Source organism: Leucopleurus acutus (genome assembly GCF_964270905.1).
Source record: "Leucopleurus acutus genome assembly, chromosome: 11".
In the NCBI taxonomy this organism is placed as follows: Eukaryota; Metazoa; Chordata; class Mammalia; order Artiodactyla; family Delphinidae; genus Leucopleurus; species Leucopleurus acutus.
Genome location: NC_139152.1, coordinates 93,373,225 through 93,442,386, shown reverse-complemented (window position 1 = coordinate 93,442,386; position 69,162 = coordinate 93,373,225). Strand labels below are relative to the sequence as shown.

The window sequence follows — 69,162 nt, the reverse complement described above, 5'->3', positions numbered from 1 at the left end:
GGGTTATGTTAGGCTGGGCTCCCCAAGATGCGCACCTCCTAATTCCTGGAACTGTTACCTTATATGACACAGTGTTTGCAGAGTGATTAAGTTAAAGGTCTTGAAATAGGAAGATTATCCTGGGTTATCTAGTTGGGTCCTAAATACAATCACATGCATCCTTGTAAGAGGAAGGCAGAGGGAGATTTCATACACACACACACACACACACACACACACACACACACACACACACACCACACACACACACACGGAAGCCCTTATGAAGTTGGAGCAGAGAGAAACAGAGAGGTTTGAAGTTGCTGGCCTTGTGATTGGACTGATGTAGCCATAAACCAAGGAATGCCGGCAGTTCCAGAGACTGGAAGAGGCAGCAACAGATTCTCCCCTGGAGCCTCCAGAGGGAGGTTGGCTCTGCTAACACCTTGATTTTGACCCAGTGATACTGATTCTGGACTTCTGACCTCCAGAACTGTGGGGGGATACAGTTCTATGGCTTTAAGCCACAAGTTTGTGGTAATTTTTTATAGCAGCCACAGGAAGTTATTATAGGGGTCAAGATGCATTTTCCCCACAATTCTATCCAGTTGACCAAGAACCATTTACTGAAAAGATCATCCTTCTCCCACTGCACTGCAGTGTCACATGTGTCATATGTGTGGGTTTGTTTCTGGACCGTTAGTCTGTTTGTCTATTGTTATACCAACACCACACTGTTCAAATTCCTGTTCTTACAATAGTTCTTGATGTCTGGTGCAGTAAGTTCTCTGGTTTTGTTCTTTATTTATGTATTTTATATAAATGGCTTTTCCTTTGCATATCCATATACACTTTAGAATCAGCTTGTTAATTTCAGCAGAAAAACTTCTGGGATTTTTTTTTTTTTTTTTGGCCGCTCAGTGTGGCATGCAGGATCCTAGTTCCCCAACCAGGGATCAAACCCGTGCCCCCTCCATTGGGAGTGCGGGGTCTTGACCACTGGACCACCAGGGAAGTCCCACTTCTGGGATTTTGAATTGGGATTGCATTGCATCTGTAGAGTAATTTGAGAAGAATTGATTTGTTTATAATATTGAGGCTTCTAGTCCATGAAAATGATATAGCCCTCAGTTTATTTAGATCGTATTTAATTTCACATTATGTTATTTAAAAATTTAAAAATTGAGATATAATTCACATACCATAAAATTCACTCATTTGAAGTGTACAGAGAATTCCCTGGGGATCCAGTGCTTGGGACTCTGCACTGTCACTGCTGAGGGCCTGGGTTCAATCCCTGGTTGGGGAACTAGGATCCCACAAGCCGCGGGGCACGGCAAAAGAAAATATAAATAAATAAATAAGGTGTACAATTTAGTGTTTTTTTTTTTTAGTATATTTACAAAGTAGTACAATCATCACCACTATCTAATTCCAGAATATTTTTTATCACTCCCCAAAGAAACTCCATATCATTGGCAGTCATTCCCTTTGTGCCCTTCCCCCCAGCCCTTGGCAACCACTAGCTACTTTCTGTCTCTATGGACATGCTTATTCTGGACTTTTAATGTAAATGGAATCATAAAACATGTGACCTTTTGTGTTTAGCTTCTTTTATTTAGCATCGTATTTTCAAGTTTCCTCCACGTTGGAGCATGTATCAGCACTTTCTTCCTTTTTATGGCTGAATACTATTCCATTGTCAGGCTATACATCATTTGTTCATCAACCCATCGGTTGATGGACATTTGGGTTGTTTCCGCCTTGGGGCTATTATGAATAATGCTGCTGTGAACATCATGTGTACATTATATATTTTCAATTCTCTTGGATATTTTATAGCTAGGAGTGAAATTGTTGGGTCATAGGGTACCACAATATTTAACTTTTTGAGGAGCTGCTAAACCGTTATGCAAAGGAGCGGCACCATATTACATTCCTACCAGCAGTGTGAGAGGGTTCTAATTTCTCCACATCCTGGCCATCACTTGTTATTGTTTGTAATTTTGATTATAGCCATCCTCCTGGGTGTGAAATGGGACCTCACTGTGGTCTTTATTTCATTCTCCTAATTATTAACACATGTAATTCTTTTGTAATTTTCAGTGTAGAGGTCTTGCACATCTCTTGTTTGATTTCTTCCTAGGAAGTTGATTTTTTTTTTTTTTTTTTTTTTTTTTTGCGGTAGGTGGGGCCTCTCACTGTTGTGGCCTCTCCCGTTGCGGAGCACAGGCTCCGGACGCGCAGGCGCAGCGGCCATGGCTCACGGGCCCAGCCGCTACGCGGGCATGTGGGATCTTCCCGGACCGGGGCACGAACCCGCATCCCCTGCATCGGCAGGCGGACTCTCAACCACTGCGCCACCAGGGAAGCCCTTCTGATTCTTTTGACAGTGTCTTTTACAAGTTTTCAATTTTAATGAAGTCCAGCTTATCAATGATTTCTTTCGTGGCTCACGCCTTTGGCATTGTATTGAAAAAGTCATCACCAAGCTCAAGGTCATCTAAATTTTCTCTTATATTATCTTCCAGGAGTTTAATAGTTTCTGTTTTAAAATGTTGTTTTATATTTGTGGCCAAAGGAGAGAAATATAGTTGATTTTGTATACTGACCCCATTTCTAGTGACTTTGCTAAACTCACATACATTGTTGAGAGATGTCTGTTAAAGTCTCCTACCATGACTACAGATGTGTTTCTTCCTCCTATTAGTTCCATCAGGTTTTGCTTGTATTTTGAACCACTGCTATTGGGTACATACAAATTTGAGATTATGATATCTTCCTGATTGAAATGTCCCTTTTATTTCTAGTACTGCTTCTTATCTTCAAGTCTACTCTGTAACACTGGGACAGCTACAGCAAATTGTTTTGGTTATTGTTTGTGTGGTATATCTCTTTCTACACTTTTGTTTTCATGCATTCTGTGTTCTTATATGTATTTATTTATTTATTCATTTTTGGCTGTGTTGGATCTTTGTTGCTGCACGCCGGCTTTCTCTAGTTGTGGCGAGGGGGGCTACTCTTCATTGCAGTGTGAGGACTTCTCATTTGCGGTGGTTTCTCTTGTTGCAGAGCACGGGCTCAAGGCGCATGGGCTTCAGTAGTTGCAGCATGTGGGCTCTAGTAGTTGTGACGCACGGGCTTAGTTGCTCTGCGGCATGTGGGATCTTCCCGGACTAGGGCTTGAACCCTTGTCCCTTGCATTGGGAGGCGGATTCTTAACCACTCTGCCACCAGGGAGGTCCCTGTGTTCTTATATTTAAATCATATCTCTTGTAAGTAGCGTAGAGTTGGGTTTGTTATTTTTATCTAGTCTGACAATCTTCACTTTCACTTGAAATATTTGGAGTAATTTTTTAAAAACTACGTGTTTGAATTTAGTCATCCTGTATCACCTCTTTGAAATAAAAGATAAATTCACTCCTTTACATTTTCTTCCACTTCCCCTCCTACCCACTTCCCAGTTATTATTGTTCATATTCTTTTTGCTTTGTTGGAGTTTATAGCATTTAAATTCTGCTTTTTCGCCATAACTTCTTTGCTTGTTTAGTTTTAATTCTCTGCCGAAGTGGATTCCATACTCACCTCAGCTCCTCCATTTCTTCCCGGACCGGGGCACGAACCCGTGTCCCCTGCATCGGCAGGCGGACTCTCAACCACTGCGCCACCAGGGAAGCCCCGCTTGTTTAGTTTTAATTCTCTACCGAAGTGGATTCCATACTCACCTCAGCTCCTCCATTTTTGAGTTCCTTTATTTATAGTCACCTCTTAGCTGCTTGCCGTCCAGCAGGAAGGGCTTCACAGTTTTTCCAAGAAGGGCTCATATATGCTTTATGTTTTAATTTAACAATAGAAAATAAATCAAAACCAACTAAAACCATAGCAAAGGGCTTCTGTAGGCTCCCCCTTGTACATAGTAATTGCTTTCACTTCACCTCGCCTTTGATCTGTCTTAGAAACGGTGGCTCGTAGTGAGATTTCATTCAGAAAACTGGTTTCCACTTTACCTTCAATAGATTGAGTAAAATGAAACTGCCCACATTGAGTGTTGGTGAGTGTGTGGATTGCTCACACACCGCCGGTGGGAGTGGAAAATGGTCAAGCACATGGCAAAACTGCTTGGTAGATACACTGATGCTGACCATATGCTGACCCCATGACCAAGCAAGCCGACTCTGGGGTGTGAATCCAACAGAGATGCACAAACCTGTTTACTAGGGGACGTGCACATGAATATTCAGAGCAGCAGTATTTTTTTTTTGGCCACGCTGCATAGCATGCGGGATCTTAGTTCCCGGACTAGGGATCGAACCCGTGCCTCCTGCAGTGGAAGCATGGAGTCCTAACCACTGGGCCGCCAGGGAATTCCCATAGCAGCAGTATTTGTAATAGCCCCTAAACAGGAACTACCCAGATGCCCATTAAACAGTATATCCACAAAACAGAATGCTATTCAGTAACAAGACTGGATAATCTACAAATACACAACAGTCTACAGATATACATACCTACGTGGAAGAACCTCACTGATGTGGTGAATGAAAGACTCCAGAGACCAAGGAGCACATGCTGGATGATTCCATTTCTATGAAGAACAAAAATAGGTGAAACTAATCCATGGCGACAGAGGACAGAAGAGTAGTTGCCTCTGGAGGAGGTCTTGACTGGGTGCTGGAAATGGTCAGTGTCTTGATCTGGGTGGTGGTCACCTGGGTGCAGACATTGGTCAACATCCACTGAGCTCCCACTTAAGATCTGTACACTTGGACTTCCCAGGTGGCGCAGCGGTTAAGGATCTGCCTGCCAACGCAGGAGACACGGGTTCAAGCCCTGGTCCGGGAAGATCCCACATGCCGCGAAGCCCGTGCGCCACAACTACTGAGCCCAAGTGCTGCAACTACTGAAGCCCGTGCGCCTAGAGCCCGTGCTCCGCAACAAGAGAAGCCACCACAATGAGAAGCCTGCGCACCGCAATGAAGAGTAGCTCCCACTCACCGCAACTAGAGAAAGCCCGCACGCAGCAATAAAGACCCAATGCAGAGGCTTCCCTGGTGGCGCAGTGGTTGAGAGTCCGCCTGCCGATGCAGGGGACGTGGGTTCGTGCCCCGGTCCGGGAGGATCCCACATGCCGCGGAGTGGCTGGGCCTGTGAGCCATGGCCGCTGAGCCTGCGCGTCCGGAGCCTGTGCTCCGCAACGGGAGAGGCCACAGCAGTGAGAGGCCCGCGTACCTCAAAAATAAAAAAGAAGACCCAATGCAGCCAAAAATAAATAAAATTAGAAAAAAAAGATCTGTGCAGTTCATTGTGTTTTATACCTAAGTAAACCTTTTTTAAAAGCTTTAAAAAAAGGTCTGAGGCATACAGTCACTTGACCCAGGACTTAGAGCTGAGTCTGCCGTGCACAGACAGAGCAGGCTCCTTGACTGACACCTTGATCCAGCCCCAGTCATTTTGAAAAATGTCTAGCACAGTATTTATCACCCCACACATGCTCTTGCAGAACTTTGCCACTCCTCCATCAAGAGGTACAGCCCATGCTCCCGTGGCCACCCCCAACCTGGGCGAGCCTGTGACTGTTTTGACCAATAGCATGTGACAGAAGTGACACTGGCTGACTTCCAAGGCCAGGTCATAAAGGGCGATGGAGTCCTCTGGCTCTCTTTGTACATGCCATGTTGGAAGCCGGCTGCCCTGAGGCCGTGATGCTTAGAGACCATGCAGTGAGACCGCTAAAAGATAGAGTGAGGTGCCTGAGGAGCCCCGGCTCTCAGCCTCTAGATGCTCTTTGATCCCCACTGACGCCATGTGAGCAGACGAGCCACCCAAGTGCAGATCCATGAGCTACATAAGTGGTGGTTGTTGTTGTGTGCTGCGTTTTGGGGTGGATTGATACATGCCGTTAGGTAAGTGGAACATCCGTTAACTTTATTCCCCAGGGCTTTCTCTAGGCCCTCCCTCTGCCACTCATCCAGTCACATCTGGGTGCACTCAGTTCCCTACTGCACACACCAGCTCCCTGTCTGTGGTGCAGGCATCCGCTCCCCGCTTCCAGACACAGTTTCTGCCCTGCCTCTTCCAGGAAGCCCTCCTGTTTGCAATGTTGGACAGTTTATAAGCAAGTGTTTATAAGCAAGCTGATGGTGGGGGATGGTGACAATGAGGGAGGCTATGCCTGTGCTGGGGCAGAGGTTATATGGGAAGTGTCTGTGCCTTCCACTCAATTTTGCTGTGAACTTAAAACTGCTCTAAAAAAATAAAGTCTATTAACAAAACAAAACAAAACAAGCTGACTCCAGGACCAGACTGTGTGTGGGTTCAAATTTCAGAGCTCCCACTTCCCAGCTGGGTGCCCTTGGGCAAGGTACTTAACTGGAACCTTAGTGTCCTCATCTATAAAATGGGGTAGTAATCGTGGCTACTTCCCAGGTCTGTCGTGAGGATTAAAGGGATTAATCTACGGAAAGTACGCAGAACGGTCCGGTGCCTCGGGGTCCTACCATCTTGGAGCTCTGGGAGTTTCCTCAGTGTGTAAGATGCATTGAAACCCAATATGGGTCATTCATTCATTCATTCATCCTGCCCATATCTCTGGAAAACCAGCTGTGTGCCAGGTACAGAGTTAGGCACTAGGGATTCAGTGACGAAGGAGGTGGACGCCACCTTTGTCCTCAGGGCCTTACATTCTATGGAGGATGGAAGTGGACAGATACATCAAAGAGTTGACAGATCTTCATGAGAGCACACAGTGGTGGCGGATGACCTCCTTTCCACAGAGTGGACAAAGGAACCTCTCTGAGGAAGGGTCATGTGAGCCAGAATCAAAGGACATGGAGGAGCCAGTTACAGGAAAGGGGAGGGAAAAGCCTTCCAGCCAGACATGGGACCAGCGCAGAGGCTTCTGTGGGGTCCGAGTGTGCCAGGACTTGGGAGAGGATGAGTGTGGACATGGGGGACGAGGGAGGCGGGCAGGGTCTTCCCAGCAGATAGAGCCCTCATGGATTGCAACAGCCATCACTATCCTGAAAGCCTACTATGTGCAGGGCACTTTACGTACACTAACTTATTTCATCCTCAGAACCGCCCTATCCGATAGGTACTATTCTCCTCCCCATTTTACAGATAGAGAGACTGAGGCACCGAGAGGGGTTTAAGTGCAGGCAGTCTGGCTCCAGAGCCTGCGCCAGGCTGCAGGTTCATTTCATCAGGCCACCCCCACTGCACAGATGGTAGAAAATGAGGCCAAGAAAGGAGGTTCTGGCTCCCCAAAGTCTGGTAACAAATGAGAGGCAGAGTAGGATGTAAACCGGGTTTTCTTGTCCACACTGAGGTTGCTCATTCTCCCAAGAGCGTGTTGGAGTCAGCAAGTTCCTGGTTGGGACAGGCAACTCTGTCTGTGGTCTTACCCGAGCCTTGGCTTCCTCACCCGGCCTGGGATATCAACAGGCCCTGCCCCCTGGGCTTGTGTGAGACGGAGGAGTTCAGCGCCCTGCCTGGGTCTGAGTTCTACGCCAGTGGGATGATTATTCACCAGCCTGCCGGCAGGACCGCCCCACAGCTCACCTCCCCGCCCTGGGGTGGTGTCTGAGTCACGGGGCCTACGGTGAGCAGCACCGATGGCTCAGAAAGGTGCAAGTCCCAGCAGGTGAGGGAAACGAGGGGCCCTTTGGGAGCAGAATGTGAGATTTCCTGCCCCTGGGCCTTTGTACTGGCTACTCCTTCTGCCTGAACTGCCCTTCCTTCTCTTGCCTCTTCCTCAGCCCCTGGGCAGAGGACTCCCTCTTCTTACCACTGCGAGCAACTTAACCTAAAGTGGTTGACCCAGGGCACCAAACAGGGCTGTGCAGGGAGACTGTGCAGGGAACTGTGCTGGAGGTGGACCTGGGGGAGGGGGAAAGGAGGGTCACACGGAAGGGGGGGCAGATTTCTCCCCTCCATGCTCAGCACAGCACCAACAACATCACCCATGTGACTCCACATGTCTAGCTGTTTGTTAAGATTTTTTTAAAAAAATAAATTTATTTATTTTATTCTATTTATTTTTAGCTATGTTGGGTCCTTGTTGCTGCGCGGGCTTTCTCTAGTTGCAGCGAGCGGGGGCTACTCTTCGTTGCAGTGCGCGGGCTTCTCACTGCGGTGGCTTCTCTTGTTGCAGAGCACGGGCTCTAGGTGCGCAGGCTTCAGTAGTTGTGGCTCGTGGACTCAGTAGTTGTGGCTCGCGGGCTCTAGAGCTCAGGCTCAGTAGTTGTGGCGCACGGGCTTAGCTGCTCTGCGGCATGTGGGATCTTCCCGAACCAGGGCTCGAACCCGTGTCCCCTGCACTGGCAGGCGGATTCTTAACCACTGCGCCATCAGGGAAGTCCCTGTTAAGATTTTAAGGAGCTAATTTTGGAAACGGTTTGTACATAATATGTCCCATATACAAGTGCTCAAAACGGTTGGCTATTGTTGTTATTGAGTGCCAACTCTGTGCCAAGCACATTCCATAAAGCCATTCATTTAATGACATACAACCATTATTGTCTCCACTGCCCAGGGTCATGACCTCACTGAAGTGTCTGGGCTGGACTTTGAACCTGGGTCTGTAGGATCCTGCGTTTGGTCCTGGCAGGCGGCAGAGGAAGGCACGCAAGCCAGTGGGGCCCCAGTGACTCAGAGCTGGCAGGTCCCTTGGCCCGCCCTTTCCTACTGACTCAGCCCAGGCAACTCCGCTGGCTTTTCTGTGGAATTCAGGGCCCCCAGGCAACGTTCCTGAGTGGCTGCCTTCTCGTGGATGCACTCCCTGGAGAGCTGGCAGGCCGCTCATGTTCCCATGGCGGCCTCGGGTGTGTCCCTCAGGTGTGTCCCCCTCGGGGTCTCCATCTTCTCTCAGGAGGAGCCCAGCCCAGCTCCCAGCCCCTGGGAGCCCAAGGTCAGACAGGCCCAAATCTCTCCCTAATTGATCTGAACTGGAATGAGGGTGAGTCGCCTTTCTGCTCTGCTGCTGCCGAGGCTGCTGAAGGTGGTCATGGGGGAAAGAGAAGGGGGGACGCGGCCACCCATTCTCCTCCTGCCCCCTGTGGAGTCTCTAGCTCAGTCACGTGATGCTGGAGGGTGCCCAGCTGTTCCTGCTTTGGGGAACCCAGGACTCACCCAGGCCACCAAAGCCTCGGGCCTCAGTTGCCCCAATTTCTGTAAAATGGTACTCTTATTTCCCCAGTGTCATTCGGATATAATTGATATGCAATGCTGCATTAGTTGAAGGTGTACAGCACAATGATTTGATACATGTATATATTGTGAAGGATTACCACGATATGTTTAGTTCACGTCCATCACCTCACATAGCTACAAATTGTTTTCTTCTTGCCATGAGAACTTTAAAGATCTACTGTCTCAGCAATTTTCAAATATACAATACAGTATTGTTAACTATAATCACCCTGCTGTATATGACATCCCCAGCACTTATCTTGTAACTAGAAGCTCGTACATATTGACTCCCTTCACCCATTTCCCATGCCCCTAGCCCCCATCCCTGGCAACCACCAATCTGTTCTGTTTCGATGAGTTTGGTTATTTCGGATTCCACATATAAGTGAGATCATACAGTACTTGTGTTCCCTGTCTGACTTATTTCACTTAGCGTGATGCCCTCCAGGTCCATCCATGGTGTTGCAAATGGTAGGATTTCCTTCCTTTTCACAGCTAATGAAAGGTGATAGTCCTAAAGGCCCTTCTGGCCTAGACTCCTGCGATTGGCCACAGAAGACTCCCCAGCCTCCACCGTCCTTCCCCATCTCCATGGAACAGGTCCCAGGGAAGCAGGTCCCCCCGGCCTACTGCACAGAGTGACCCTAGGGGGACACTGGGCAGTGGGACAGAAAGAGATGTTGTTAGATGAATTCAATTGACCATGTGCATTTAGGCCCGTCAGATGAAGGATAGAGAAAACTTAAATTGTGACTTGCCCAGGGTCACAAGCGAGCATTATACTGGGATTTGAACCCTGGGGCGGTCTGGTTCTGGTGTCGTGCATCCCATCAAAAGGAATTCTCCCCAGTGCCAGGTCCATTCACCAGTCTCTTACTGAACACCTACTGTGTGCCAGGTCCCATGCTGGGTGCTGTCACATATACACCTATGGGACCCAGGCCCTGCTCTTGGTGAAGAGATGGCCAGACAAGGTGAGATCAGCCTGGGGGCTGGGGTCGGGGAGGCGAGAGAAATCTAGAGGAGAGAGAAGTCAAGGCTCTGATTCCTGGGATGCAATCAGAGGCCGCCTAAGAGGAACAGAGAAGGTGCCAGTGTTGGGGGCCTCCCTGAAGGGGTGAACGAAAAAGTAGATGCCCGCCTCTGTGGGCCTTGAGGCTGGTTTGGGGGAGACAATAATAATCTGGTACAGTTGATCCTTGAACAATATGGGGGTTAGGGACGCCAACCCCCGTGTAGTTAAAAATCCTCTTATAACTTTGCAGCTGGCCCTCCGTATCCCAGGTTTCGCCTCCTTGGATTCAACCAACCAAGGATGATACCGTAGTACATATTTACTGAAAAAAATCCGCAAATAAGTGGACCTGTGCCGTTCAAACCTGTGTTGTTCAAGGGCCCCCAGTATTACTACTGATAAAAGGGAAAGCCAAAGTCTTGACAATAACCTGTATGGCCTTCTGCTCTGTATCCTTTCCCCTATCCTCCTGCCTTCTCCAGTCTCCTCTCCTGTCCGACTCCTCATCTCATCCTCACTGTTCTTGGAACATTCCAGCCCACTCCTGTTGACTAAGACATTTCTGTTCCTGGAGCAGAAGCAGGCAACAAACAAGTAAAGTAATCGAAGAATGGGGAAGTGTCTGATAATGGAGAAAACAGCACAGAGTGGCTTGAGGGCGTGCATGGGAACCGTGCAGGGGGAGCTCTGCCTGTGCGGATGCTCCTGTCCCACGGGAGGTGACTTTTTTTAAAACTAAATTTTATTTATCAATTAATTTATTTTTAGCTGCGTTGGGTCTTAGCTGCGTTGCTGCGCACAGGCTTTCTCTAGTTGCGGTGAGCGGTGGCTACTCTTCGTTGTGGTGCGCAGGCTTCTCATTGCAGTGGCTTCTCTTTGTTGCCGAGCACGGGCTCTAGGTATGCGGGCTTCAGTAGTTGCAGCACATGGGCTCAGTAGTTGCGGCACACAGGCCCTAGAGTGTGAGGGTTTCAGTAGTTGTGGCTTACGGGCTCTAGAGCGCAGGCTCAGTAGTGGTGGCGCACGGGCTTAGTTGCTCCGCAGCATGTGGGATCTTCCTGGACCAGAGCTCCAACCCGTGTCCCTTGCATTGGCAGGTGGATTCTTAACCACTGCACCACCAGTGAAGCCCAATTTATTTTTAAAATTTTTTTTTTTTGATGTGGACCAATTTAAACGTTTTAATCGAATTTGTTACAATATTGCTTCTGTTTCATGTCTCGGATTTTTGGCCGCGAGGCATGTGGGATCCCAGCTCCCCAACCAGAGATTGAACCCGCAGCCCCTGCACTGGAAGGCGAAGTCCTAACCACTAGACTGCTGAGGAAGTCCCAAGGGAGGTGACCTTTGATCTGAGACTTGAATAGCTACAAGGAGCCCTCCATGCCAGGAGCTGAGGGACAAGCGTTTCAGGCAGAGGGAACAGGCTGAATGAAAGCACTGAGGTGAGAAGAGCTGACCGGTTCCGGGAACAGAATGAGGCTGGTGAGTGAGGGGGGCAGTGGGAGGAGCTGGGGTGGGGCAGCTGGCAGGGTCTGGGGGGCAACTTGCTTTATATTCCCGTTTGGCGGGAAACCTCTGGAGGGTATTAACTGTTTTTAAAGCCATCCCTCTGGCTGCAGAGCACACTGTAGTCCAGCGCCCTGTGGGTGGGCAGGTTAGTGGCTTGGACCAGCAGGGTCAGAGGTGGTGGGACATGGATTGGTTTGCGATATGGGGACATGCTTTGCTCTGAAGCAGGAAGAGGACTGACTGCCCAGTGCCCATTTCACAAATAAAGGAACTGTAGCTCAGAGGCAGTCCCTGCATAGGGTGACCATTATGTCCATTTTACAGATGTAGAAATTGGGAAGGGAAGGAATTTGTCCAAGGAGACATAACTAAGGTCAAATGTGCCCTAAAGTCCCTAGGGCACTTTCTCTGCTCCTAGACAGTCTTCCTCTCTAGGTGTAGCTGGAATTACTCATCACCTGCCTTTTCAGACAAGGAAATTGAGGCCCAGAACAGCACTCGTGGCAGTCAGCCTGGGTTAAGACCCAGGGCCCCTGATGCGAGGTCTAGACCCTCTGTCTCCCTGCCTCAGTTCCTGCCTTCCTGGTGTGGCTGTAGAGAGATGAATGTAGCAGAATCCACAAGAGGACATAAGGTGATTTTTTAAAAAAATATTTATTTAATTTATTTATTTGGTTGCTTTGGGTCTTAGTTGCAGCAGGTGGGCTCCTTAGTAGTGGCTCGCTGGCTCCTTAGTTGTGGTATGTGTGCTTCTTTGTTGCGGCATGCACGTGGGATCTAGTTCCCTGACCAGGGGTCAAACCCGGCCCCCACCCCCCCTCCACCATTGGGAGAGTGGAGTCTTAACCACTGCACCACCAGGGAAATCCTGAGGAGGTGATGTTTAATTGCACTCTTCCACCCTCGGTGCTGTGGACGCTCAAGGAAGCTCTGCCTTGTGGGGAGGGCAGGTGTGTGCCCCCTTGTCTCCCACCTGGCTGGATGCCCTCTGTGGGTGAGTGTGTGTGAGTGTGCCTGTGAGTGTGTATAACTGCATGTGAATATGTGAGCACGGTGCCCATGGGAATTGCAGGTTCTCCAGGACTGCTGGGCATCCAGCGACCCCCTGCTCAGGTTAGTGTCCCATCACTTCTCTGTCTACTTACCTGCAGGCCCCTTGGTTTCTGTGCCTTATCTTCAGGCCCTGCTTAGGCTTCTTGATGAGGAAATAATTAACCACAGAAAGATTTTCAAAGACTTTCATCCCATTATCCTGGCCAAGTTAAAAATATTGACAATGAACAGGGCTGCTGGCAGGAGGATTACAGGAAGCCGAGGGTACCTGGGGCCACTGGGAGGAAGGCCTGGTGTGTGCCTGGGCTCAGAGCCTGGCTGAGGAGACAGAGGGGCCTGGGCTGGGCTCTGGCCTGGTCCCATTTCTTCCTCGCTGTGTGAATTTGGGCAAGTTCCTTGCCCTACTGGGCATCTGCTTCCTCCTCTGTGAACTGAGGAATTTGCACTAGAATCCAGTACTTCCAAAGCATTTCCCCCCATGTAAACTGGTGATCTCCAAAACAAAACAAAAAATGGTTAATTAAGTTTGGGAAAGAACACTAGGATTTATAAAGTTAAACCAGTTTCTTTATTGCAGGGCTTTTCAGGGCCTTCATTTGTTGAAAACTTTTACTTCTTTGGATAAATAACACAAATGCACATGGCCTTTAAGTCAGATGGTATGGAAGGAGTTTGGGGAGCTTAGAACTCCTTCCTTCCGCTCTTCACTTTCAGCAGGCCCCACTGGCAGTTTCTAACCCGTGGAGAGACGCTATCGCGGTGCCAGCAGAAGTGGGTGCACACTTTATCATGATAAGTGACTACGAGTTTCCCAAGGTGGCAGGGGGAAGATGCAGGCAGAGCTTCTCAAACTTTCTTGACTTGACCACAGAACCACTCCCAAGCATTTCTGGGTCTAGCATCTGGAGGAACACTCTTTTGGGGGAATGGATCCCTGGTCTTCGTGTTCTGCCATGAGACTTTAGGTAGAAGGGGATCTGGCAGTGGTGCCCTGAGAGTTCAGACTCCCATCTCTGAGAACACAGCCATACTTCCGTCTTTTGCGGCCCACCCAGGGGCTGCGTTTTAGTTTGAGGGAAGGTGCGAGAGCTGGCAGTCTACCTGGGGACACTGAGGTCTGGGAGGGCAAGCACTCGCCCGGGTCAGGAGCAGGTCAGAGGCCTGGCTGGGATAGGATCTCCTGCTTCCAGGCAGTGCTCTCACACGACGGGTCCCAGTAGGCCCACAGCTGAGCTGGGCCATACAAGTGCTCTGACCCTGGGACAGCTCTGGGGGAGAGATCTGGGGGAGTTCTCAGAAGCATGGGAGCCCTGCCCCACACTGCATGGTCATTTCCTGAGAGACGAAGGAGATAAGATTGTGACCGGGTGCGTGGCATCTGCACAGGGTTGGTGTGACACGTGGGTTGTCTGGGACCTTTGAGTCCTGAGTACACTGCGCTGGTGTGACGTCGTGTGCCGGTGTGACCGGTGTTCCTCTTGCTGATGTGATGTGTGCGCCGTTTGGCCACCATGCAGGCTGTGTGTCGAGGTGGGCGCCAGGTGCCAGGTGGGAGCCGCGGGCAGGGCGCGGGGGGCGCGCGGTGTGCCGTGGGAGCCGACGCCGCGTGCCCCGCGCGCACGCGAGAGGGTGAGAGCTTGTACGTCCCGCCCGCGCCGCCGGGCCCCGAGGCCAGGCAGGTGTGGGCGGGCCATCGGGACCCCGCCGAGCCAGGGCCGGGAGAGCCGGCGGGAAACAGGAAGCGGGGGGAGGCGCGCGGCGGCCGGACGGCGGGGAGCCGGGCGTGCTGGCGGACGTGCGGGTGGTTGGCCGGCCGGACGCTCCTCGGCCCGGGCCCGGGCGGCGATGTCGGGAGGCCGGGGCAGCCCGGGCGGCGGCGGGGCCGGGGCCGGGGGCGGGGCCAGGGGCGCCGCGGACCCCGCCCCCATGCGCCGGCGGAGCCGCCGCCAGAGCGCTGACCCGGGAGTCCGAGACGGCTCCGGCGTGCGGGGTGAGTCCCGGGGACGCGGGGGCCGGGCACTCGCCGGGCGGACCGGGCGCGGGAGGAGGGGGTTCCGGCGGCGACGGGCGGCTGGTCCTGCGGGCGACGCCCAGTGCTGGGATCGGCCGGCGCACCCCGCGCCCGGCGTCCGCGCTGACCCCCCGCTCGCCTCTGGCCCGCAGACCCCGAAGACGCGGTCATGCCGGGCGGGGCCGAGGCAGGGGAGGCCGAGGAGGAGGCTGGGGCCGGCTCCGGGTCCGAGGCGGAGGAGGACGCGCTGTGGGAGCGGATCGAGGGCGTCCGGCACCGGCTGACGCGCGCCCTCAACCCGGCCAAGCTCACACCGTATCTGCGCCAATGCCGGGTCATCGACGAGCAGGACGAGGAGGAGGTGCTGAGCACCTACCGCTTCCCGTGCCGCGTCAACCGCACCGGTGAGCCGTGGGGGGCGCGGGGTCGGGCCTGAGCTGGCGGTGCCGGCCTTCCCTGGGGCCTTCTTCGGGACCGTCGGTCCAAGGGCTCCGATCCCCGGGGCTTCGGTCTCCACATCGGTAGAGTGGGATGGTTGGTGTGCCCACCATCCTCCCTCCTCCTGAACCACAGCGTGACCCAGCGTGTCCGCGGTGCCTAGACCGCGTCTGGATTTTTCTCCCATTTCCTGGGCCCCCCTTAGAGCACGGGGCTGGCTGTAGTTGCCGGTGCGGGCTGGGCTTGGGACCTCCCGATCACAGCGGGTGGATTCGGCAGCTTTCCTGTGTCCTTTGATCTCTTCTGTTCTCTCTGCTCCCCCCCCCCGCCCCCCACTTCTGTGTGCTACACACTCCTGGGAGCGTTTTCCTCAAGTGCTCAAGGCCCGTCTCAGCTTTCTGAGGGTGCCTTCTCCCATAAGTTGTGCCTTTGAACAGAGCTGGCAGAGGGATGAGGGTCTAATGGTGGAATTTCAGGCGTTGGTCAACGAGAGAAATATTTTTCTTTGCGTTTGGGGATGGAGGGGGCTTCCCTGTGCCATTGAAAAGGCAGGCTGCGTTTGCTGGCCCTGTATCTGTGGGGGCCGCAGGCAGCGGCTTGGGGTGCCATGGAGGGGGTGGGTCCTGGCTTTCCTGGCCGTGGCAGACGGGCTCTCGCCGCTGATGTGTTGAGTCAGGCCCCTGTGTGTGTCACCGGTTCAGAAATCTGGGGAACGTGGGCCCTGGAGTATGGCGGGGTGTGGGGAAGGGGGGAGAAAGCAACTAGGCACGGGGAGAAGCCCTCACCTTGACCCTTGGGCACCGCCCCCACCCCACTTCCCAGGGCGCCTGATGGACATCTTGCGTTGCCGCGGGAAGAGGGGCTACGAGGCCTTCCTGGAAGCCCTGGAGTTCTACTACCCCGAGCACTTCACGCTGCTCACGGGCCAAGAACCTGCCCAGCGCTGCTCCATGATCCTCGGTGAGTGGGTCCGCAGTGGGTGCCAGCGCCTCGGACACCAGTGCAGAGGTTCCTTACCCCGTCCCTGTCAGGGAGGCACTCCCATTGTCGCTGTTGAACAGATAGGGAAACTGAGGCACAGAGAGAACTGTACCGGTTTGCCCAAGGTCCCCCCAGCAGGCTGAGTGTGGGACTGCGATTCTAATGCAGTTATAGTCTAAGTTCAGAGCCCACACTTAATGCAGCTCTTTCCCCCAAAGATGTGTCAGGCATGTGCCAGTTTACAGTTTCTTCTGTAAAAAATTCAAACACTCCAGGAGACTTGAAAGTAAATAGGAAAGATCTTTACTTCTTCCTTCAGCTCTGCTCTGCCGGTATCAGTGTGGCGAGTTTCCTTTCTCTTTGCAGTTATACACACAGACACACACGCAGGGAATCATCTTACATGTCTTGCTCTGTGTTTCACTTTTTCTCAGAACAACTGATGTTTGTGTTTCTTCCACATCTGTTACACTTGTTTTAAATGACTGCGTAGTGTTTATTAGTGACGTGCCAGTCATTTAACCCATCCCCTGTGGATGGACATCTAGGTTGTTTCCAGTTTGCACCATTACAAACAATGCTGGGAACATCCTTCTAGGTGCATCTTTGTGCAAATGTGTGTCTCAGGAGGAGAGGTTCTGAGAAGTCAAATTTCTTAGAGAATGTGTATTTTAAAAGTTAAATCAGCATACATCCCTCCAGCAGTGTATGAGTGCCCATTTTGCTGTACCCTCATTCATCCTGGGGATCATTTAAAAACATTTTATGCAGTCAGATATGTGAAGAATAATGTTGTTGTTTTAAGTTTGTACTTTGTTGAGAGATGTTCACAGCTTACTAGTTAGTCAACCTTGGGCAAATGGCTTGACATTTCTGTGCCTTGGTTTTTCTGGCTTTAAAATGCGTACAATAAATAGTACCTATCTTAAGTGTTGTTTTGAAGATTAAATAAATTAATATATGTATGTAGACCAAAGAATAAAGTCAATTGTTAGTGGTACTACTATTATTGCTATTATTATTGCTAGTGAGTTGGGACGTATTTTCCTATGTTTACCAGCCATTTTTGTTTTGGGATTTGCCTATTGATAGTTTTTGCCCACATTTTTATTTGGTTGTTTGCTTATTGATTTGTAGGAGCTTTTTATATGTTGTGGCTCTGAGTCATTTGTTATATTTGGTATATTTTCTCCCACTCTGTTACTTGTCTTTTAACTTTGTTTCTTATATCTGTAATGGTTTAGAAATCTCTTATAGCTCTTTGATTTTGTGCCTTGTTTAGGAAGGCTTTCCCTGTCCCCAAATTGTAAAAATTGGTTCCAGTTTTCCTTCTAGTGTTCTTCTGGTTTGGGTTTTTCTGTGCAGTCTGTCATCCCCTTGGATTTTATTTATTGACTTTTCAATTTTATAAAATCCCCTTGGATTTTATTTTATGTCTTTTCTCTCCCCTGCCCCTGGCAGATGAGGAAGGGCCCGAGGGCCTGACCCAATTCCTGATGACAGAGGTGCGGCGGCTGAGGGAGGCTCGCAAGAGCCAGCTGCAGCGGGAGCAGCAGCTGCAGGCCCGGGGCCGGGTGCTGGAGGAAGAGCGGGCAGGGCTGGAGCAGCGGCTTCGGGAACAACAGCAGGCCCAGGAGCGCTGCCAGCGGCTGCGGGAGGACTGGGAGGCGGGCAGCCTGGAGCTGCTGCGGCTTAAGGACGAGAACTACATGATTGCCATGCGCCTGGCACAGCTCAGTGAGGAGAAGAACTCGGCCGTGCTGCGCAGCCGAGACTTGCAGCTGGCGGTAGGCCCTGGGGAGATGGGGGGTGCTGTGGGAAAGGGGCAGCTTTGCAAAAAATGACGGTCATATGGAAGACAGCCGGTGTCCCAAAGCCACCATCTGTTGCATGTTGGACTGTGGGCAAGTCCCTTCCCTGCCCTGTGCCTCAGTTTTCTCATCTGTAACATGGGAGTGTTGATTTATTACGGGAGCATTTGTTTCATTGAATTATGACTGTGGTTTCAACTGGGAGCGATTTTGCCTCCCCCCTCCCGCAAAAAAAAAAAAAAACATTTGGCCATGTCTGGAAACATTTTTGGTTGTCACGACCAGGAGTGTGCTGTTGACATCTAGTAGGTAGAGGCCCAGGATGCTGCTAAACATCTGAATTGCACAGGACGGCCCTCCACAACCCAGAATTGTCCAGCCCAAAATGTCAGCAAGTGCTGAGCCAGAGCAACCTTGGGTTACGAGGATTCCTTGAGTTTAAGTCACAGGATTTAAGACATGTACAGTGCCTGGTACAGAGCCAGTGCTCAAAACCTGGATTATCGTTAGCCGTTGTTATTGATATCATTATTAAGTGCTACTCGATGCCACACAGGTTACGTGCATCCTGTCATGTAATCTCACTAAGGCACCGTGTGCCAGGTTCTCATTTTGAAACAGATACAGGTTTAGGATTGTAAAGGGATTTGCTCAAGGCTGCAGATTGGGAAATGGCACAGCCTGGGTTTGAACCAGGTCCACCTGGCTCCAGCGCTGGCCTCCGCCCCATGATGCTGTTCTGTTTGCTCCTGTCCAGGTGAAATCTCACCTAATTCTTTTCCATCAACGAGTGAGGCCATGCCTCTTACAGGCTGAGAAACTGAGCCTCTCTTTCCTGGTTCCTTACTGGGACTTCGCATGGGATTTTACTGCTGCAGAGAGTTGTCCCAAGGATCTGACGATGCCCACGGCACACAGTAGGCTCTCCCCAGTCATACCCAGAGAGGTTCCACAGGGGGGATTCTGACCGTGGGATTTGAAGCCCCCTGACCCCATGAGCCTCAGCTGTGGCTGGAGCACCCCAGGGGATGACAGGTGCCCGTGGGTGATGGGTGGCACATGTGAGGCTGTCAGCGCGGGTGCACTGGTGCGCTGGAGCCTGCGGCTGTGCGTGCTGGGGGTTTGATGTCTGGGGAAATGAGTCCTGACTGGGGGTGTTGAGGCCACAGGTTGACGGGCCCAGGCTGCCAGGCCTACTTTAGCCTCAGCTTCCTCATCCTTGAAGCGCAAGGTCATGGATGCAGATGACCTCACAGCAAGACAGCACCTCCTGTGCAGCAGGCATGGTCCTCTGGGCTTGCCGTCCATCAACTCCTTTAATTTCCCAGCAACTCCACTGGAATGGGGGTTGGGGGGAACTCTGTTATTATCTCCATTTATGGATGAGGAAACTGAGGCACAGAGAGGTTGGTTGGAGTGCTTTCCCAAGGTTCGAAGATTGAGCATTTCTGACTTTGCTCTGGGCACTACTGGGAGTGGGGTGGGGTGGGGTGGGCTGGGGGCCGGTGGGGAGAGCCTGCTCAGAGAGGACAGCACGATGGCCACCGGCCCCCCTGGGTGTTGGGAGGGGCTGTGGCCTGCACGGTTGGTCTCACCTTTGTGACTGGGGTGGGGGATGCCCTGTGTGCGTGTGCAGCTGCCTGGAGTCTCCTGGGGTTGGGTAGCGGGATGTAGAAGAGGTGTCGGAGGTTCTCTGTGTGTCTGCGGTTCAGCTGTAGGTGCGCACAGTATGGCCCTAGGGGTATGGAGATCTGCCAGTAGGCAGATAATAGCTGCTTTTTCCCAGTTTAGCGATGGAGGGTAAGGGATGAAATTCAATTAATAGATAAGCTTTTCTTTAAATGTAGCTACCCTACATTTGCCTTAACTTACTGGAGCTTTTTGGCAACAAATTAACAAAGGCTTTGCCGATGGAAATGAACAGAGCAGCTGATGGTGCTTTTCCCGGCAGCTTGGGTTCCCTCCCCCTGTGGACGGGTGTGTAGTGGCTGTGATTTAATACTGTGTTTTATAAGGTGCAAATGTAATGAACTGTTACTCCTAAGCAACATAAACTTAAAGGAACGAACGCTATAATTTTGTGCTAAGTGAGTTTGTACACCAGGATTAAATGCATCCGTATTTCTTGGCGTTCAGTGGAGACTTCCAGGTGCCCCGTCCCCTGAGCTCATTGGGGGAGCCTGCTGGCCGTGGGTTGGGCGGGAGGCCATGGTGTGTGGCTGCGGTTTGCTGGAGAGGGTGTGACCACATTTGCCCTTGTAACTAGCTGTCTTTCTCTGGCAGTTCACAAAGCGTGTTTTGTGAGGGGAAAGGAATGTGAGAGTCATGAATTTCTTTCTGAGTCTTCTGCGGAGGAGGAGTGGGGGTGTTAATTCGTGGAATGGCCTGACCCAGCCTCCAGACCCTTGCGTGTGTGTGTGTCGTGGGCGGGGGGAGGAGGGGGTTGCCATGCAGGCTCTGGGGGTGTGGGGCTGCAAGTCCTTTCCAAGCGAGGCCAGGGCACTCCTAGGGCACCAGATGTCAGCATGCCTGAGTATAGCCCCAGAGGTCATTGTGCCCTTTTTCCAACAGTGACTTCATTTTGTGGCCTGCCACCTGCTTCTCCTCTTGTCACTGTCTAGCCATCACAGGTCTAGCCACCTGGACCTGCTGGACACCAGACCCCGCATGAATTTGGAAAATCACTCTGGCCGAGTGCATTCATAATCCAGCAAACTGGCCGTGCATATCTGCCGTCTGCCAGGCGGCCACCACCCAGCCGCCCACCCAGCACCCTTGGCCAGTTTCTGGCTGCCCACACTGAACCGGTGACAGTTGGGGTCCTAGGATTTTATTTAAAGCTGTAAAGATAGCTGCTGTCACACCCTCAGCAGCTCCATAGTTTAAAGGCCTCCGTCCACCTGCTGTCTTGTTTGATTCCTGCAATGACTTTGGGAGGCAGGTGGTGGAGCAGGGGGATTGAATGGGCCTATTTTCCTGATGGGGAAACTGAGGCTCAGAGGAGGTAAGTGACTTGCTCAGGATGACAGAGGGTAAAATGGTACAATTGAAATATGGATCCGGGACTTGGAATTCATGTTGGGGTGAACCAACCTCATAATCTTCCCAAGTGGAGGCTCTGGTAGGAATATCTTTAAGGGAGGGTGAGACTCACATGTGTTCCATGAGTGTATGTTGAGTGGGGAGGCTGGGTGAGAGGGGGACATCCTGGCCCCTGGGCTGGGTGAAACCCTCAGAATCCTCCTCCTTCTTCCCCCCACAAGGAGATGAGGAGATTGAGGCACAGAGAGGGGCTGTGACTTGCCCAAGGCCACACTGAGTTAGAGGCCGAGCTGGGCCCAGCCCCTGGGTCCTCCTCCTTCCCCTCCGTTATGCTGGTCCTGTGCACAGTGTCAGAAGTGTGGGACAGAAGAGCGTGTTATATATGGCCCCTCCACCCACAAGTCCTTGAGGCAGATTCCCCTGGGAGGGTGGCTTGGCCTTGCTGCCTCCCTTCCTTCCTTATTGTATTTGTCCAGCCTGTCCCTTCTTCCTAGACACGTCTGGGGAGGACACCTGCTTGGGCCTCTCTGGGAATCGGGGAGGCACCCAGGAATGTGGGACAGGACCTCTCCTCTCTGGCCTGGCTGGTACTCCCTCCCTGAGCTGACCCCTGTCCTGGGCCCCAGGTGGACCAGCTGAAGCTCAAGGTGAGCCGGCTGGAAGAAGAGTGCACACTGCTGCGCAGGGCCAGGGGGCCGCTCCCTGGGGCCGAGGAGAAGGAGAAAGAGCCTGACAGCGCGGACCTGGTTTCCGAGCTGCGCGCGGAGAACCAGCGGCTGGTGGCATCGCTGCAGGAGCTGCAGGAGGGCCTGCAGCAGGTACGGGGTCGGGGGTGGGGGCGAGTGGGGGCAGTGCTGGGGGGCGGGGGGAGGCCGACCCTCCTGCTGCTCGCTCGTCCCCCTGAGGCCTGGAGAATGAGGATTCTAGATCCGGGGATCTGAGATCTGGAGGGAATCCTGGCTGGCCCCTTGTCTTAAGCTCTGAGTGGAGGGCCTTCAGTGCTCAGCTTGCGCTGGGTGTTGAGTCTGGGGTCTGCGGGGATGGGGGGTGGGGTCGGGTGGGGCAGGAAGCCTCTAAACTCACTGAAACTGGGTGCCTGATTTTGTGTGTGCGCATTTTTCCGGGGAGAGGGCCTCAGCTTTCCTTGGCTTTGTAGAGGAGTCTGACCCTGGAAAGCTTGAGGCCCCTGGGTGGCCCCGGAGCTTGCGCAGGGTCCTGTGGCAGGTCAGTGGCACTGTGGGCCTACCAACTGGCCACTGCTCCTCGTAGGAAGTGGGGGAGGGAGCCGGGGCTCTGGTGTATTTCACAGGGTTGGGCGCGCCGGCTGGGATGTGGGTCTGTGGGCTGGATCTTAAGCCTTCCGTCTACCTCCCTGGGCCAGGCTCAGACCCTGTGAAGACCCATTGTCGGGGTGGGGGGAATAGGCCTTGGAAATATTACCCGTCTGCTGTCCTGGGTGGCAGGTAGGGCCCAGAGCAAGAGAGAACAGGCCTGGTTCTTGTTGAAGAATAAGGTCCTGGTCCAACTTGTCTGAGCACGCCCTCATCCACTTACCTCATTTGTACCCCCAGATGCTCCCTGGAGGGTGGGCAGGGCTGTTGGCGCCACACACACTCTACAGAGGGGGAAGCCGAGGTCCAGAGAGGTCAAGGCCCTTGGCCAAGGTGGCAGAGCTAGTAGGGTGGGGATGAGGGCTGAGGGCTGTTTGTCCCCCTTACCCCACACTCAGGGTGGGCCCTGAGCCAGCGGCTGAGGCAGCCCTGAACTCTGACCCCACAGGAGGCAAGCCGGCCAGGGGCCCCAGGCTCAGAGCGCATCCTCCTAGACATCCTGGAGCATGACTGGCGGGAGGCGCAGGACAGCAGGCAGGAGCTGTGTCAGAAGCTGCACACCGTGCAGGGGGAGCTGCAGTGGGCCGAGGAGCTGCGGGACAAGGTAGTGTCCACATCTCCCCCCTCCCCTCGCACCTGCCTTGCCCCCACCTGCCTTCTTCTTTTTTAACATCTTTATAATTGCTTTACAATGGTGTGTTAGTTTCTGCTTTATAACAAAGTGGATCAGTTATACATATACATATATCCCCATATCTCTTCCCTCTGGCGTCTCCCTCCCTCCCACCCTCCCACCTGCCTTCTTGCTAACCGCCTGGGGAGGGTATCACCAGTTTACTTCAGCCAGCCTTCCCCCAGCATCCGCTGTACGCCAAGTCCTGTGCCAAGAACTGTGCATTCATTTGCTCTCAAATATGTATTGAGATCGATCGGTGAACGGAACAAAGGTCCCTGCTCCTGGGGAGGGCAGATTCTAGCAGGGGAGACAAACAGGATGCCATACACGTAATCCGCAGTCCATTACCTCATGTCACAGAGGGCGATGAGTGCTGTGGAACAAGTAAAGCGGGGTAAGGGGGCAGATTGCACTTGAAATGGGGAGGCCCAGGTTGGCTGGGACGGGGTTGTTATCCCCATTTTTACAGATCAGGCAGCTGAGACCCAATGAGGTGATGTCAGTCAGTGGCCCAGGCCACCCAGCTGGGGAGGTGGGCACTCATTATTGGGGCTCAGGCCTCTCTCCCTGGACCTGCTGGACACCAGCTGGTTAGCTGCCCCTGTCCCCAGCCCTGGGGTCCGGCCTGGGCGTGTCCCACCCCGCTCCGCCTGCCCACAGTACCTGCAGGAGATGGAGGACCTGCGGCTGAAGCACCGTACGCTGCAGAAAGACTGTGACCTGTATAAGCACCGCATGGCCACCGTCCTGGCCCAGCTGGAGGAGATCGAGAAGGAGCGGGACCAGGTGAGCCCGGCCTGCAGTGTGCCCGGCCCTGGTTTTCGTCCAGGGGAAGATGACGAGAGGCAGACAGGACTGGAATTGTAGACAGAGATGAGCAGTACCCTTATCAGTTTAGGAGGGGACAAGTAGGCCAGGAGAAACAGACAGGGGGCCTGAGATGTACCAGCCCACCCCCTCAACACACCTGCCTCACTGGGCTCTTGTGACAGGTATGAAAGTTGGTCCTGGCGGCCTTTGCATCTGAATCCCTTGTTCTCCCTGCCTCAAGGGCAAGGTGGGAGGTACTTACAGATATTTGCTGGTGAAGAAATCCTCAGAAGTTCTGGCTCCCAGGCCCTGGGTACCATAGCCCTCATCTCCTGAGGCCATAGGGTAGGCTGAGGACCTCGGGCCAGTTCCTCCGGGCCCGCAGCCCTCCTTGCGTGAGGCTCCCCATGCAGCGGGAAGGGCAGGAGGTTTTGTCCTTGGACCACGTTTGAATCCCACTAGAGGAGTTGAAGTGTACACGTGAGAATGGGCCTCAGGACCCCCTGGAGGGCCTGGTGAAAACGCAGATTTGAGGCGTCGTCCCCAGACATTCTGATTCGTGTGGTCTGGGGTGGGCTCAGGAATGTGCGCTTCACCTGCCTGCTCCCAGCCTGTGGGTCTCTGGCCCCAGCTCCCTCTGAGACAATGGGTAGCAGGTCCTGGCCATGGGCCCAGCTCTCAGGGACCCTGGTCTTCACTGTGGGGAAAGGCACTTCGGGTACACTGGGCTGGATTTGAACCCTGAAGGCTGGGAATAAAGACCCCTGCACCCAGTGGGTCCCACAGAAGAGTTCTAAGTTGTTTTGGGGAAACGGTATGCGCCTGGACTCTGCAACTCTGTCCCTGCTGGCTTGGTGTCCATGTCTGTAAAATGAGAATAGTGAGAATCTCTAAGTCGGAGAGTTAGTGTGAAGATTAAATGAGCTGATACTTAACACAGAGGGCCTGGCACCCAGGAAGTCCTTAAGAAACGTTAGCTGCTGTTCCTGTTGCCACCCCCGCATCTGAGAGGTCAGAGGCCAGGACAGCTGAGCCGATGTGGCTCTTTCAGCTGCTGGCCCAACACCCTCCCTGCCCTCTCTCACCAGGCCATCCAGAGCCGAGACCGGATCCAGCTGCAGTACTCACAGAGCCTCATCGAGAAGGACCAGTACCGGAAGCAGGTCCGGGGCTTGGAGGCCGAGCGGGATGAGCTGCTGACTGCGCTCACCAGCCTGGAGGGTGCCAAGGCCCTGCTGGAGGTGCAGCTGCAGCGGGTCCAGGGTGGCCCCTACCTCAAGGTGAGCAGGGTCAGGAACCCAAGCTAGAGCTCTTGGCCAGGGTGGGACCTGGTGGGAGAACTCAGCCGGGGATGGGGACAGGGGGGACCCACTGGGAGTCCTCAGCTGGGCCTGGGAAGATGCAGGTTCTGGGAGGAAATACGTGGGTCTTGGCTGGAGCCCTCACCCAAGGTCAAGAACATGCCAGTCTTGGAGGGCCCTGTTGGCCAGGGTGGACAAAATGTTGCTCGGGTAGTTGTGGGTTGGATATCAGGGAACAGGACAGGAGCATGGGAGTCTCTGAGTTTCTGGAGTTGCACCTGGGGCACAAAGGATAGTTTGAAGCCTGGCTTAGCATATACTTGGAGAAGCCCGGCTGCCCGAGGGCCTATGAGCATCTTAGAATGCAAAATGTGGGCCCTAGAAGTCCCTCAGAGACCAGCTAGTCCAGTTCCCTCATTGCACAGGGCCCAGAGAGGGTCAGAGGCTTGCCCGAGATCACACAGCCAGCCAACAGTGGAGCTGAGCCCCCAGATCCCTTATAAACCAGACACTGGCTCTCAGATCTCTGCCTGGAACTCTGCCTTTTCCTATCTTGGGTTTGCTTAAAGATGATCAGTTGAGTTTAGTGCTTGAAGAAATAGAACAAAGGAAGTGTGAATCTGTGATTTCTGACTTTTAAAAATCCTCAGTGGCTTTTAGGTAAAGGCAAAACCCCTTACCGTGCCCTAGAGGCCCTACAGGGTGCCCCTCCGCCCCTGAGCCTGGTTCTCTCGGTCTCAGCCTTTTAATTCCTGGAATGTGTCACAGTGCTGCCTCAGGGCCTTTGCACATACTGTTCCATCTGCCTAGACCATCCGCCCCAACTTTCACACCTCCTTAACCTTGAGTTCTCAGTTCCAACCACACTTTCTCTGGAAAGCGCTCTTATGCCCCCGGCTGGGTGGGGCCTTTGAGTGCCTTCCCCACCCTGGCTACCTTCCCGCCTGGCCCTCCTGGCCGCTGAGGCTTACTTCCTTCATCTATCTGCTTGTTTATAGCTTATCTCCTCCACTAGGGTGTGAGCTCCACAAGGGCAGAGATCCAGCCCTCCTTCCCCACCACATCCCTGTTCCCAGCAGGTGTTGAGAAAATGGCAGGGGCTGGCCCTGGCCCAGGGCTGCTGACCTCTCCCCACCCCCTTCCTCTCCCAGGCCTGCGCCTCTTCCCATTCCCTGTGCTCCAATCTCAGCAGCACCTGGAGCCTGAGCGAGTTCCCCTGCCCGCTGGGAGGCTCTGAAACAGCGGGGGAGGCGGCTGTCACAGGAGGATCTGAGCCCCACACCTCGGTAAGACACCTGCCCTAGCCCGGACATGGCGGGTATGGATGGCCGTCGTAGAATTACTGACACGTAGAGTACTCTTCAGTTTGCTGACAGTTCGGTTTCACACGAGAGGAAATCGAGGCCCACGAAGGCCAAGTGCCTTGTTTAAGCGCGCGCAGAGCCAGCTCAGTGCTGGGCCTGGGCCTGGGCGCTGGGAGACCTGGGGAGCCACTCACATGCCCATAACCTTGCAGAGCCTACCCCTCGGCTCTGGGCCCTAGTTCCCATCTGTGAAATGGGCACAAACTAGGTACGATGAGTTGTGGGCAGGTCCCGTGGGGGTGATCAGGCCCTGCTGTGGCTTTGCAGGAGGAGGCCACAGACAGCGAGAAGGAAATCAACCGGCTCTCCATCCTGCCCTTCCCCCCCAGCGCGGGCTCCATCCTCCGCCGGCAGCGGGAGGAGGATCCCGCACCCCCTAAGAGGTAAACAGCTTCCTCCCAGGATCCCTGATGCCAGAGTCAGGTCCAGGCTGTCACCTCCCTTTACTGCCCTTAAATGGCTGGAGCTCTGGAAACCCAGGTTGCAGGAGTCATAGGCATGAATGAGGTCAGGGGTTAAGACAAGGTCAAAGGGCAGAGTGGGCTCAGTCCCTGATGAGCACCTTGACATGAAAGTCACTGGGGGTCAAGCCTCAAAGATCCTTAATCCAGGGGGAAGCCTGGGTGGTTCAGGGCTAGGAGACATGGAGGAAGTTCCCAGGGGTCAGGGACCTCAAGCAAGAAAGTCAGGCCCCAGATTCAAGCAGCAGCAGAAAATGGGGGCCAGAAAAACTGAGCCGTGTCACTGATGGCAAGACGAAGGGCAGGAGACGCCTCCTGGCATGTGTCGCCCGTCATGGGCTTGGTCCGATGGATGAACTTGCCATGATAGGTGTGTGATGGGGAGATCATGGTCTAGTGTTGGAGGGAGGCAGAACCCAGAGTCACGAATGACGAAGGTAGAAAGTGAGGCTGAGATGAGGTGTGAGAAGTCAGGGCAGCCTTCCGGGAGGGGGTGGCATTAAAGGACAGGCTAGGGCATTCTAGGTGGAAGAGCCGGGCAGAGATCAGGATGTTAGCTTCTCCAGTGTGTTTAGGGGACTGGGTGGCACGAGTGCACTGTGCCTGAGATCGCTCCCGGGGTCTAGCCTGCACGTGCTTGGGGGTTGCAGGACATTTGGGAGGCACTGGAGCGCCGTGCTCAGTGCAGGCCCCTCTCGCCCTCTCTCTGCGCAGGTCCTTTAGCAGCATGTCGGACATCACAGGTAAAGGCCTGGGGACTCCGTGGGGAGGGCTCATCTGGGGGCCCACCTGAGGGCTATGCTGCCTGCTCTGCCCTTGGCCTGCGTCCCCCTCCCTGAGGCTTTGCTGTCCTCTGGCCGGGCAGGGAGGCTCTGCTTGGGAGGCCCTGGGGGAGTTGCTTCCCACCTCTCACCCCGAGCCCACCCTGGTCCTCTCTCCTGGTCCCGGCTGTGCTCTATGGGGCCCCTCAATTCCAGCCTGTCCTCCACCCTCTTCTGGGAAACTGAAGGGTCGCCCTGGTCAGCCCGGGCCCAGCCCTGAGCCCCGTGAGTCCAACGTGTTCCAAGGGCCTCCAACCTGCCAAATCCCCAGGCCTCTGGGCCATGGGCCATCCCAGGGCTTGAGGGGCTCAACCCCAGGCCCTACCCCATTGCTCAGTCTGGCACCCCTAAACCTCACTCCTCCTCTCCAGGGAGTGTGACGCTTAAGCCCTGGTCCCCTGGCCTCTCCTCGTCCTCGTCCTCCGACAGCGTGTGGCCTTTGGGAAAGCCGGAGGGCCTTCTGGCCAGAGGCTGTGGCCTGGATCTCCTCAACAGGTACTGCAGCTGCCTGGGGTGGGGGTGTGTGGAGCTGGGGGCTAGTTCGGGTTCCCAGAGAGGGGCGAGCAGGGGTGAAGCCTTCGCCTCACGGCTGTCACACCATTAAGGTCTTTAGACAGAGTCGCACGTCGGATTCATATGCCGTCACCGCCGCTTATCGTCTGGGAGACTTGGGCTGGTCCCTTCACCTCCCTGGGCCTCAGCTTACTCACTGGCTAGAGGGCCACAGTGACGTCTTCCACAGGTGGCGTTCGGAGGTTCAGGACTCGTGGCAGCAGAGCCCCCCACTTTGCCAGGCGCGTGGTGGGTGGATGGTAGCTGTTACTCGTGCTGCTTGCCTGTCCTCGCGGCTTGGGGTTCCCAGCGGGACTGAGCCTCCCAGCACAGTTCACGCTGAGGGTGGGGTGGGGCCCCTGCAGCTGGGCTGGCCCCAGGCCCACAACTGAAGTCATGCATCGCCTCGGCCCAGAGCGTGCTGCAGGCCGTGTGCTCTGTCCGTCTCGGTGGATGCGTGGTCTCCCTGCTCAAGACTGTCCGTGATCTCAGGAGGGCAGGAGATGGAGGAGGCCGGTCTGAGAATGTGGCCTTTGAACTCAGGAGCAGGCATGGGGGTGCCGCTGGGTGACGTGGAAGAAGAGAGAACAGAATCTGTTCAGGGATGGACCTGGAGTTTGGTGGTGACTGGAGCGTGAGGGTGGGGGAGGGGAAAGGCGAAAGGCTAGGGCAGGCTTTGTGAGTCAGGATGGGGAAGTGTGGATTTTGGCTTCTGCACCCTGGGAGACCTGGTGGTGGCTGGGGGAGCTTAGCTATTACTAAATGCAGGGCCGGCTGCTGGCTGCCTTACAGCATTCCCTCTGTCCTGGGAGGCAGGCGTTATTATGATTACCCCTGTTTTGTAGAAGAGGAAACCGAGGCTCAGAGAGGTTAACTGACTTGCCTGAGGTCACACAGCTGGGACGTGCCAGGGCCAAGGTGCAGAGTGACCTGATCAGATTTGGGTTTTGGAGGGGGCATAGGAAGCGCTGGTGTCAGAGCTGGAATGCGGGGGATACTGATCCCAGAGTGCAGGTCACAGCAGAGCCAGGGGCCTCCTGCCTCCTGGAAGCAGCTTGGCCAGGCCCCTGCCCCCACTCTCACCCTCCGGCACAGGGCCCAGTGCGACATTGTTTCTCACTGTGCAGGACGTGCTTCTGGGGGAAGGGGCGGAGGCGCCTCCCTTCCTGCCTGCCTCGGCCCTTCCTCCCTTCCTCCGCTCAGGCCTGCAGCAGGGGTCCTGGCTGCTGTCCAGGGGGCGCTGGGATGCAGCAGAGGGAGCTGGAGGTTCTGGCCCAGCCCCCACCTGGGCCCCATGATCACGTGGGGCCACCCCTGCCGCCCACGAAGTTCCTGGGGAGGAGGGAGATGGGGGAAGAACGAAGACTGAGGTGGACCGGGAGAGAAAGGGGTGGAGCGATGGGAGGTCAGGGACTTCAGCGCCCTAAGGGACTGGCGAGTGCTGTTTGCGTGTGTCCTGGGCTGGAGGCAGGGTTACAGCTCAGAGCACAGGGGGAAGAACAGACTTGGGAGCCAGCTGAAGTCCAGGCTCTGTCACTCGCTACTGTGGGGCCTTGGGCAAGTCATTTAATTTCTCAGTGCCTCAGTTTCCTGCTCTGTAAAATGGGTTCACAATAGTGCCTGTCCCCTGGGGTCATTGTTGGGGGTTCCGGTGCTCCTCCTACTAGAGCGCTTAGTACAGTGCCTGGCTCGCGGTGACGGGAAGCTAGCTCTCAGCTATTATTATTGGTGCTGTTGTGGCTTAACCCTCAGGGTAGCCCTGCAAGCCCCATTATACAGATGAGGAAAATGAGGCTCAGAGTCAGGAATGCGTCCCATGGCCACTTGGTGGTGGAGCTGGGATTCTGTTGTCCCTTCCTCCCGTCGAAGCTGCTTTAACCTCGCACCCGTGTTGAGTGCCCACTGTGCTCTGGGCATTTCAGCCCTCTGCTCTCACCTGCCCCTCTTGGCTCCCAGGGCAGGATGGGAGACATGGATGGACAGGCAGAAAAAGTGAAAGTGAGGTGCTGAATGGGGAGGGCACTGGGAGAGTACTGGGGTGCTGTCTCCCGGGCAGGGCCACCCCTGTCCGCGCTTGTCACGTAGACATTGGGTCTCCAGCACTGGCCGACCCTGCACAGGGAGGGTTTGGATAGGTCATCACCTGACTCCACCACTCACCACGTGTGTAACCTTTGTCAAGTTATAACTTCCCCAGGGCCTCAGTTTCCCTCTTCTCTAATGTGGGGGGAATAACAGGCGGCTCCTGAGGGTTGTCGGGAGGATTCAGTGAGGCAATCTGTGTGACATGCTTAAGTGTCAACTTCAAAGGTCCCTGGCCTGCCTAGGGATCTTCCCACAGTGCCCTGGGGTAGGGCAACACTCATCCAGGCCACTTAGCCCATCACTGCTCAGGGCTGGCAGAGTGAAGGACTTGGCCCCATTCCCCTGTGACCCAACTCCTGACCTGACACTGGGGAAGTGTCCTGGGATCCCATCCTTTCCACCCCCCACAGGCAGGGTTGGGGTCAATCAGAGTGTGCTGCCTGAGACCCAGGAGTCCTGAGAGGCTGGAGCAGGCAGCCCCTGCCCCCTACGCATTCTTTTCTCTTCCGAACCCACTTGTCTGCTGAGGCCTGGGGCTGAGGGACCTGGCCTGGACCCTGCCCCCAATGAACCGCCAGGCAGTAGCCTGGGGCTGTGGAGGCTCAGAGAAGTCACTTGGTCCCTTGGGGAGGTGGGCAAGGGCATCCTGAAGGAGGAGATGCCTGAGCTGGGTCTCAGTGCCTGAGCTGGGTCTCAGAGCAGCAGGAATTGGCAAGAAAAGCCTGAAAACCTGGGGTGGCTGAGAAATTGCCCTGATCCTGGAATTACAGGGACGGGAGGGGGCGTGCTTAGGCAGGGGTGGGTGGCGAGCAGGTCGGTCCTGGAGGGCCTGGATGCGGGCTGCCCGCTGGGCCCTCGACTGGGGAAGCTGTGATGGTCAGTTGTCTGTGGGTTTGAAATGGGTGGGGAAATGGGGCCACAGAGAGGTGACTAGTCCTGAATCGCACCTGATGACAGTGAATATCTATTATTGAGCACTTAGATTCACTGGGCACTGTTCCAACAACGTCCCATTTTTTTTTTTAAAGTAATTTTATTTTATTGATTGATTGATTGATTGGCTGCGTTGGGTCTTTGTTGCCGTGCACGGGCTTTCTCTAGTTGTGACGAGTGGGGGCTACTCTTTGTTGCGGTGTGCGGGCTTCTCATTGTGGTGGCTTCTCTTGTTGCGGAACATGGGCTCTAGGCACACGGTCTCAGTAGTTGTGGTTCGCGGTCTCAGTCGTTGTGGCTCACGGGCTCTAGAGCACAGGCTCAGTAGTTGTGGTGCGCGGGCTTAGTTGTTCCGCGGCATGTGGACCAGACCAAGGATCGAACCTGTGTCCCCTGCACTGGCGGGCGGATTCTTAACCACTGCGCCACCGGGGAAGTCCCATGGCCCATGTTTTAACTCATTGAGTTGTACAATGAGGTAGGTAGATGCAGGTGGGACTGCTGAGAACGAGGCAAGCAACCTGGCCGCCTGGCCCCAGAGTTCCTGCTGGTGCCCTCCATGCCACTTTTCTCAAACTCTTCTGACCACAGCCCTCCACGTGAGAAACCCAGTACATGTGCCTGAAGCAAAAGGGTTACAGGAAGATAGTTGGATTTACTTGAAGGGAGGCAGGCTTATGTTTTCTATTCCATTCCATTAAAAAACAGTGCTGGTCATGACCCAGTGAATTTCACAACCCATTTAGTTGGAAGGCCCTGCAGCCCTCTGATTTCCACCTCTACCTGCATTATCTCTATATTGGACCCTCACACCCACAGTGGGAGACGGGTGCCGTCATCGTTCTTGCTTTAGGGATGCGGGGACAGAATCAAGTGGCCAGCTCACTTGTCCAAAGCTAGGCCACAGCGAATGCTGGGGTTGGAGCTGGACTGTGTGGCTTCAGCCATCGGGCCATTGCGCAGCACAGCCAGGCCTGGCCTCAGGCCTCCTGTCTCTGCTGAGGCCTTTCTGTGCCACACTGATGTGGCCAGGACAGTCCCGGGGCTGAAGGAGCCTGTAAAGGCAGCCCTGATGCCTCTAGCACCGTGTCTAGCCCCAGTCCCTGGGGCCTGGCTCTCTGTTTGGACTGAGGGGGCAGGAGCTAAGTCGGACTCCCCAGGGCCAGGGTTCCCCCCCTGCATGGGTGCTGATTGGGTTAAGGTCTTTGCAGCCTTGCCCACCCCGGGCTGGCAGCAGGGGGCAGTGTGGCCCTGTGGCTGCAGCTGCCAGGGTGGGTGGGGAGGCGAGTGAACGCCTGGGTTCTTCCTGGGCCCCCTCTCCAGCTGGGGCACACCCATGGACCCTGGTCTCTCTTCTTCCCCAGAACTGTGGGGGCCCATGGGGAGACTTGTGGTCAGTTGTCACTTAGTCTGGCCACAGGGCCTCACCACTTCTCATCCGGGGACACGCAGAGCGCTGCCATGATGGGGGTTTGGTGACTCACTGCCCATGAGAGGAAGGCCAGGCGCCTTCATTCCGAGCCCTCCATAGGCTGGCTCCAGCGTGCCTTTTCTGGGAGTTAATTAGGGCAAGGAGCTTAGCACGGTGTCTGGCACATGGGAAGCACCCAGGGTTTCCTGCTACTATTATTGTTGTTGTTATTAAGTTCTTCCACACTGTATCCTGTATCCTGTCCTCCACACCTTTGCCCATGCCAGCTCTTCAGCCTGGAGCCGTGTGCTCTCTGTTGGGTCCCGAAGTGCTTCTAGTTTTCACCATGATGGATGTAGCCCAGCTGCTGCTTCCTCTGGGGAAGCCCCTTCCCTGTGTGCTGCCACCGCCAGCAGTAACCATCTCTGATCTGTTGTGATCTAAAGGTGACCTCCCGCCCTAGACTATGAGCATAACAAGCTTATATTAGTCATCTGCTATGTGCCAGACACTGTGTTTGGTGGTAGGGATCTGAACATGACAGCAGGCTTATTCTCAGGGCGTTCTTTCTGAGCGAGGCAACAAATGGGAAAATACAAAAACGTGGGGCTTCAGCAGGAAGCTCTGCCTCACCATGTGCAGGGGTTGGGGAGGGAGAGGTCGCTTTTGACCTGAGCTTTGAAGGATGAGCAGAATTTGCCAGGCAGAGAAGAAGGGGGTGGGCATTCCCTGCAGGTGCAGTGGCCCGAGGTGGGAGTCATGGCATCCTTGGGGAATCACTATGGTTCTCCAAGAATGTTGAACTGAATCAAAATACTGAACGCTAATTCCCATCTCCTTTCTCTCTTCTCAGGTCTCTGGCCATCCGACTGTCTGGCTGGAGCCCCCCGGGGGGGCCTGAGCCCCAGGACAAGGGCCTAGATGGCCTGTCGTTCCTCGGGGACAGCTGGTCTGGGGCCGTCGTTCGGAGGGTGCTCTCTGGGCCAGGATCGGCCAGGGTGGAACCAAGAGAGGTGAGGCCCCGCCCCTCTGAGCTGGGGGCGGGGTCAGTGCTTTAGTTGGGGATGGATACCCTCTGATTGGTGGATCTAGGTCACTGGGCGGAGTTTCTACGGATTGGCCGAAGCTGAGGCGGGCTCAGTGACTAGCGGCTGGTTGCCCCGCCTCAGCCAGCATCAAGTGAAATCTGATTGGGCAGGGGCTGGGAGGTGGGGCAGATTGACTGAACCTGGACACATCCCCACCCTTACACGTGGGAAAGACCAGACTGAGACAGGCTGGGTGAGGAGGGCAGTTGCCAAGAGCAGTGTCTGACTGGGCACCACCCTGTGAGGTGGGGGCAGCTGAATTTTGAGACATGGTCACCCCCACACCCGATGTCCTCCAGCCCCAGGGCTGTCTCCGGAAGCCCTGGGAAACTCAGTTCCCTCCCTGCCTGGGTTTTCTCCCAGCCAAGGGCAGAGGCTGCTGGCTTGGAGCGGGCAGTCCTGGAAGGCGAGGCCCAGCAGAGAACCTTGCCCTGGAACCAGACATCCACACTCCCTCTGATGGACTTCAAGGGTAAATCTGGCCTGGGGGGAGGGACCTAGAAGGTCAGAACTGAGGGCCCAAGAGAAGGCTCATCTGGTCCATAGTGTGGGTGGGACAGCCAAGGCCTGAGAGGGGGGTGCTCCGCCTCCTGACCCCTGGCAGTTCCCTTCCCTCCCACACCCCTGCCTTCTTGCCGGTTGTCCTTGTGCCCTTCCTCTGTCTTGTCCTCAGTAAACAGCTTACAGTGAAAGGAGCACTGGATAGGAGTCCAGAGACCTGGGTTTGGGTCCTGGTTCTGTCCCGAGTGGGCTTGGTGGCTTTGGGCCAGTCCCCCACCCTCTCTGGGCCTTGGACTCTCACTTTAAGAAGGGGAAGGTGGGGTCCTGGCCGCTCAGGCCTCGAGAGGGCCACATTTGTGGCCTCTCTGAGGCTGATGCCTGACTTTCCCCTCTCCTTATCCTCCTTGCTGCCCCCTGCCTGTCCATGCCCAGCCTGCCAGTCCTTCCATGAGGCCCTAGACGCCTGGGTGAAGAGGCCGGGGGCTGAGCCCTTCTACATTCGAGCCAACCTCACCCTGCCTGAGCGGACCGACCCCCATGCCCTGTGCGTGAAAGCCCAGGAGATCCTGCGGCTGGTGGACCCGGCGTACAAGCGGCGGCAGGAGTGGTTCTGCACGCGGGTTGACCCCCTCACGCTGCGGGACCTGGACCGGGGCACTGTGCCCAATTATCAGAGGTGACACTTCCAGCAGCCCTGGGAGCTGGGACTGGGATGGGGGACTCTTTCTCCCTCCTTTAGTCCCTCGCCATCCTCTGGGACAGGAATGGGGGGCTGGAGGAGAGAAGGTGAGGGGCTCCCCTTCTCCCTACAAACGCGTGACACGACCCCCTTACACAGAGCCCAGCAGCTCCTAGAAGTTCAGGAGAAATGCCTGCCCTCCAGCCGACACCGGGGGCCCCGCAGTAATGTAAGCAGGGCTGGGGGGGCAGGGCGAGGGCCTGGGGAAGGGGTACTGAGGGGGGCCCCAAAAGGGAGCAGACAGGCTCCATTATCCGGGAGCTGGGGGAGGAGACCCCCCCCATGCTTGGTGGCTCGTCTTCCTGGTGAGCTTCCTGGTTGCCTCTCCACCCAGACTGGTTGATCCTCTCCGATGTGTCCAGCAAAGAGAACAACAGGGCCCCCGTCTGGGTAGTTGAGAAGGGGAGGCGAGGAAGTGTGCCCGCTGCCCAGGAGCATGTGTGGCACGTGGTGGGCACTTAACGGAGCAACAGTCACACCCTTCTCTAATCCCTGGACCAGGGCTGGGCTGGGTGACGGCCCCCACCGTGCGCCTGGGCTCCGTGAGGCTCAGAGAGGCTAAAGCGGTCTCAAGAGCCCACGGTGCTAGAGAGAAGGTGGAGAGCCTGGGCTCTGGAGCCAGGCCACCCAGATTTGCATCCCTGCTCTGCTCCTTCTCAGCCTGTGACCTTGGACAACCACGGGACCCTCCCTTGAGGCTCTGTTTCCTCATCTGTAAAATGGGGGGATTATGCTGCCTGCCTCTTGGGTTCGTGCACGTGGGATCTAGTTAGTGTCTGTCACGTTGTAGGCTTTCAACACCTGTCAGCTATTGGTATAATTAGTGCTGTCCATATTGGTTTCTGTAATCTATCTACCCAAGGTCACATTGCTAATTCATTGGAAGAGACCCCAGAGTTTGTCTCTTATGTTTTATTCTGGACCTCGGTTTTTCAGTCTCTAAAGTGGGGGCAGACCTAAGGCTCCTCTAGCTCTAACTGGGTCTGACAGTCTTGCTTCCCTTGGTCCCTAGTGATGGTTGCCCTTCCCTGCCTTGGGGGCTGTGCTGGGCCGGGTGGGGGCAGGGGAAAGCCTGGTGGGGAGGGGGCTCTTGTGCTGACCCATGAGCCTGGACAGTAGTGGCAGCGGGGCCCTCTCTCCCTGAGGGTGGGATGGAGCTGAGCTCTCAGGTGCCCCTCTTTCCCTACCCGTTCCCCAGCTGAAGAAGCGAGCCCTGGACCAGCTGCGGCTGGTGAAGCCCAAGCATGTGGGGAGTCCTGCTGGGGACTCCCCGGAGCAGCTGCTGCTGGAGCCCTGCTCAGGTGCGTGCACAGGTGTGAAGATGCAGCCCGCGCTGCTCACGGGGCCCAGGAGTGTGCACATCTGGGTGTCCTCGGCCTTGGTGGGCCCTTTGGCCTGGAAGGGCCTGGGTTCCGGTGGGGGGCAGGGCCCATGCCAGGGGCCTGGTGGTAGATGGGCCACCAGGGTTGAGGGAGCTGTCTATGTCCAGGTGTGACTGTGGGTCTGGGTGAGTTTAGGGCACGCACGAGCACGGGCCTCTCCTTATCCTGCAAAGCATGCGTAGCTGTGTTTCTTGCCTGTGTGTGGTGGCAGGTGCCGTGACGACCCCAGAGGGAGTTTCTGGAGGCAGGAGGGTGAGGCCTTGGGCCAGAGAAGGGAAGAGGGGCTGGGGGAGCCCAGATGAGGGAATAGCAATTCTGAGGGGCAAGGAGGAGAGGGTGGTTAGGGAAGACTTCCTGGAAGGGAGGTTGTTTGAACTGGGGCCTTCACTGATGAAGAGGAGTTTGTGCCGGGCAGAAGGCACAGCTCGTGTGAAGGCTCAGAGGCATGGCTGCATGTACTGTGTTTGGAGGACACTGAGTACAGCAAGTGCATAACTCTGTCATGTGTGTGGCAGTGAGGAGGAGAGAGGGGAGAGGGGAGGGGGGAGGGGGGAGGGGTCCCCGGGGGAGGGGGAGGGGGAGGGGTCCCCAGGGGTCCCCGCCTACCTGGAGACCTGGGAAAGCATGACCTGGGCTCTGAAAGGAGAGTTAACTGGGCCACCCCAGGGCATGCAAAGGCCCTGTGACTAGAGCTGCTGAGCTGTGAGGCAGGAATGGAGTCTGTTGTGAGGGGCACTTGGCTCGCGGCTTCTCCAGGCCCCCGGCAGGTCTGGCTCACCCACGAGGAGGATGTGGTTTTCTTCCTGAGAGCTGTGGGGAGTCACTGGTACGTTGAAAGCAGGGGAGTTACAGGATCTGACCTCAGTTTTAAAGCGTCCCTGCAGCTGCTGAGAGGATAATGGCCTGTAGGGGACAAGGGTGAGGCAGGGGATGGGGCGGAGTCTCCTGCGAGGGTCCCAGGTCCCAGCGAGGGAGGGGGCAGCTCTGCTGTGTGTAGGAGGAGCAGCAGGGCTTAGGAAGGGAAAGAAGTTAGGGGCCTTGAGAGTATCAAGGGGACTGGCTGCCCCAGGAAAGAGGAGCTGGGGCCCTGCCTGCACCCCCATCTCTTCACACTGCCTTCCCTGCCCAGAGCCAGAGCGGAGCCTCAAGCCCTATAGCCTGGTACGGCCCCTGCTGGTTTCTGCCCTGCGGCCCGTGGTGCTCTTGCCTGAGTGCCTGGCGCCCAGGCTCATCCGCAACCTCCTAGACCTGCCCAGTTCCCGGCTGGACTTTCAAGTGTGCCCAGCAGGTGAGCCTGCACGCCCGGAGAGGGGAGGGCTGGGTGGCACCCTGGGGCAGCCAGGCCCACTGGCCCTTCGTTCCTACCTTTCCCTGCCTGTAGAAAGCCTCTCTGGGGAGGAACAGTGCACATCGTCAGCGCCCGGAGCCCCCAAGGCCCGACCTGCCACCCCTGGGCTGGGCAGCAGGATCCGTGCCATCCAGGAGTCTGTCGGGAAGGTAGGTGCTTGGGGTGGGGCGGGGGGTGCCCTCTGGGCCCAAGAGCAGAGTCTGAGTGCAGAGTGACCCTGGGCAAGTCCCTTTCCTTCCGTGGGCCTGTTTCCTCACCTGTGAGATGGGTGGCCTGGGGCAGTCGACCTCATGTGGGTCACCCTGGAGAATTTGGCTGGTACATTTCACCTGTTTGTCTTTGCCTTCAGACTTGCCTCTTCCCTGGGAGCTGGGGCTGCCGGGGTCAGCTCCATCCTACAGATAGGGAGGCTGAGGTCCAGTGGGGGGAAGTGACTTATTTCCCTGGGTCTTGGCCCTTCCCCTCCAGTTCTTTCCTTGTTGCCAAGGTCCCCCTGGATGCAGAAGCAGGACCCTGTAGGGGGCTGTGTTATGGGGCCCAGTCAGGGGGCAGGGAGCTTAGGGTCTCTGGCCTGAGAGTAAAATGTAGCCTTGACCCCCGGAGAAGAAGCACTGCCTGTTGGAGCTGGGTGCTCGGGGCGTGCGGGAGCTGGTCCAGAACGAGATCTACCCCATCGTCATCCACGTGGAGGTGACTGACAAGAACGTCCGGGAAGTCAGGTGAGATGGGCCGGGAGGATGGGAAGGACCCCAGCGCTTCCCCCTCTTTGGGTGCCTGTGTCTCTGTCTCTGTCCTTCTCTCTCCATCTCTTCCTCTTCTCCATCTCTTTGCTTGCCTTCTGTCTCTCTCTCTGTCTCCCGCTGTCCATCCTCTCCCTCTGACTCTCCTGTCTTACTCTGTCCCTCTCTCTCTGTCTCACTGTCTATCTTTATCCCCCACTCTGACCACCGCCCACCTTCCTCTCTCTCGGCAGGGGTCTGCTGGGCCGGCCGGGCTGGCGGGACTCAGAGCTGCTGCGGCAATGCCGAGGCTCGGAGCAGGTGCTCTGGGGGCTGCCCTGCTCCTGGGTGCAGGTGGCGGCCCACGAGTGGGGCCACTCAGAGGAGCTGGCCAAGGTGGTGCGTGGCCGCATCCTGCAGGAGCAGGCCCGCCTCGTGTGGGTGGAGCATGGCAGCGGCAGAAGCGGCTGCGGCAGCAGCAGCGAGGCCTGAGGAGTCCCCTCCGACGCCTGTGCGTTCCTCACGCACTTCAGAAACGGCCCCCGGCGGGGACCCTGGTGTGTGCAGTGGAGCTGGGTCCTCCCCATCCTGAGCCTTCCTAGACCCTGAGACGCTCGGCGTGGGGCCCTTGGCTCTGGGCTCCGGGCTCTCTCACCCGGAGGAGCCCCCGGGGCAGAGCTCCCTCCCATCCCTGTACTTGCTGCTCTGGGCCTTCCCGTGGCCCCGTGTCTCCACGGACCCATCTCATGGGTCTCATGCACACGTCTGTGTCCTCTCCCTCGTCGCTCACCTTGGAGCATCTGCGTTCTCACCCCTGTGCACTGGTTTGCACACCCAAGTTCCCATGGGGCCGGCTCGCGTCTGCCCCTCCCCCTGGCACACGAGGTCTCCGGGCTCCACAGCCTCTTCTGCTCACAGGAGCCCTGAGCCCGTCATGCGTGGTGCCCACCCGTCCAGCTCACATCTCTTGCGTATACCTCCACGGGGGCGTTGTGGCTTCCCGGGTCCACTGTCACCTGTGCCCCTCGTGTCTTCCTGTCACACGTGTGTCTGTGGTTCTCCCCTGTGTAAATATCATGCCCCCACCCCCGTGACCCTTGGGCACTGACCTGCGTGTGTTCCTGGTGAGCACGCCCAGGACCATGTTCTCACGGTGCCTGTACCCGGTCCTGCCTCCCGGAGGGACGGCCGGGGAGGAGGCCGGCTGCCCCGTTACCAGAATGTACAGCTCGTAGATTTTTAACGGGCCTTTTTCACTTAGAAGCTGCACATCATGGAGCATTAAACAGTTTGTCATAGAAGCTGGTGGCGTTTTGCTTGCTTGCATCCCTGGCCCGGGGCCCCCTTTCCATCCCCCGCACTTGTTGCCACCACGAGCTCAGGTTGATACCACCTTTCAGGTTCCCGCTCTCCCGTGGGGAGGGTCAGATTTCGCTCCTGACTCATCCCGGAGCTGCCTGCCATCTGTGCTGGCATCACCTTACCTGCCCCGGAGTGACTGGAGGAGGGCCCCACAGATGGGCCACCCCTGCGCTCAGCTCTGCTCGTGTCTGATCATCAAAGGAGTGTCCCCTGGAGTGGGGATGCCAAGCCAGCAGGGTGTGGTCTTAGGCTAAGGGGCCCAGCTGCTGACTAAGTGCAAACCCTCAGTGTATTACCAGGTCCCTGAAACTGCTTCACTGGACAGGGTGATCACCTCCAATGGGAGAAATCTAGGTGGCCTCACTGCAGGAGGTGCTGCTTGTGCTTGCGTTGTGGGATTCCTTTCTTCAGGAAGCACCTATTGGACTTCCATGCCTATATGTTCTTGGTCCTCCTGTGACTGTCCTCAGTCGCAGTGATGAATTTGGGCAGGCTCCTAGGAGGTTTTTGGGGAGTGGGTGTACTAGGTGGAGGGAACCTCAAGAGCAAAGGCTCAGAGGCAGAAAATGGGTTGAGATTGGCCACCTGGGGAGTGGTGGGAAATGAGGCTGAGAAGTCCAAGTCCAGGGGTCGGGGGCTGCTTAAATTGGAGGCCAGGCTCAGACACCAACTCCGCAAAGCCTGCCTGATTCTCCCAGCCCTTGGGAATTCTCCTGGGCCATGCCATGCTCTGCTTTGTGGCAGGATGGTGGGTCTCTGTGGGTGGCTCTGGGCTCCCTGGCCATGGAGACTGGGTCATGCTCATTTGGATAAACAAAGCTCCCCACTTCCTTGCTGTGTGCCTGGCCTAGTGCTTGGTCTATGGACATATGAGTCTGGGTGAAGATGCAGGAGCCCAGCAGCTGGTCCCATCTTAGGTGCCCTTTCTATGGGGGTGGAGAAGCCCACCAATTCTTTAATCGTCACCAAGTCTTCTTTTTGTCCCCATCTGACAAATGAAAGTAAAGTTCAGAGAGGTGAAGTAACTTGCCCAGAGTCACACAGCTAGGGAGAGCCCCAATCAGGATTTGAACCCTGGTTTGTGTGGCATGAAGCAGGGGCTCATCCCTTGGTGATGCCATTCTGAGAAGACAGACTGTGAAGGGGCCTGGCACGGGGCTGGCCCATAGAAGGGTGACTCAAAAGGGTTGCTTTTCCTTTCCTCTTCCTTTGTGGGGCTAATGCAATTCACCAGCCATCTGGTAGTTTCTTGTGTTTAATTAACAAATATTGATTGAGCTCCTACCATGTGCCAGCACTGTTCTAGGCACTGGGGATTCAGTGAATAAACAGAAATCCCTGCCCTGATATTCTCATGAGGAAGACAGACAATAAATAAAATGTACAGGATGTTGGAAGATGAAAAGTGCTATGGAGAAAACACAGCAGAAAAAGGGGCCTGCTGCGAAGGACGGGGGAGAAGGGATTCCAACTTAAATAAAGTGGTCTGGGAAGGCTTCACATAGAAGACATTTTTGTGTAAACTTGAAAGAGGTGAGGGTGAGGTGTATGGATCTCTAGGGAGAGACCCAGGCAGGAACAGCATGTGCAAAGGTCCTGAGGTGGGTGTGTCCCTGAACTGGCCAGAAGCCCACTGGGTCTGGAGTGAGGAAGCAAGGGGAAGATGGTAGGATATGGGTTTGGAGGTAACAGGGTCCCCCTTACACAGGGCCTGTAGGCTGGTGTCTGATCTTTGACTTTTGTTCTGAGGGAGGTGGGAGCCATCAGGGTTCTAGCGGAGGGAGGACAAGATATGAGTGACCTTGTACAAAACAAGACGGAGGTGGTAGCTGCAGAAGGTCCTCTGTCCACTGGCCTGGCTGGGAGAGAGGCAGCAATAAGGACTGCTGAGCAAGATGGGCTGCAGTGGGCCACGGCAGGACAGGCGCCCTCAGGGGCCTCCGGTGGGCCAGACGAGGGCCAGTGACCTGGGTTCTACCTGGCCCTGTGGCTGAGCTGCTGGATCATCTTAGATCATTCTCAGCCTTATGTGCCCAGCTATGAACTGGAAATAATTCTAACACTGTTGTGAAGACCAGAGGAACTGAGCTAACTACTGTGGGAGCCCCAGAGGCTGGGAGGCTTCCTGGAGGAGGGAACCCTTGAGCTGAGCCTTGAAGTCCAAATAGAATTAAGCCTGGTGGAAGGAACGTGGGTGAGGATGGTGGGGGCTGGCGAAGAGCATCCAGGGCGAGGGACAGCGTGAGCAAAAGCTGGGAGGCTGGACACCAGAAGATACTGGGTATTGAGTGAGCTTAGCCGGGGGTCTCTGGGGAGCGGGAAGGCTGGAGGGCCCCTCCCTTCCGTCTGGCATGGAGGGGTTGCTTTTTTTTATTTTTAAATTTTTATTTATTTATTTTAACATCTTTATTGGAGTATAATTGCCTTACAATGGTGTGTTGGTTTCTGCTTTACAACAAAATGAATCAGTTATACATATGCATATGTTCCCATATCTCTTCCCTCTTGCGTCTCCCTCCCTCTCACCCTCCCTATCCCACCCCTCCAGGCGGTCACAAAGCACCGAGCTGGTCTCCCTGTGCTATGCGGCTGCTTCCCACTAGCTGTCTACCTTACGTTTGGTAGTGGATGTATGTCCACGGCCTGGAGGGGTTGTTGTTGCCCCCACCCCCCCCCTGCAGCAGCGGGCAGGGCCGGGCTGTCCCTTCCGCCGGGGACACTTTTTCAGCCACCTCTGGGCTCCCCTGGGCCGGCCCCGCCCCTGGGCTGCCCTGGAGGCAGGGGCGGGGCCAGGCGCCCCAGAGCCGGCAGTGGGAGGGCGGGCCCGGGAGCAGGTGGAGGGCTGGCGGCAGCGGCAGCGGGGCTGCCATGGCTCGGCCTCCGGGTCCAGAGCACCGACTGCCACCTCTCCCCTCCTGGCCTGCCCCCCATGCCTGGCAGACCTTTGCCTTTGCCGGGGCTCCCGCCTGACCAGCCTCCCCTCCCCGTCTGGTTGGGATTTGGGGGCTGAGCCGTCTGGGGTCCCAGGGCCAATGCAGTGCCGGCTCCTCCGGGGCCTGGCTGGAGTCCTCCTCACCCTTCTGTGCATGGGGCTCCTCTCCCTACGGTACTACTCAAGCCCATCCCCGCAGGGCGTGCCGGAGACCCCCGGGCTGAGCCCGCCAAGCCCTCGGCCGCCAGAGCTGCAGCTGCACGATGTCTTCATCGCAGTCAAGACAACCCGGGCCTTCCACCGCTCCCGCCTGGAGCTGCTGCTCGACACGTGGGTCTCCAGGACCAGGGAACAGGTGACAAGCGGGTGACTGCGGGCCGCAGGAGTGGCCTCTGGTCTGAGGGACTCAGAGGACTTTCTACCGAGCTGGGGTCCCTGGCGGCCTCGAGGGAGAAGCTGCTCACCCACCTGCCCCACCTGGGCTGTCTTCTCGCTCCTTCCTGGGAGGATCGGGGGCTCCTGCGGCCCTGACTGTGTCCCTTGCTGGCCCCGGAGCCAGGCGCTTCTCAGGCCCACTGCTTCGTTTCTTTTGGGGCCAGGCTGGGCCCCTACCCCGGGCTCCTGGGTCCCTTCTGGGGGGTGGTCTCTCTATTCCCTGGTTGTCCTGGCACAGGTTTCGTTCCTGCCCACTCTGGCCCAGCCTGGCATCGGGGGCAATGGGGGGTGTTGGGCAGCTGCGACAGAGGCCCCCGAGAGGTCCTGACTCTGACATGCGCCCAGGCCAGGCCCTGGGTGCTGTCCTTCTGCCCTGGCTGTGAGCGTGGAGCACAGGGACTGAGCCGCTGAAGAGGGGACAGTCTGGGGCGGGGGGGGGGGGGGGGGGGGCTGTTCGGGGAGAGCGGCAGGGGGGCATCCTCTCAGAACTCCTGAGAGTCCCTGCCCCCACGCCTCTGCGGCCCAGGGTGTGCCCAGGGCGGTGCACCTCACCTCCTGTGCTCCATTTCCTGTGGGGCACTTTCCGAGCGAGGGAGGTGGGGCGTGTGCTGTGATGGTGGCGGCTGAGGTAGTGGTGGGCGAGAGGTCAGGGCAGAGGTCTGCCTGGCGTGTGGGATTGTGTGTGTGTGTGTGTACACCCGCGTATATGCTCACCTGCACAGAGCCAGTGTCAGTGTTAGATGTGCCGTGACAAGAGGCGTGTGTGCCGCAGGGCTGCGTGGCTGCTGTCGTTCTGGGGAGGTGGCTGTGACACGCCGAGTCCCTTCTGGCTCTTGCCCTCCTCAAGCGAAGTCAGTGATTCGGGGGTGCTGGGAGTCATCCCTGGGGGAGGGAGATTCTCTCTCTCTCTCTCTCACACACACACACACACACACACACACACACACACTGTCCCCACTTCGGCTCAGTGGAAGTGACGAGCCTTCGGAGGGGGTTGGGGGCTCCTGGAGACCAAGGAGCAGGGAGGTGGTGCCTGGAAGAGGCCACGGCCCCCTGGGGAGGGGGCACCCCTGCCCTGATTTCCTAGCACCTGGATTAACCCTTTCCTTGCTGTACCCCCAGCACCCCAGGCTCTTCCCTGGGGCTCTGCACAGCTTCTCGCCTTGGGCAGATTCTGGTTCCACTGGCGGAAGCCGCCAAGCCTGGCCCTCCCCGCAGCCCTTCCTGTTTATGGTGCTGTGTCTGTGTGTGCCCGGGAGCATGGCCTCACGTGGTCAGAGGCCCTTTCCTGTCTCGTCTTGATCACTGTGGTGGTGTGCTTGCCCCGGGTGAGGAAACTGAGGCCAGAGAGGAGGAAGCGCTTGCCCCGAAGGCCTGAGGGGGCAGAGCCCAGTAGGAGCCGGCTGCCATCTCCCGCTGGGGCCCCTCCTTCTCTGCTGAGACCCGGGATCCCAGAGCTGCCTAGTCACTTGGGCCTCCAGCCTGCGTGTCTGGGCCTGGCAGGACCAGGCCGGCAGAGGAGAGGCAAGCAGCCCCCCGCTGTGCCCCGAGCTCAGTCCCAGATGCTAACCGGCTGCTCAGCATCTAAGTGACAGCATGTCGGGTGCATCGCTCTGTGGAACCTTCACAATAACCCGAGTGGTAGGTATTGACATTCTCAGTTTACAGGTGAGGAAACTGAGCAAGGTTAAGCAGAGGTAGGAGATGAATTCCCTCAGTTGGACACTCCCACCCCCCCACCCCTGCCCCTAGCACAAGGGGCAGAGTCTAGAAATCTTGTCCTTTAAGGCAGGGTTGAAAAAAGGAAAGATACTCAGAGGAAGAGGAGAGGAGACAGAGAGACCCACTCCTGCCACTGCATCTGGGCCCCCTTCGTTTCCACCCTTCGGCTCATCTCTTCCTGTGACCTTGGCCGAGGCCTTCCACCGTTCAGCCTCAGCTTCCCCAGCCACACAGGGCAGGAGGGTCTCGGAACCTCTTTCAGCTCTGCCATCAGCAGCGGTCCTGAGCTGGTTAACTCCAGGGCTGGGCACCCGCCCCAGCTGGTTAAGGCAGCCGGGTGGCAGGTGGGCCTTTGTGGCAGCGAGCTGGGGCTCGTGTGGGGCCTTTGTCCCAGGAAAAGGGGGTGGGCTCGGGGAAGGCACGTTTTGTGATTCGGGGGGGGGGGGGTCTTCCTCTTCCCCACAGTCCTCGAGGAGGGCGGGTGGGGGATGGGGGAGGAACAATGGCCCCACATCTCCCCTCCTCTGCAGCAGATGGCCCCCGGCCACCCCTCCCCTGACCCCAGCAGGCTGTCTGTCCCTTTGTTCTCCCGTGAGGTTTTAACCATTGTCAGAGTCCCTCCTTGAACAAATCACATGCAACCTTCAGCTCGGAGGAAACTGCCCGCCGCTCTGTGCCAACCTCAGGATTCCCAGGGACCGAAACACCAGCCTCATGCACCCTGCTCAGCCCCCGGGCCCTGCTGCGGGGACCCCTCCCTTCCGCCTCCCCCCACCGATTCATTCACAGGCATTCCCTGGCCCATTTGGCCCACGCTCCAGACTTGAGAGAGTTCCGCTATCTGGGTGACTGTTTGGTGGCAAAAGTTTGCCAGGGAGCAGGGCAAGAAAGGTCAGGCTCCCCCGGGGGCTGTGTTGAAAACAGACTTGGGGTAAGGCAGGACGGAGCAGGGAGAGCAGGGAAAAGGTGACTGCAGCGAAACGGGCAGGAGGTGACGAGGGTGGGCTGGACCGAGGGCTGGCCGTGGAGGCTGGAGGGAGAGGGTGCACCCTGGGCAGTTTGAAAGTTGGGTGGACAGAATTTGTTGACAGACTGGATGTGGGTGTGAGAGAAAGAGAGGAGGCACGGTGACCCCAAGGTGTTGGGTTCCAGCAAGATGGGGAAGAGTGAGAGGAGCCCAGGTCCGGGGACGCTTGTGTGCTCGGTGTTGTCGCCCTCAGTCTGAGGTGCCTGCTAGACCCCCAGGGAAAAGTCTGGCTGTAGTGGGAGTTGAGGGCGGGGAGAGGTCCAGGCTAGGTTCAAATGCTAGCTCTCCTCCTGCCAACCGCACCGCCTTGCTCCATCACTTAGCTTCCGTTTTGCCATCTGCGAAGCGGACAGATCATTATACCTGTCTGGGGGTTTAGTGAGGTCATGGGGGACCAGGTGTATGAATGCTGTTGGTGGGTCACCTCTCCTACCTGGCAGATGTGCAGGGGCCCCGACACTTGCACAGGGAGTTTGCGTGGCTGTGAAAGTCGTGACTGTCTCTCTAAGTAGTTTGGTGTCCTAGTGTGTGGGTCTGTCTACTGAACAAGTGTTTAGGGTTCTGTATATGTGGAGGGGCCAAGCGGGACTGTGATGTGTGTGCGATGTGATGTGTGTGATGTGCGATGTGATGTGTGTGTGTGATATGATGTGTGATGTGTGTGCATGATGTGATGTGTGTGTTATGTGATGTGTTATGTGATGTGTTTGTGTGTGTGATGTGATGTGTGTGTTGATGTGATGTGTGTGTGATGTGTGTGTGTGTGATGTGTGTGTGATGTGATGTGTGATATGTGTGTGAGTGATGTGTGTGTTGTGATATGTGTGTGTGATGTGATGTGTGATGTGTGTGTGATGTGATGTGTGATGTGTGATGTGTGTGTGATGTGATGTGTGATGTGTGTGTGATGTGATGTGTGTGTGTGATGTGTGTGTGATGTGATGTGTGTGTGTGCATGTGTGTGTGTGGTTGATGAAGGTGTGATTCTGCTAAGGGTGTGTGACTCTGGTAGGGACCCTGTGGGTGCTGGTCTGTAAGGGGGCTGAGTGTGAGCCTGATGGGCTGGTGTATACTGCGAAGTTGTACAAAAGCTGGGTTGTGTGTGTTGTATGGGGGGGGTGGGTTGGGTAGTTGAGAAAGTCATGTTGTCCTAAAGGAGCGTGTGACTGTGAGAGGGGTGTGTGTCCATCACTGAAGGAGGACAGAGGTCTGCCATGTGTGTATCCACCTGGACTTGGCTGTGGTGGGCTGTGGGCTGCCCGGGACTCTCCTTGGCCAGCCCCAGTCCTGATTCCTTTCTCCTTCCTAGACGTTCATCTTCACCGACAGCCTGGATGAAGGCCTCCAGGAGAGACTGGGTAACTCTGGGTGGGTTGGGGGCCCCTTGGCTGTTGCCAGGGAAAGCTGGGGTGGCTGTCCCCTGGCCTGGGGTTCCCCAGGAAACACGGCTGCCCACCCTTGTCACAGGGGGATTCCCCTTTGGCCCAGGACGGGAGCAGGCTCCTTCCCTGGAAACGGGTATGGGTGTGGGGAGGGACTGTGCGAGACAAGACCCTGGACACCTGGGTCCCAGCCCGGCCTACTGGCCATTAGCTCCAGGGTCCTGGGCAGGTCAGCCCCCCCGACCTCAGCTTCCCCATATGTAAAATGGGACTGGAGGCACTGCTCCAGGCTTTCTGAGGCCCCGCCTTCCTCTGCATTCTCACGCTGTGTAGGGCTGTTGGGAGGAGCTGGGCAGGGGCCCCTGACCTGTCCTCCCTTCTTCAGGGCCCCACCTCGTGGTCACCAACTGCTCTGCGGAGCACAGCCACCCTGCCCTGTCCTGCAAGATGGCTGCTGAGTTTGATGCCTTCTTGGCCAGCGGACTGAGGTGGGTTCACCTTGGTCTTTGGGGGCAGGCGTGACCTTTGCCTCGGGCCAGTTCCTAAATGAGGTGTCTTGTCAAAAAAATAAGGTTGTCCGGGCCCTGTGAATTTAATCACATGTAGGGCCTGCTGGGATCTGTCTCTGGACAGACAGATGGGATTCAAATTCTGCTGTTCACTGGCTGTGTGACCTTGGGCAAGTGTCTTAACCTTCCTGAGTCTTGGTTCCCACCTGTGAAGTGGGCACAACTTCCTCATGAGCTTACACCAGACGCTGCCTGGCACAGCACACACCAGTGCCTTCAGTGTTAGCCTCCCCCACCGCATAAGTCTGTTGACTTACTATGAAGGTGCAGGGCGGAGTCTGGCTGGCTGGCAGCCCTTGGGAACCCCCTCCAAGTTCACTGTCCCGCGTTCCATCCCCACAGGTGGTTCTGTCATGTGGATGACGACAACTATCTGAACCCGAGGGCGCTGCTGAAGCTGCTAAAAACCTTCCCGTGGACCCGCGACGTCTACATCGGCCGGCCCAGCCTGAACCGGCCTATCCACGCCTCTGAGCCGCAGCCGAACAACCGCACGGTCGGTTCCCTCGCTGCCTCCTTTGTGCATTGGCCGCTGGCCCCGGGGGCGGGGCCATGCGGGGCGGGGCCATGCGGGGGCGGGGCTGTGGAGGGGTCCGGTGGGTTTTCTGGGTTTCAGATTTGGTTGCATCCGGGTGTGTCTGGGCTGGTGGCTTCGCCTGTGATCCTCAGTCTCGTCCTTTATGAAATGGGGAGATTGAGATAATGCAGGTAAGGCACAGAGACTGGCGCTTAGTAGGGCCTCGGCCACGGAGGAGCAGTGGCTCGTCCTGGTCACACAGTGAGCATGGGGGGGGGCGGTGAGTTGAGGCTTTCTGACTCCACGGCGGGGCTCCTAGCCACCTGGCATCACCATGTAGTTGTACAGATTGTTAAAATGCTGAATCCGCTGGGCCGGGTAGTAAATTGTGGCTGCCGGGAGCCCCTGAACCCTCCCCTCCCCTCCTCTCCTCTAGACACCCCTCGTCTTTCCAGATTTCACGAACCAGCAACTGAGTTGACACCTGGTACAACAGGGTTCCCAGCACCGGCTTCAGCTCCAGACCTGAATGGACAGGTTTAGGTCGCCAGATTTTGCCCCTAGGGCTCCCTTGGCCCCTGTGAAGAGTCAGGCCATGGGTCCCCCTCTCTAGACGTGGTGCCTGGAGCGGGAGCTGGGCCAGTTGTGGGGTTTTCTCCCTCCCAGGGTCACCATCTGCTTCACTAGGGAAACCAAGAGCAGGGAGCACAGAACCTTAATTATCTGCAGCTAATCAGCCTCTGAGCCCTAATTAAATCTTCCTGGGCCTTGGGGGAGCGTGTGTGAGCGAGCTGATGCCAGGTGAGCCGCGGGGTCTTCCAGACTCCCACACCTCCTCACCCCTGACCTAAGGGTTTGAGAGCTCCGCTCTGGAACCTGACTCCCAGGGTTCACACACCAGCCCTGCTACCTCCTGGCTTTGTGACCTTGAATGAAGTCACCTCACCTCTCTGTGCCTTGGTTTCCTTATCTGTAAAATCAGTGAAAACAGTCACTACCTCATAGGGCTGTTGTGAGCAAAAAAAGAATTAAATGCGGTCATCTATCCAAGGGCTTGGAACGCGATCTGCCACGTGGTGGACACTAGAGAGTGTTATCAATCAGCACCCGACTCAGCACAGCCTCATCTCTGAGCTGTGTTCTTCCCGTGCTGGTTCAGGACACACCCAGTCCCCGACCTGGGGACACCCAGTCCCCGACCTCACAACGTGCATGAATGCCCTCCTTGTCAGACACCCCACCAGCGGAATCCCAGGACTCTGCTCCAAAGTGTCCTGGTCTGTTAAGACCCTGGCATCCCCCAGGGTGGGACAGCAAAGGGGGCAAGGGCTCGGGCTTGGAGTCAGTCCCAGCTCTGGGACCTCAGTCAAGTGACCTCAGTTCTGTGCACCTGGGTCACCTCACCTGCAGCACAGGGCTCTGCATAGTCAGTGCTCAGGGTTAGGCACTTGCATGGTCGCTGCTGACGTTGCTACAGTTCTCTGGGAGTGGAAGCCCTGCCCTCATCAATTCATTAAACAAGCATTTATTGGGCACCTCCTGTGTGTCAGGTCCTCAAGAAACCATTCATTCTGCCTGGTTGAGGCCTGACCTCTCTCTAAGAGGACAGAGTTTCCAGAAGTAAGCTCGTAGAGGTCTTTAGGAGGAGGACACCTCTGGGCCAGGAGAACCACCGGATTTCAGAACTGGAGCCAATGTTGTACTCACAGGTGACAAATCTGAGGTACAGAGAGGGGCAGGAACTTTCTCAAGGTTACACAGCTGTGCAGTGGAGGAGGCGGGGGCCCCTCCACTTTCCAGCTCCCTGCCCACGGCTCTTCTCACTGCTGCATCATGGGAGGTGACCCAACCCAATGCAACACGCATCAGTGAAGCACCAACTCTGTACTTGGGAGAAGGTAACTTTAGGGCACTTGTGTGACCAAGAGATGATACAGCTGAAGAGGTTCAGTGTTTCTCAGAAGCCTTAAAGAAATTCATGGGTGAATTCACAGGTCCTCGCAGAGGAGGTAGAAGAGGCCTTGGGCCATGGTGATGTTGGGTGAGGGCAGAAAGTGGTTTACACCCCAAAGGGGTGGTATTGGTTGCTGAGATTGAAATGCCAAGGGGTTTGCTGGCCTTAGGGGCTCACAGGCCTGCCTGCCCTTCTCTCTTTCCCCATGAGACCTCATTCTCTCCTTTTGCAGAAAAGCTTTCTTGGTCCCAGGAGTTGGGAGTGGCGAGGCCAGTGTTCATGGCCCGGTGTAAATGGCATCAGGATTACCTTTACTGGTGACCCTGTCAAAGCATCTCTCCCTCACAGCATATGGAGCTCAGGCGAGGACTCTGATTGGCTGGCTGAGTCATGAGCCTGTTGCTGAGCCAGTCACTGGGTCAAAGGTGTGGTCTTGTGATCCATCATTCCTGGGGCACCTGCCTGTATCTGTGACCTACAGGTGGGAGCCTACACACCTACAGGTGTGACCTACAGGTGGGAGCAGGTGCTGTGTTGGGCAGTCCCTCCTGAACCACATGGGGATGTTTCTCTGAGGATAGGGATAAGGTGCGCTGGGTGGACAAATATGATATGTGTCCTGTTTAACTGAAATCCAGCCAGATTGGGGTCTAATTGTCCCCATCATTCTTAAATAGCTATGTGACTTTGGGTCTCGGTTTCCTTATCTATAAAATGGGCATAATAATGTCAGGCTGTAGGAAGACTCTAGTGAGATGTGAAATGAAAAGTTTTGAGCCATGCTTGTTGGGGGTAAGGGGGGCCCTGGCTGTTGCCCCCACCCCAGGCTCACCCTACGTTTTGGCCCTCCCCATCTCTCCCCGCAGAGGCTGGTACAGTTCTGGTTTGCCACCGGGGGCGCCGGCTTCTGCATCAACCGCAAACTGGCTTTGAAGATGGCCCCATGGGCCAGGTAAGCAGAGACCTAGAGACTGGTGGAAGAGGTGGGGGGGATGCAGAGAGGGGGTGTTGGCTGGTGTGTGGGTGGGGCCTTTGTAGCAGGAAGGGCTTGAGAGCGAGCTCAGGAGAAACTACCTCTCATTCCCGCTGCATCACAGAGTTACACAGTTAGTGGTGAGCAAGCCAGCTGTCACCATGCCCTTGGGGGCACACCGCCTAGGGCACTCTGCCACACACAGGCGAGTTGTGTAATCTCCAGGAGCCTCAGTGCCCCCATCTGTAAAATGGACCTGCTAATACAATGGCCAGTGGTTGTTGTCAGGGTTAAATGAAAAAGTGTCTGGGCTGGCACCTGGCAGGAGCCCGGCAAACGTTAGGTCCCGTTTTCAGCCCTCTTCTGACTGGTCACTGTCACAGGGGAGGTGAAGGCCAACTGGAGGGGCACTCAGAGGAGGGAGTAGGGCCTTCTGCTTGGGGAAAGGAGGGAAGGCTTCCTGGAAGAGGTGAAATTTGAGCTGGGATGGTCCTAGAGGGCTCAGACTGAGGGGGATCGTGGGAGTAGTGGAAGCCCTCAGTACCTGGTGGGGGTGCTGATATTCTAGAGAGGACATGGCCGAGGTCTAGCCTCTTGAGGTCTGCCGAGCAGGCTGTTATTAACAGCCGCATCAGTGTCGCTACCTTGAATTGAGGGTTGGCTCTGAGCCAGGCCTGTGCTTTGCTAAGAGCATCACAGCCCCCGGGGAGGAAGGAGTGTTGGCCTTATTTCTACATGGCTGAGGAAACTGAGGTGCTGAGAAGTTAGGCAAAATAATTGGTTCAAGGTCACTCAGCTGCTGGGTTTGGCTCTAAGGCCTGCGTGCTCTGTCACTACACCAGCCTGCCGTGCCCTACCCTGGACGGGAGGGGTCCTCCGGGGCCAGTTTGTGCCCTGGCTGGGAGCAGGAGTGCTGTCCTAGCATCTGTCGACAGCAGGCATGTACACACAACCAGGGGTCATCCCTGTGCCTGGGCTGCCCCCATCTAGGCTTCTGTCCACCTCTATGGTACATTTGTGTGAATTAGAAAAATGTACCCACTCTGGGCAGGTGCAGCCTGGGGAGGGGGGCAACGGCTGGGTTTCTGCACCCACGCGACCCCTCGGTCAGGCATCCTGCACAGCGGGGCAAGCTGCCCCGCCTGGCACCCCCGCGGCGTTCGTGGGATATGCAGTCAGGTGACGCCCTTGCCTGGAACACCGCTCCTCCCCTGCTCGGCACCTGGCTGACTCCAGCTCATCCTGTAAGACGCTGTTTAAAAACTGCTACTGCCATGATTAAGTAAAGAGCAAAACAGAAGACTGCCACATCCTCTGGGAATCCACCTTGTCCTCCCTGTGTCCCCACGCCTCGTGCTTCCCTCTGACTTAGTACCAGTCCTCTGAAATGACCTGCTCATCTATCTGTCTCCCTCCAGAATCGGGTCTGCTGTTGAGGGCAGGAAGCATTTCTTTCTCATCTCTTTGTCCTCAGCCTCTGTGTCATGGTGGCTGGCAGCAGGTAGATGCTCAAACTCAAGAATGAATGAATGAGTGAGTGAATGAATGAAAAGAAAGAGAGAGAAAGAAAGGATACATTTTTATAAAGGGCTGCATTTCACCTTTCCTCCACTTAATCCTCACAACAGCCTTGTGAGGGCAGGGCCATTATCATGCCCATTTTACAGAAGAGGAAACTGAGGCTCCCCGAGGCTTATGACTTGCACAAGGCTACACAGTATGCAAGAGGCAGATGCTAGAGCCAAGCTCCGTTTTCCCAGCTGGCCTGGGCGGAGGCAGGGTCTTCAGGGAGGCAGGGAGGGCTTTAGGTGTCGAGGGCCTTAGGCCAGTGGCTGCAGCATGACTGTGTCCCTCAGTGGCCCCCGCTTCGTGGACACATCTGCCCTCATTCGGCTGCCTGACGACTGCACTGTGGGCTACATCGTCGAGTGCAAGCTGGGCGGCCACCTGCAGCCTAGCCCTCTCTTCCACTCCCACCTGGAGACCCTGCAGCTGCTGGGGGCTGCCCAGCTCCCAAAGCAGGTGAGCCAGCCTTGGGGCAGGTGGCACTGGGGAAGGTGTTTGTGGGGGCTCTCCCCTACTGATGGAGAAACTGAGGCCCAGGGTGGTAAAGGATCCCCTTGAGGGCATGCAGTGACTCAGCTCTCTCCACCTCTAACCCTCAGGGGTCTGCATTTATGATGCTAAAATTATTTGATCTGGTTCCCAAATGCCAGCTGGAGGGACCTGCACACATGAGATGAAGCTCGTCTTGAGGTTCAGACCACCCAGCTCGCCACATGCTACCTCCTTCCCTCTCTCCTCTCTTCAACCTCCCATGCTCCCCGCACCCTCTGAAGGGGCCAGTCCTTTTCACCTGCCTATTGGCAGCCCCCTCCTTCACCAAAGCTTACCGGTGTCACTGGGAAGGACCAGGTCTTCAGTAGGGACATCCAAGTGTAATGTCAGGCTGGGGGAGGGGGAGGGGGAGGGACCCATCCCACTACCTGGCAAGGAATGACTCTGCTGAGGTCCAACTGGCTCTGCCTTGCAGACACGCCCTCCAACTCATGGGTTTCCAGCCCCATAGAGGGTCCTGGCTGGGAGGCCCCTGGGATCTTCTGCCTCATGGTGTGAGTGAGTCAGAGCCCTTTTGGCTGCAAGTGACAGAGAGGCAACAGACTAATTAAACAGAAAAGGTCTGTTTAATTCGCGTACCTGAGAAGCTGAGGGCTTGGCCTGACTTGCTAGATCTGGCAGGGTCTGGGTGCTCAGACCCTGTCCCCTCTCTCACGTGCCCTCCCCCACGTGGGCCTCATTCTCAGGCAGGCTCAACCCTCATGCTGGCAAGGTGGCAGCCCCTGGTTTCCACCCCACCCATGGGAAGAGAGCTCCTCCTTCCACCAGATTTCAGGACTGGTGCTCATTGGTCACATGGCCCACTTGGGTCACATGACCTGTCTCCTACCAGTGCCTAGAGTTAGAGTTGATTGGCCAGACCTAGAACGGGGATGCAGATTGGTGCCATTAGGATCACAGCCAGGAAAGAGGGGCAGATTTTGGACGGCCAAAACCAGGGCACCCTAAAGGTGGGGTTTTCAGATCCCCCGCTGTGCCAGGCAGCACACTGGGGCCTTTACTTCTTTAACTCTCTGCTTCCCCACAGCATTCACGTGGGGGTGAGTCCTAACATTATTCCCATTCTACAGATGGAGAAACTGAGGCCCAGAGAGTGGAACTAACTGTGGCACACAGCTAGTAGAGGACAGAGAGGGATTTGAACCCTGCTTGGGTGGCCCCTAAGCCCACAGTCTTTAACCACTGTGCTTGGCTACCTCTTGACGGGTGTCATCATCCTGTATCCTCATTTCTCGTGGAGTGACCTTAGGCTCCGGGTGGAGACGGATTGCCCAGGCCCTAGAGTGGGTCTCAGGAAACCTCCGTTCAGGCATGCAACTTTCTGGAAAGGTGCTTTCCCGCCTTGAGCCTCAGTTTCCCAATCTGTAGATGAGGGAATCGTTCCAGCCTCCCTAGTAAACTGGAACGTTGGCGGCACAAATGGGATTATGGTCAAAGGGGAGTGGGGTGGGGCCCTCAGCGGAACACCCATTACTGACGGTGGAGTTTCAGGTGCAGAGGAATGCTTTCTGTGCCCCTCAAAATGCCTTCTGTGCCGTCTCTGTTTCTGCCCAAATGCTGCCCCCTTGTGGGGTCGCCAGTGGGACGCCCTGCACCCTTCACTCTCTTCTCTGTGTCTCTCTGCACAGGTCACCCTCAGCTATGGCGTCTTTGAGGGGAAACTCAACGTCATTAAGCTCCATGGCCCCTTCTCCCCTGAGGAGGACTCCTCCAGGTGGGTCTGGAGGCTGAAACTGTAGGATGGGAGGAGTGGGGCCTGCGTCCAGGCATCCAAAGATGGGAGAGCCAGGAGGGAGGGAAGTGAGAGAGGCCAGTGACTGACAGCGCAGAGCTGGGAGTGGAGGGAGTGGATTTCAGTCTCTGCTCTGTCACTGGCTTGCTGTGTGACCTTGGGCAGGTGCCTTGCCCTCTCTGGACCTTAGTTGCCCCATTTGTAACACAAGGAGGCTGAGCTATGTGGATCTGAAGGGCTCTCCCAGGCCTGATCCTCTGGGAGACTGTGAAAGACTGAGCTCTCTTCACTGAGCAAAGGAGATGCTCTAATGGAGGAGCTCCAGGCAGTCATGGGGAAATGAAAAGAAAATCTTTCTTAGGCTCTTTGTTTCTTTGATGATACTTTTTGATGGATAGAAGGTTGGAATGGGGGCTAGAATGCCACTTAGGCCCCTTCCAGTTCTGTCCCCAAAGACTCCCTGGGGGGATTAGTGCTGCTCAGCCCAGCCCCCTCCGTCCCACCCGCAGCCCCGATGGCTGTAGGGCAACTCAGAGCACAGCCAGTGACACAGTGTCAGGGGAGCAAGACCTGCTTAAGGAAGTAAAAGAAGCCAGTGTGGCTGGAATGTGGGAGGAGAGAGGAGAGTGGAGTCAGATTCAGTTGGGGAGGTGGCGGGGAACACCCTCCCCCATGCCCCCGAAGGCCCTGTGGGCTCTGTCTGGACTTCGGATTTATCTATAGGGTCATCCTTAGGGGAGCCAGCACTCCTGCCTCTGAAATTCTGCAGAGCTGTCTGGCTGGGGGCAGAGGACTCACAGCTATCCCAAGGCTGCCGGGACCGGGGCTGTGTTGAACAAGTTGGGCATTCCAAGGAGACAGAGTTTGGCTCAATTTCTAAGAGGAAAGGAGCTGCCTTCTAATAGAGTGAACTCCCCGTCAGTGGAGGTGTGCAAGCTATGGCTATACTGCCAAGGCGTTTAGGAATTCGTGTTAAATGCTCTCAAAGCCTGAAGATTTAGAGTCTAAAGGTTGCTACCTAATGGGGCTGGAGCCAGCTGGGGACTCAGATATGTGCGGTCAGAGGGTGTGGCCTCAGCTGAGGCCTCTTCATGGTTTCTCTGGCTTTTGAAGTCTTTATACACCAGCGGTTCTCAACCAGGGACCATTTTGCAACTCCCCGCCACGCCCCCCACTAAGGGACAATCGGCAGCGTGTGGGGGCATTTTTGATTGTTAAGACTCAGAGGATGCTTGCTGGCATCTGGTGGGTGGAGTCCAGGGATGCTGCAAAGTTTCCTACGACGTACGGGACAGCCGCACAACAGAATTATCTGGCCCCCAGTGTTCATCGTGCTGAGGTGGAAAACCCGTGCCCCAGAGCGTCTCTGTGACGTGCTCCCCAGGAACCCGTGGGAGTGACCCATCTTGTCCATTTCTGGTCTCTCCACAGGTTTCGCTCCCTCCACTGTCTACTCTACCCGGATACTCCCTGGTGCCCACAGCTGGTGGCCCGATGAACCCTGAACCTCCGGGCAAAGGTTGAGCTGAAGCCTTTGGTTGCCCTTAGCCTCCCAGGCGGCCTTGAGGGCCCGTGGCAGTTCCTGTGTGGGCAGCAGTCCCTGGCAGGGCCTCTGTGGTGGGCAGGCCCAGGATTGGATGGTGGCTGGCGGTAAAGGCATCCCAAGCCCCTGGGAGGTGGGCTGGACAGCCCAGGACCAGGTGCACCATGGGAGGGCCAGAGAGGCCTCAGGGGCTGGACTTCATGGGCCTTGGGTGGCTGAACTGAACAAGGGTAGGGGTCCTTGAGCTGCTCGGGCTCAGGAGTCCTAACTCTCCAGAGAATTACATGGGTCCCTTGGTGCGGTCAGAGCCCCCACCTCTGGTCCCTCAGTTACTCTCCCGGGGTCAAGCGCTGGGCCACCCACTCCTGGCTTCCTCGGCTGGATCCCCAACCACCGATGGGACGCAGGTGGAAGAAGGGCAGAATCCAGCGTCTGCGGCAGATGCTGTTATTGCTGACCAGTCTCTGGTCCCTGCTCCCCACCCGATTCTGTCTGGAGCATCCGCATGTCCAGACCCAGATGATGAATCAGAATGGGTCCTAGCCAATCACGATGATCCTTTTGCTCACTTTCCCAGCTTCCCTTTCTGTTAGGAGCTACTATATGACCCAGCTCTGGCCAGAGCCAGAGCTCTGTCTGTTAGTGCAAATAAAGCAAAGCCAATAGAGAGGCTTCTGGGGAAGGTTTTGCGGCCCCAGACCCCATCTTCCTGCTGTGAATGTGGGTGTGATGTCTGGGTCTAGGGCAGCCACTTTGCCACCATGAAGGAAAGGCCAAGACAATCATCCACAGCTGCCCCTTCCAGCATCTGGTTGTGTAAGAACATTAAACCCTTATTTGTTTCAGCCTCTCTTGGTTCAGTCTGTTACGTGCAGCCAAAGTCGTTCCTGACCGGGGCAGGTTAGACAGCCTCGGCTAGTCAGCCCTGCCCTACCCTTGCTGGCTGTGTGACCTTGAGGAATCCACTTGGTCTCTCTGGCCTGTTTGCTCATTTTATATATGAGAAAAGGAATACCTACCTCGCGGGTTGTAGGTGAAATGATGCAGAGTTTGTAAAGGGCACAGCATGGAGAAAGGAATGGCTCAGTGAACAGTGGTGGAAGTAGCGTGTGCTGTGTCATTGCATGCCAGGGCATATAAGAGTGCGTGTGTGCCGTACACCCTTCTGCGCTCGTCTGTGCCTAAGGACATATGTGGGGTGTATGGATGTGTTTGTGCCTGTGTCACACCTGTGTGTGTGTGTGATGTGCACGCGTGTGAATATCTGTGTGCTATGAGGTGCTGGTTTGCTGGGGACGATTCTTCCTTTTATCTGTCTTCAGGGCCTGGGTTGGTGTGGCCAGAGAATAAGGAAGGCTGAATGGAGCTAAGGGATTCCGCCTCTGGTGTCAGATAAATGGGCACTCTGACAGCCCGGTAGGAGCTGAGTAAAGGTAAATGCCCTTAGAATTTCATGTCCCAAAGAGGTTGCATGACTGAATGAAAGTGATCGTGGTGAAATTTCAGGCCTGATGGTACGTGTGGGGAGGGCTAGGAAGGGAAGTTGTCTGCTCCCCGCCAGCATTGTGCTCAGAGATGTTGTGTAATTGGCGTCACAGTGGGGCTCAGGGCTGAGGGGAGGAGGGAGGGAGGACAAAGGGGCTCTGACCCAGGCAGCTGGGGCTGGGGGCTCCTTAGGAGCACGTCCTCCAGCCCTCGAAGGGCCTCGTCCCTGCCGCAGCTCTGTCTGGGCTGATGGAGCCGCCGAGCACTGGAGTCTTAGCACCTTCTTTTCCAAGGGGGAGCCTGACCCAGAGGGAGGCCGCTCTGTGCGTGTTAGGCGCAGGGCCTCCTTTCTTTCTGGCTTGACCTAATGCTGGGTTTGTGGGATGCGAGCCGAGTGGGGCGGGCCCTGGGCCCACAGCCCAGTGGGGATGGGATAGTGTGCCGCACTGCCGCTGTCCTCTCCACCCTGCGCGCGGAAGGCTGCTGGCTGGGCCGCGTTTAGAAGCAGCAGCAAATTTGCAGGCTGCTCCCAGATTCTGAGGGTCGGGCGGAGGGAATAGGACTCGGGCCATCTGCTGCCTCCATTGTCCCAGAATAGCTGCTGTAGGGCGGGGAGCAGAGTCAGCAAGGATCAGAATTGGGATGGAGGAAGGAGGGAGGCTGAGTTGAACCCTCTGTGGGTCCGTGTGGGAGGGTGTGAAGCTGCCTGTAGGCTCTGCTAAGGTGACCTGTGTGGGCCCCACAGGCAGGGACTGGGAGCAAGGTTGGACCACCTTGTCTAGGCTTTGCTGTGCACCTTGGGCAAGTATTATTTCCATTTTACAGGTTAGGAAACTGAGGCACAGGGAGAAGGCCCTTGGTCCAGGTCACAGGGCTTTCAGATGCCAGGGCCAAGGTTTGAGACTCCACAGTGGTCGTCACAGCGTGGGATGACCCTGCAGGGTCAGAGGGCCTCCTCAGGTCGGGGCTCTATCCTCCTTTCCCCCTCTGCCTCTGTGCCCTTGGGCAGGTGACTTCACTACTCTTCACTGGCCTCACCTGGGAAATAGGCACAAAGACCTCTACCTAGTGTGCAGGGGCGGTTTTGAGATGCTGCAAAGAAAGCTCCTGTGGCGGGTAGTCACTCAATAACCACTATCTCCCTGCCCTCCCCAAGCTCCGTGTTCTCGGCTGTAAAAGGGGGTGGAAGGGGCGCTGGACTGGCCATCACCTCCACTCCGTCCTCTGGTCTGGGTCATGGTCAGTCTCTCCTGTGTTACCATAGCAGCCTCCTCGCTGGCCTCCCCTCAGGCCCACTCGCCCTTGCCCACCGGTGCTGAGCACACGCGCCTCCTCGTGACTGCTGATGGGTGCGCAGCTCCTCTGCCTGCCGCAGCTCTCCCTCTCCCTGGAATGCATGACTGGATCGCTCCTGTCAAGCTCCAGTGTCCTCTCCTAGGGAGGCTGTCCTTGATCACCCACCACAAAGTGGCTGCCTGACCACCGTCACCTTGCTCCGGGGTAGCTCTAAGCGTCTCCTGTTGGGGCACCTGCTTGCTCGTGTATTTGTTCTTCGCCCCCATCTGACCGTTGGCTCTGTGATCCCAGGGATTGTGGTGGTTTTCTCACTCCTGCTCACTGCCTGGTGCATAGTAGATGCTCAACAAATATTTGTGGGATGAGTTGAAAAACGAGTGAATGAGTTTCTCAGAGCTATTCCAGCTTTGTCAGCTTTAAGATTTTACGAAAGGTGCTAAAACCCCTTGGGGACCAGGTGATGGGGAAGATTTATAATGGAAGGATCAGGCTGGCAACATTGATCATTTTTAGTGTCACACACGAAAGGAATATCTGACCTTACTTGCTTCTGATATGGTGCACTAGGAAGGACACAGCTTCACCCAGGAAGTCTGCTTGCCAAAATAATTGACTCTACACAGATCAACCCTCTGGGTCTAAATATCAGTGTCCAGGAAATGGGCGGGGCGCGGGCAGTGGAACATGTAAAAGGACATCAGGGGGGCTCAAGCCACCAAATCAACAATGAGGACGATTCTACAGGACAAAGAGCCTGGTTTCTTCAACAGGTAAAATGACATAAAAAAGGGAAGGAGGAAGGACTGTTAGAGATTAAAATGGATTTAAGAGTCATAGCAACAAAATGCAGTGCACGGAGCTTGTTTAGATCCTGGTTCATAAAAATGGACCCTAAAAAGACATTTTTTTTTTTAGATTAACTTGTTCTTTTATTTGCCAGTATAACTACAGTAGCCTGCAAACTTTTTTAATCTAAAAAGTACATTTTACATCACAATCCAACAAACACACATATATAATATGTATACATATAGAAAAGTGAAACAAAAGTTTTGCCAAAAACGTCTACCCTCAGTGTTAATTCTTTTTAAGACTTTTTTTGTTTTTTAAACCAAGGCTGAACTGCACTGACACATCATAATCACCAAAGTTCCTAGTTCATCTTAGGGTTCACTTTATGAAGTGAATAGTGTTGCACGTGCTGTGGGTTTGGACAAAAGTATGATGACATAGGGCTTCCCTGGTGGCGCAGTGGTTGAGCGTCCACCTGCCGATGCAGGGGACACGGGTTCGTGCCCCGGTCTGGGAAGATCTCACATGCCGCGGAGCGGCTGGACCCGTGAGCCATGACCACTGAGCCTGAGCGTCCGGAGCCTGTGCTCCGCAACGGCAGAGGCCACAACAGTGAGAGGCCCGTGTACCGCAAAAAAAAAAAAAAAAAAGTATGATGACATAAAATCATTATGATGTCATACAAAGTATTTTCACTGCTCATAAAAACTTCTGCACTCTGTGTATTCATCTCCCCTCTCCCCTCAGACTCCTGGAAACCATTGATCTTTTCATTGTCTCCATTGTTTTGCCTTTTCCAGAATGGCATATAGTTGGAACCTGTTTTTCGTTTTTCTTTGAAGGGAGGGGTTCAAAGCCTATATGCCTATAAGACCACTCATGGCTCACCCACGTGTGGACAGGACAGGCTGTAGGTGGCAAACTCCCCCACTGAATACTGTAGCTTTCCTTCCAGTACTGAGCCCTGTCTCACTGGTCCTGCCCAGCAGCCACGTGGAGGTGCAGGGGGATGGATATGTGTTGGGTATTTGTTCATAGGAAGGCCACAAGGTTTGTGTCCCTTGTCACAATGAACCCAGATTCCTGTCGGGTGTTAAAAAGACATTTTTGATAAAAATGAAGAAATTTGAATGTGGACTTTGCATTATATGGTATTAAGAAATTGTTCATTTTATTAGGTGTGATAATGAGGTTACTTTTTCAGAAATGTTCTAATGTGTGAGAGATACATTCTGAATATATTCTGAAATGATATATTGTCTGGAATTTTCTTTAAAGAGATGCTTGGGGGAAGGAATTAAATAAGGATGTCAAAATGGGGACGGTTGTTGAAGTGGGGTGATGGGCACATGGGGGTTCATTATTCCTATTCCCTTTATTTTGGTGTGTGTTTGAAATTTTCCATAAAAAAGTAAAATTAAATAAATAAGAGGGCCTGTGGATATTCCATTTTGCTAGCTATGGCCCTCCCCCTTTGCTTTTCCCCTTTCTCTCTCCCCTGTCCCCTCCTCCATGCCCCACATTCAGGCCCAGAGAACATCTGTTCTCATCAGACACTGCTGTCCTGAGTCTACTTCCTGTTCTCCCCAAACACCCAGAGAAAGGAGAGGCAGGCCTTGACCAGAAGCTGGCCCCTGCCTGATTTGCATTTTGCCTGTTCTCTGGTTTCCTTGAGGCCCATCCTGACTTCTTTTGGTTCTGAGCACTTGTCCCAACTGCTTCGTAACCCAGCAGCACTTTCCTTGGGCACAGTCACTGGGCAGATTCCTCCGCCCACTTACCACTCCCCCTAGTCATCCATCCAATAAGAATTTACTGTTTACCTCCTCTGGTGGGGGCATGGGGAGGTCCCGGTGGTAGAGGCTACACAGGGGAGTCAAGTGTAAGCCCTACCCTCAATAGGGAGCGCGACTCCCAGTTGGGACAATATTGAAAACATGGTGTATCATGTAATCGATGAGGAACTGTGACCATGGGACAGAAGAAGGGAGGACTAAATTCTAGGGGGTATAAGGGGCAGCAGGAACTGTGACCATGGGACAGAAGAAGGGAGGACTAAATTCTGGGGGTATAAGGGGCAGCAGGAATCAGGAAGATCTGAGTCTTGAGCCATGAGGAGGTGAGCAGGAACGGAATGCATCACATATTGCCTTGAAGATGGGTCTAGGGAGACCCTAAGGAAAGATAAATGTTAGTTACGGTTATGATTACTGTTTTCACGTGCCTACTTATCTCACTTTGCAGGACAAAGGTGAAGTACGTACCTGGCACCGTGTCCACGTAAAACACAGCAAGTTCTCTCCCTCCTTGCCTCCCTACATCTCCTCCCGAATGACTTTGTAGATTCCCCCCAGAACAGAGACCTTGCTCGATGCGGCTCTGTGCCTTATAGTATCTGGCACAGTGCTGGGCGCATAGCAGGTGCTTCCTGAAGACCACTGACTATTTAGGTGGGTGAGTCAACCTCAGGCTAGTACCAACCTGGCTGTATTAGCATCACAGGTGCTTGGTAAAAACAGATTCCAAGGCCCCATCTTAGATCCTCAGAATGCAAGTCTCCAAAGAAGGGGCCAGGGAATCTGCATTTTTACCTGGTTTCCCAAGAGGATCTAAGTGGCTGCTGGGTTAGAGAACAAGGATTTGAGGTGCGTTCAGCACCATGGACAGAACCTCACGCCGCGGCCTTTATCTACTCTCCTTCCTGGGACTAGATGGGGCGAGGGCATTCTAGGTATGTATGCGGCGGGAGTTAATGGTCTAACCCTGATGGAGGCTGTGAGACAACTGTGGCCTTGGCCCTCAAGTGACACAGCCCTTGTCTTTGCTTCAGGAGCACGTTTCGGGGTGGACACTGGTCCTGCTGCGGGAGACAGCTCTGACTGCACAGGGAGAGGCAGGATAATAAATATTCCCTCTATTTCTTTTGTAAGTTGTAAGCGACCCTCATACTGTGCAAGCGGCAAAGCATGAAGCCTGAGCTGGTGTGAACAAATTAATCCCCCAACCGTGGTTTGAGCACCTACTGTGTTCAAGGGCTGTGCTGGTAGCCAGGGGGCAGGGGGATGGGTGAGATACAGCTCCCACCCTCAGGAGCCAGCAGCTTGCCAAATATGGTTCATTGACTGTTAGAAAGCAGAGCTGCCTCGAAGACAACCAGACCCGGAGTCAGTGAGTATGCTTACTGGAGAGGCTGCCAGGGGAGTGGAGAGGACAGACACGTGGCAGAAGAGGCTTCCTGGATTTGAGACCTGGCCCTGGCGCACGGACTAGCTGTGTGGCCTTGTGCCTGCTGTTTAGCTTCCAGAGCCTCAGTTTCCTAATCTGAGAAATGGGAGTGACTACATCCTTCCATCTCCCAGGGCATTTATAAGGAACATGCCTACTCAGCCCGGTTCCAGCGGTGCAGCCCCAGCACCATTCATTCACTCATAGACTCCACATTTATGCCAGGCACGGTGACAGTCACTGTGAACAAGGGGCATGAGAACTGGCACACAGGGGGAGTAAACTGGGGGGTAGGGCCATACTCCTGGCCTCCCGTGAGACTACAGTTCCAGCCTCCCTTGCAGTGAGAGGGTGGCCACGTGACTGAGTTCTGGCTGATGGATGTGCCCCACTTGCAGGCCTGGCCCATAAAATCCGCCCCCCACGAGATGATCTCTCTCTGTCCTCATCACTGGCTGGATGGGGAGGACTTTGCGTTGTAGGAGCCCGGAGATGGGAGGAGCCCAGGTCCCAGAATCTCTTCGTGGGAGTCTGTCCATCAGACAGATGCACTGAAGTGTTAGAAGAACCAGAAACAAACTGGTGTTGAGTTGAGCCCTCGGGTTTGGGGATGTTTGTTACGGCACTTAGCTTACCCTGGCTAATAATACAGGGGGATACGGCAAACAAGTAAACAAATGAGCGGGAGTTCTAGAAGCTGATGGGGGGAGGGGAGCCACACACAGGGAGGAGACAGTGGGGGGATGTTTGGAGGATACATTATGGATATATCTTTAAGCTCTTCTAAGCTTAAAGAATAAACCTTTAGCCCCTCAATGGTCCAGGTCTGAAATTCTCTAGCTTTGGCTATATCACTTCCTTCTCAAGCCTCCTGAAACCCCATCTTGTGTGATGTATGTCACTCATAACTCCACCTTCTGGATTTTATTTCAAGGACCTGCTGACCAAGTTTTGTCTTTCGTCTGGCCCTGCTGGGTCAGAAACCTGTCCCTTCATGCTACATAGCTCCAGTGACCTTTCTCTCTCCCGTAACCTGGCCTTCTGGGAAAAGAGTCTCCAGATGGACCTGTGTTCCCACCTCTCCAGCCCACTGAGCCTCCCCCCAGCCCAGCTTTGTTCAGTATTTGGGAGAAAGTATATTTGCACCTTTACTGACTTTACAGAGGCAGGATACAGACCATGAGAGTGAAAACATCCAATTTACCAGTTGGTTTGCAAGAGATATTTATGTAGTCCAAATCTGTTTTATTTGTATGTGATTATTTTTAAATTAAATTGAAATAAATTCTAATACATAAGTAATATGTTTACCATTCCATTTCCCATCGCTGCATAACAAACTACCCCAAAACTTGTGACTTAGAACAGTGACACCACTTATTTTGCTCATGAATCTGAGATTTGGGAAGGATTTTGTGGGAAAGCTTGTCTCTGCTGCACTTGGTGTCAGCTGGGGCAGCTCCGGCTGGGGCTATGATTATCTGAAGGCTCTTCCTCGTGTCTGACACCTGGCTGGGGAAGACTCAAATTGCTGCTCTCGTTCTATGAGGCCCTCTCTGGTATGACATTGCGGGGTAGAGGGACTTCTTACATGCTGGCTCAGGGTCCCAGGTATAAGCTGGGTTGCCCCCTGTGACCCAGCTTAGGAAGTCCAGCAGCTCAACCAAGGCCAGCCCATATTCAAAGAGGGGATTTAGACTTCCCACCCTTGCCTTTAAGAAATTACGTTATTAATTTTAAAAATTGTGTTAAAATATAATATATATAAAACATAAAATTTGCCATTTTAATCATTTTAAGTGTACTTCAGTGGCATTAATTGTATTTGCAATGTTGTGCGATCACCACAAAAACTTCTTTGTAATGTTTCATCCATGTTGTAACATGGATCAGAACTCCATTCCTTTTCATGGCTGCATACTATTCCATTGTCTGTATATGTCACATTTTGTTTATCCATTCATCCATCCGTGGACACTTGGGTTGCTTCCATCTTATGACTATTGTGAGTAATGCTGCTGTGAACACTGGTGTACAAATATCTGTTTGCATTCCTGCTTTCAATTCTTTTGGGAATATACCCAGGAGTGCAATTGCTGGATCACATAGTAATTCTGTGTACATTTTTTTTGAGGAACTGACATACTGTTTTCCACAGCAGCTGCACCATTTTACATTCCCACCAGCAATGCACAAGGGTTCGAATTTTTCCACATCCTCACCAGCACTTGTTTTCTGTTTTTTTAAAAAATAATAGTCAACCTAATGCATGTGAGGTCTCGTCAATGGGTGGGAGCCATCTCATTGTGGTTTTGATTTACATTTCCCTGATGGTTAGTGATTTTGAGCATCTTTTCATGTGCTTATTAGCCATTTGTATGTCTTCTTTGGAGAAATGTCTTTTCAAGTCCTTTGCCCAGTTTTAAATTGGGTTGTTTTTTGTTGTAGATGAGCCCTCATTCTTTTTTGCAGCCACGTAGCATTTCAAAGAAGAGTTATAAGATTCTTTTACTAACCAGTCCTCTGCTGATGGCTATTCGGGTTGTTTCCAATCATATGCTGTTCAAGCAATGCAACAATGAATTTTCTTGTACACATGTTATTATGCTCATGTGTGAGTATATTGAAAGATAAATTCCTAGCAGTAGGATCGGTGAATTAAAGAGAAGCTGCATTTATCGTTTAGGTAGATACTGTCCAATTGCCCTTGAGAGAGGATGTACGGATTTATATTCCCTGTAGCTATGTAAGAGAGCAAGGTGCAGCTTTAAAACTAACACATATGTTTTCGGCATCGTGCCAAAGATTTCTTCTTCCTTGGGGATGCTAGTCTGACATTTCCTGATACCGATTAAAACATTGGCCTAACGCTGCCCTCTGTTAAGGGATTTGCAACTCAATTGCATTTGTTCATAAAATGGAATTAATATCGAATAACTTGCCAACAACAGAACTGATTTTTGACCCTGTGCTATGACAAATCTATTCATGGTTTTTTTGTGTGTGTGTGTGGTACGCGGGCCTCTCACTGTTGTGGCCTCTCCCGCTGCGGAGCACAGGCTCCGGACGCGCAGGCTCAGCGGCCATGGCTCACTGGCGCAGCCGCTCCGCGGCATGTGGGATCTTCCCGGAACGGGACACGAACCCGCGTCCCCTGCATCGATCGGCAGGCGGACTCTCAACCACTGCGCCACCAGGGAAGCCCTATTCATGTTTTATGTTTTAAAAATCTATTCAAATTTAAAAAGCTGCTCCTTAATACTATTAAAATGATATAAAAAATTAGACTCAATCTCGATAGGTATGCCAATCTTTCCAAATAGGATGCAATTTATTTTTATCAATATTTTCCCAGAGGCATAGCCATGAAAATTCATGATGGGAAATTCTTTTCTGTTATCAGTGGTATCTAACAAGATAATGGAACAACTCACACATCAAATATTAACTCAACCTGCGCTTTTTAGATGACGTGTGGATTTAGAAGCAAACAGCATCCCTTTGCAAAGCCAACGCCAAACACCTCACTCCTCCAACTTCTAATTAAGAAAGTAACTGAAAGATGTTGTGATCAAACCGGGATCCAATTAAAACAGATAAACAGACTGTAGCCACATTAACTACATTATATTAATATATGTTCATAATTAACTAGACACAGTTTTCAAGAAGAAGGGGATTTTTTTTTTCAGGAGAGAAAACTCCCGTAAATGAACTAACTTGTAAATCAACTCAGGACAGCAAATTCTATATCCTCTGTACGGCAACTAATGTAATATTTATATTAACTGATAATAAAGACATATGTCAAATAAAACATGATGTGCAGGGGGAATAAATGAGAAATACTTAATTAGTATGTTAAAACCATAGTGAACACACATTAACTTTGGACTGTGTGTCAATGTAGAAGCTAGTTCACATAAAGAATAACTCACTTCTCTTTCCTTGCACGATAACTTCAAGTTCATCCAGTCCAATCTCTTACTCAGCAAAGGAGTCCCAGGTCACCCAAGCACAGCTTTCTTCCTCCAGTGATGAGTTTTACTATCTCAAATGGTAGCGAAGCCATGCTGCTCCTTATAAGTCACCTAAATCGGGTGGTTCGTGTCTTTCGCCTCCTCTGGGAGCTGTCCAGGACACACTGGCTTCTTCCTCAGCCACCGGAGATTCAAGGACACATACCTGCCCAGACATATTCTTTTTAGAAAGTTCCCCCGGTGATCTGTTTACAGCAAAGTTTGGGACTGTCTACCTTCTGCTCTACAAAGAGCATCATAATCTGCTGGTCATCTCCTCATTCATTTATTAGCATTAATTGAACACTTTCTGTGCTAGGTCCTGAGAATACCCATATGTTACTTACTTAATGGTTTTTTTTTGTACCTAAAGACCTTTGTTTTAAACAGAAAGTTTAGATAATGGATTGGATGGGCCAGATCTATTATATCTAACATACATCAAAATAAGTACATAATTCTTAAAATAAACAAGAATTATTATCTAAAAAGTACACTACTATCTAAAAGGTATCTTGTATATTACTAGTGGTATTTACACCACCTTTTAGGAAACAATGAATTCATTTCTGCATTTGTTCACTCATTCTTTTATTCATCCATCCCACGTTGCCTGAGCTCCTCTGATGGGTCATGCTTGATACGGGCATCCTCCCCTGCCTTCTTTCTTGACCATACCTAGTGTCCATCTGCCACCCTGGAGCCTCCCGGGCTCCCTGCGGCTGGAACAGGAATGGAGCCATCCCCAGTGTCTTCAGGCCCAGATGTTAGACCTGGGGGTTGAGTCCCAGTGGGTAATGTAGGCTGTTACCACCAGGGGTCACTCCTGCCTCACTGCTGGCTTCTCCCCGAGGCCAGGGACGGGCAAGGTGGGCCCCAGCTGGAAGGTTAGGATGCCTGGGATGCTGCTGGGGGCGGGGACCAGGCCAGGCTTGGGAAGAGCCTTGTGGGATAAGGAGGCATAGAAATGGGCCCCCTGCACTCAGATTCTAGGAAGTTTCCCCTCCTCCCCGTCAGGGGAAAAGAGCACACAGTACATCTTTTTACACAGGAGCACCTGGGGACAGCAGCCATCAATTAAATAATCCTGCCATTTGGTGAAGGGCAAGGCTACCCCATGTGCAGATGCTGCCCACCATGAGCACCAGACAGCACGCCTGTGGCCCATCCGGAACCTGCCCTGTACCTCAACCCTTTGCTGATTCTTTCCAGGGAGAGGAGAGAGCTGATGGGGGTCAGTGGGGGCCTTTCCTGGGGTCTGAGGCCATTCCTGGGGTCTGAGGCCACACTGATCCCCACCTCCAGCCAGGAAGACCAGTCCAGGTGGACCTTCTACAACTGTTCTTCCCCTGGGCCTCAGTTTTCCCTTCTGTAAAATGGGGCTGAAATCATTTCTGCCCTGCCTGCCTCTCTTGGGAGCACGGCTGTGAAAACTGCTGCAAACAGCAAAGAAGAGGTTTAAACAGAAACAAGAGGATCTCAGATGGAACTTGGAGCCTCCCCTCCCCGCCCCCCCCACCCCTTCC

General features: G+C 54.7%; 2 protein-coding genes across 3 annotated transcripts; both read left to right on the top strand.

Annotated features, from left to right (window-relative positions):
- Positions 1 to 14,913: 14,913 nt before the first annotated feature.
- Positions 14,914 to 39,045, top strand: CARD10 (caspase recruitment domain family member 10; the record flags this gene model as incomplete). Its single annotated transcript, XM_082850983.1, has 20 exons — positions 14,914 to 15,163; positions 16,020 to 16,157; positions 17,640 to 17,965; positions 21,658 to 21,849; positions 22,811 to 22,966; positions 23,699 to 23,824; positions 24,937 to 25,128; positions 26,301 to 26,435; positions 26,781 to 26,896; positions 27,689 to 27,717; positions 28,167 to 28,290; positions 33,630 to 33,789; positions 34,228 to 34,336; positions 34,798 to 35,041; positions 35,204 to 35,273; positions 36,303 to 36,405; positions 37,616 to 37,774; positions 37,868 to 37,983; positions 38,441 to 38,553; positions 38,808 to 39,045. The coding sequence occupies exons 1-20, from the start codon at positions 14,929 to 14,931 to the stop codon at positions 39,043 to 39,045; spliced, it is 3,081 nt and encodes a 1,026-aa protein (XP_082707109.1). The 5' UTR covers positions 14,914 to 14,928.
- A 3,722-nt stretch (positions 39,046 to 42,767) lies between these two features.
- On the top strand, positions 42,768 to 57,644 carry MFNG (MFNG O-fucosylpeptide 3-beta-N-acetylglucosaminyltransferase). Of its 2 annotated transcripts, XM_082850269.1 has the most exons (8): positions 42,768 to 43,202; positions 47,341 to 47,389; positions 47,799 to 47,901; positions 48,325 to 48,478; positions 51,320 to 51,405; positions 53,283 to 53,448; positions 55,173 to 55,258; positions 56,708 to 57,644. In XM_082850269.1, exons 1-8 carry the CDS (start codon positions 42,948 to 42,950, stop codon positions 56,772 to 56,774), a joined length of 966 nt encoding a protein of 321 aa, XP_082706395.1. In that variant the 5' UTR covers positions 42,768 to 42,947; the 3' UTR covers positions 56,775 to 57,644. The 2 variants fall into 2 exon arrangements, with proteins under 2 accessions (XP_082706395.1, XP_082706396.1); XM_082850270.1 differs by lacking the exon at positions 55,173 to 55,258.
- The last annotated feature ends 11,518 nt before the right edge of the window (positions 57,645 to 69,162 follow it).

Coding starts and splice junctions, on each gene's coding strand:
- MFNG (XM_082850269.1), top strand. CDS start 42,948: ATGCAGTGCCGGCTCCTCCGGGGCCTGGCTGGAGTCCTCCTCACCCTT. Junction 48,479..51,319: donor CGCAGCCGAACAACCGCACG/GTCGGTTCCCTC, acceptor CTCTCCCCGCAG/AGGCTGGTACAGTTCTGGTT. Junction 53,449..55,172: donor CTGCCCAGCTCCCAAAGCAG/GTGAGCCAGCCT, acceptor CTCTCTGCACAG/GTCACCCTCAGCTATGGCGT.